At 41.4% G+C, this 70,492-nt stretch overlaps 6 protein-coding genes and 1 long non-coding RNA gene across 13 annotated transcripts; 3 read left to right on the forward strand and 4 right to left on the reverse strand.

Annotated features, from left to right (window-relative positions):
* Positions 1-11,526: 11,526 nt before the first annotated feature.
* On the reverse strand, positions 11,527-13,470 carry LOC122535888 (COP9 signalosome complex subunit 8). Its single transcript, XM_043667776.1, has 4 exons — positions 13,264-13,470; positions 13,086-13,156; positions 11,995-12,173; positions 11,527-11,910 (listed from the first exon to the last, which is right to left on the reverse strand). The coding sequence occupies exons 1-4, from the start codon at positions 13,318-13,320 to the stop codon at positions 11,654-11,656; spliced, it is 564 nt and encodes a 187-aa protein (XP_043523711.1). The 5' UTR covers positions 13,321-13,470; the 3' UTR covers positions 11,527-11,653.
* Positions 13,471-14,351: 881 nt separating this feature from the next.
* On the forward strand, positions 14,352-15,931 carry LOC122535887 (ras-related protein Rab-6.2). The gene is made up of 3 exons (XM_043667774.1): positions 14,352-14,746; positions 14,910-15,154; positions 15,228-15,931. Exons 1-3 carry the CDS (start codon positions 14,567-14,569, stop codon positions 15,424-15,426), a joined length of 624 nt encoding a protein of 207 aa, XP_043523709.1. The 5' UTR covers positions 14,352-14,566; the 3' UTR covers positions 15,427-15,931.
* Positions 15,659-18,258, reverse strand: LOC122535886 (cysteine desulfurase, mitochondrial). 2 transcript variants are annotated; one of them, XM_043667773.1, is made up of 12 exons: positions 18,175-18,258; positions 18,029-18,087; positions 17,858-17,968; positions 17,707-17,786; positions 17,527-17,643; positions 17,297-17,434; positions 17,018-17,223; positions 16,827-16,948; positions 16,612-16,769; positions 16,227-16,498; positions 16,075-16,164; positions 15,659-15,863 (listed from the first exon to the last, which is right to left on the reverse strand). In XM_043667773.1, exons 3-12 carry the CDS (start codon positions 17,961-17,963, stop codon positions 15,800-15,802), a joined length of 1,353 nt encoding a protein of 450 aa, XP_043523708.1. In that variant the 5' UTR covers positions 17,964-17,968; positions 18,029-18,087; positions 18,175-18,258; the 3' UTR covers positions 15,659-15,799. The 2 variants fall into 2 exon arrangements, with proteins under 2 accessions (XP_043523708.1, XP_043523707.1); XM_043667772.1 differs by having other exon boundaries at positions 18,179-18,241.
* Positions 18,259-18,492: 234 nt separating this feature from the next.
* Positions 18,493-21,045, reverse strand: LOC122535892. 3 transcript variants are annotated; one of them, XM_043667783.1, is made up of 7 exons: positions 20,931-21,041; positions 20,675-20,861; positions 20,446-20,615; positions 20,120-20,368; positions 19,871-20,031; positions 19,715-19,804; positions 18,493-19,636 (listed from the first exon to the last, which is right to left on the reverse strand). In XM_043667783.1, exons 2-7 carry the CDS (start codon positions 20,800-20,802, stop codon positions 18,569-18,571), a joined length of 1,866 nt encoding a protein of 621 aa, XP_043523718.1. In that variant the 5' UTR covers positions 20,803-20,861; positions 20,931-21,041; the 3' UTR covers positions 18,493-18,568. The 3 variants fall into 3 exon arrangements, with proteins under 3 accessions (XP_043523718.1, XP_043523719.1, XP_043523717.1); XM_043667784.1 differs by having other exon boundaries at positions 20,675-20,854; positions 20,931-21,040; XM_043667782.1 differs by having other exon boundaries at positions 20,675-21,045.
* A 228-nt stretch (positions 21,046-21,273) lies between these two features.
* On the reverse strand, positions 21,274-22,766 carry LOC122535890 (transmembrane protein 45B-like). Of its 4 annotated transcripts, none has more exons than XM_043667778.1 (2): positions 22,702-22,766; positions 21,274-22,529 (listed from the first exon to the last, which is right to left on the reverse strand). In XM_043667778.1, exon 2 carries the CDS (start codon positions 22,489-22,491, stop codon positions 21,730-21,732), a length of 762 nt encoding a protein of 253 aa, XP_043523713.1. In that variant the 5' UTR covers positions 22,492-22,529; positions 22,702-22,766; the 3' UTR covers positions 21,274-21,729. The 4 variants fall into 4 exon arrangements, with proteins under 4 accessions (XP_043523713.1, XP_043523715.1, XP_043523714.1 ...); XM_043667780.1 differs by having other exon boundaries at positions 21,274-22,538; positions 22,707-22,755; XM_043667779.1 differs by having other exon boundaries at positions 22,665-22,710.
* A 2,192-nt stretch (positions 22,767-24,958) lies between these two features.
* Positions 24,959-25,654, forward strand: LOC122535891. The gene is made up of 4 exons (XR_006308287.1): positions 24,959-25,045; positions 25,132-25,193; positions 25,275-25,339; positions 25,525-25,654. It is a non-coding gene; the product is annotated as an uncharacterized LOC122535891 (long non-coding RNA).
* Positions 25,655-35,625: 9,971 nt separating this feature from the next.
* LOC122535889 (fez family zinc finger protein 2-like) lies at positions 35,626-59,247 on the forward strand. Its single transcript, XM_043667777.1, has 2 exons — positions 35,626-37,301; positions 56,667-59,247. The coding sequence occupies exon 2, from the start codon at positions 56,676-56,678 to the stop codon at positions 57,828-57,830; it is 1,155 nt and encodes a 384-aa protein (XP_043523712.1). The 5' UTR covers positions 35,626-37,301; positions 56,667-56,675; the 3' UTR covers positions 57,831-59,247.
* Positions 59,248-70,492: the final 11,245 nt, after the last annotated feature.

Below are 70,492 nucleotides of genomic sequence, written 5' to 3' on the forward strand. Positions count from 1 at the left end.
GTGTGCGCCTATCGACAGTAGCGAAACTTATGTTAGTAGGCACGTGATTGATAATTGATTTATATTAATATCGACTGGATGAAAAATCTCGTGAAATATAGACTGGATCGGCGATAATCGTGCTATCTGGCCACGTGATCTTGTATATCAGAGTCGATAAAAACAAAAAAAAAAAAAAAAGGAATAAGAGATCGACATAATGTCGACGTCATAAAGAAAAAAGGCGAAATCACATTTCACTCGTGGTCCACTCGAGACATTCTCTAGCGGAGCGTACGAGATATCAGATAGCGCCGATAGGCCAATGCAACGGAGTACTATATCATGATTTTAACGCTTTTCTGTATCGGAGAACAACTGGACAAACGTAAAGTCCCCAACTATCGCTCCATAAATTATATTTTTCTCATCGTGAGCGTGTCGTTAACGCGAGATTCTTTCCTTTTTTAGCAGACTATTTTACCACCGTTCACAGTTAAAAGTTGTTGCTCGTAACTTCCGAATCAGAGACACTGCTAGACACACTGGTTTTCTCCTGCGTTTCTAAAACATTCTCATTGCGGGTCCTCGCTCGCAAAAGGTTCTCTCCTTTTCTCCAGAATTAGGTATCTTCGACAATCTCGCTGTCCTGCACGTATGGGTCGTTTCACCTGTCACCTGCACAGAAACGAAAGAAAGGGAACAACGAGAGCCTCGAACGATGGAAGATGCGCCAATACCAAGATCGGCCGGAATCGGGGATGCTTGGTCAAACATTTGCACGTGATCACGTTCTCGAAAAAAAAAAAAATATATATATATATATTACTATCAACGCCATCGTTGCTATTATATATTTATCAATCCTCGGAATGAAATATCACCGTCTCTCGCGAGGTAACCAGGAAACGTCAGCGATTTATAGGAATTTCTCCAAACGATCTTCGCCATAAAACGAATCTTCGTGCCGATAGGATAACCTAATTGGGAGAATGCATTAATAATCTCCAGTCGAAGAGGAATTTCCACTCCTGTGTAGGAGTCGAGCAGAACACAGGCCCGCTTTAACCGCGGTAAGTTCGGTTCTGGGGTAAGACCTAACTATTCTCCGGTATTTCGATATCGTGTTCGCGAGGCTGCTTGCGTGGGACTGGGTGGAAGATCGCGGTGATTAATGGCGATTAAACAGAGAGAAGGAGAGAGAGTTCGGTGTACGGCACGAGACCGAGCGTGTGCAGAAACGGCTCTACGAGTAACAACATCGAGCGTCGCACCCTTGCGTGGCCCGCGAAATCACTCTACGCGGTATGCGTATTGTATGGTAATACCGCCCGTGTACCTACTCCAATATTTATTCCCCGCAGTTATAACGCGCTTTTACTCCGACCGACGCCATCTATCTTATCCAGCCGCCGCCGTCTCTTCTCCTTGATCTATAGATCCCAGCATCCGTCTGCGTGAACGTCGCTGGATCCAGAAGAGTGTTTTTTTCTCGGTTTGGCGCGTTGCGGAACTGTACTGTCCGTTGAGATTAACGTGGGACGACTAAGAACGAATGTAGTCCACGATAAGGCCGTAGCCAGCCAATTAAGCTGAAATAAATCGCGATTTTAATGCAAGGAAAGACGAACCTGTTGTTCAACGCTGCAAACGGGTTGCGTAATAGAGAAACACGTACATTTGGTTCTACGCAATCTAACGAGGCAATGCGTAAAGAGAAAACACGTCAAAGAGTTATTAACTTTTCCGATGGCTTGTACGAGGCCCTCGTTTTCCTATGTATGTGTGAGGTTCTCGCAATGTTTCAAGTGGCGAAAGGACACGTTATCATCCATACAAGGTATTCCACGGCGGAACACGTGTACGAGGGTGCATCCCCGAGGAAGCTACGTACGCGACATGTACACGCTGCTTATAAAAACGTGTAAGCTGGTATGCTAGAGATGCACTTGCGTATCCACCGACACGTTTCCCATGCCTAGTTCTCTGTACAACCGCGTGATCCAACTTTTCCAAGCACTTTCCACGAAGAAAAGATGAACAAAATGCGGTCGTAGTATCGTCGATAACGACTCTTGATAATTCGGAGAAACTTCTACCACAAGCGTGTACCTCGATACACGTACTATTTAGAATCTAGACCGATGCGTCGAGGATAATGATCTAAATAGATCCAGTAACTCAATAGTTTGTCCGCGACACTAAATCCTGTTTTTTGGCCCCTGTCTTTTCGCGGGAATGAACGGTTGCAACTCGACTGGGCGAAACAGAGACAAAGACACCGCGGTGGAGGTGAAAAAAAAAAATCGAAGAGACACAGAGGGAACGGAGAGAGGCAAAGACGGAGAGAGCGAGTCAAAGATGAGGCAGAGGCAGAGGAGTGAAAAGACAACCAGAGAGATCAACGCGAGGAGAGTAAGAGCCGAGAGCTGAGAGCTGAGAGTTAAGAGAGGCGAGAGGATGGCGGACACAGGAGGTGAAGGGCCAGGAGGGGAGTGGGTGAGCCGACCTCTGACCCGATGAGGGGCGACGGGGACCTTGCGGCAACCGTGCCGTGCCGGCATAGCTCAGGCATAGCTCAGGCATAGGCATAGACATAGGCTTAGCGCGGCATAAACTAGCGTGCTCGCTGCGACTCGCCCGCCTTTCACTTCGAAGACGAAGGCGAACGTATATAGATAGGACCCGCCGTGGGGAGTGCCTCGTACTATTATCATATTATAGCCAATTCGCCGATGCTGTGCGGCGACGACGACGACGACGACGACGCCGGCGTCGTTGTCAATCCTGACCGCTCGAAATCGCGCCCGAAACTCATCGCGTCGGTCGTGTCGATCAATCACGCGCATACACCGCAGGCAGAGACAACTGCATTAAAGTCCGAACGAACACACGTTTGAAATACTTCGAAAAATTACAATCGTGGGAAAAATGAAGAGCCCAGAACGAACTGACTGACACGTAAATAAAAAGCGGGATCGAAAGGAGCTTTCGTAGAGGCGCGACAGACATTTCTAAAGAGCGGAGGGAAGACGGACACGCTCCAACCGGTCGATTATGCGCGCTAATCGCGACGTTACTCGCGCGAGAGCTCGGCGATAGTGCGATACGGAGGTCGTACCGGTGCAGCGCGCGCGTTCGACCCCGGTACTTACCGGTACTACTCATGGCGAGGACACGAACGGGCCGCCGATGATAGTACAGAGAGTACCGCACGGTGTCGAACGCCTCTGAGCCGGCCAGCTTCATGGCTCCCAGGATCAGAACGGGACAGACGGTGTGGAAAGGAAAGAGAGAGAGGCGAGGACAGAGAGTACCGGTGAGAGTGCACGGCCGTAACGTACGGTACGATACGGTCGTGCTGGCATGCCCGTAGGTCGACCCGCAGCGCGACGTGTAATTATCATCTCCCAAGGGCCTATCCCACGCTATCCAACTTAAGTGGGACACAAACGATTACTGCGTGAACGATTAGAGAGAGGGACAGCGATATCGAGAGTAAAGAATCGATCTGTACGAAGGGAAAAAAAAAATCTTGCGTACGATATCACAAGGGTGCGAGAAGGAAATAAAGAATAACTGGTGATTTCCAGTGAGAAATCATCCCCCAAGAGATGATTCGTTTCGGGTGATTATGAGTGGATCGTGAGGAGGAAGGGAAATAATTTTATCTGGATTAAAAGAAGAATTCGCTATTTTCGCGGTTTAACGACGTCCTTGCTTTCAACCGCGCGATGCCCATCCCGTTAAATGCTTAATTAACCGATTAGATTGCAGATAAACGCGGAGTCAAACCGCGAGCCCAGTCACGATGCGAATCCGCGATTTCAGACGCGATGCACGAGAACACCCGGAAATGTTGCTTTAAACGGGAACGATGGACGATCGCGCGATATCCCCTATCACTAATTTATAGAGTGCAAACGTAAATGAACAAACTGAAAGTGAAAATAAGCATGTTAAAGTTGTGAATACACATACAAACTGAAAAGCAAACTATTAGACTGATTTGTGAGGACGTGAACAGACAGGGAATTAATTTCCGTTTCACGTTATTGATTCAAGAGTATTAAAGCGCATGCACGTTTCATTAACTACTTGTAAGTTTTACATGACCTGAACAAGCTATAAGGAATAGCTTTACACAACTTGTCATTGGCTTATCAGCGTTGATCAATAACAGCCACTGTTTCAAGTAATCGTTTTTAAATCGTGCCTAGCTGCTAAGCGCTTTCTTTCCAAGTGAAAATAATATAACCGTTCGTAACGTAATAATCGAAGATCAGAGTATTCCCCCCATTCGATAATAACCGATACGCTTGATTATGAAATCCTCACTGAACGTAACTCACGTTGCGTTTCCTAAAAGCTTTTGTCGGGATATCTGCCAGTGATGCAACGGCTCGGTTACATGCCTATTTATTTTCTCCGGTGAAAAGTAACACGCGAGCGAAACCGAACAATAAGATCGTTTAAAGAATCAAGCGCAACAACGGAGGGCGGATCGAAGCACAGGCGAACAATGTATGAGCGTTCGCCACTTAACGGTTCTCAGAATAGCGTCATCGATGGGAGTTTTCAAGTCTCTAACCCTTTAAATTTACGCAAGTCTGCTGATGATAGGCGTACCGGTGGTCAGCTGTGAAATTGATCGCCGATGATCGACGAAAGAGAAAGAAACCGAGAAGATACACCCACGCATGAGAAACGGTAAACAACAACGACCGGGACTTTCCACATGCAACGTGCGAGCGCCAACTCGTGGAATCCCCTAACATTTTCGGAGAAATTTGCGACACGAAGGAACGAAAGAAACGGACCGTGTATCCGAGGAACGAGGACCTCGAACGCTTGTTAATTAAGCGTAAAAATCGGCGAAACTTTGATCGGAGCGGATGATCGCCACGAGTTACAAAACCACACGGTCGACGTTCTGCCTTTCGTGAAAGTCTTTCGAGCTCGCGTTTGACACGAATATCGTGTCTAATTACAAGCACGTTGGTTCGGGACGATTGTTAAAGAACTGTGATACGTTTAGAGCCGACGATCGCGCGGCTACGGTAGGTGGGAACCATCGAGCAGAATCGTGCACAACGTTGGTGGCCGCCACCCGGCGCAACAGACCTAGAGTCACCAGATTTCCTAGCGCTCTATTCATTTATTATCTCTATTGTTATTTCTACTGAAAAAATATCGAGAATTGGTCACAGCTAATACGTTGTAGTTCGCCGAGTTGCATTATTTTCTAACATCTTTCTAAAAGAAAACTGAAACGTTAATAAAACGCCAGCAGTGTCGTGTTTTATTCATCGATATCAAAATAAAACGCTCGACATTTTCAAGCTAGTTCCTTCTAAGGAAAACAATTCTGACAAAGATTTCAATTATACAAAACTTCCACATGCAATATGTAAACTTGAGACTTGCACTCGACTTGTACGACGTCGCTTGATCGTGTTAAATCAAACACTCGAGAAAAAGTTTAGAAAAGTAAATCGTGACGAATATTCTATTCATCTAAGGAACCGATCGTTCTATTTGCTGCACGGTGTAGCAATTACTAAACACGGAAAAGTTTCAAGAGGCATAGACATGATTCAAATAATTCGATAGAGAATCGAAGCAAGTGAAACGTGTTTCATTATTATTTACAATTCATTAATTTTTGTTCACGCCGAGGGTTGAGAGAGAGTTTCGAAGTATGGTATCCAAAAAACAAGAAGATAATGTTTCCAACGAACGATAATTAAACAAAACGAATAAAAGAGTTCATTCAAAAGAACTAACTACTATTTTAAACAGCTCCTTTCGCTTGGTGACGAATTTGGCACACAAGACAATTGTATTGGTAGTGACGTCATGGGCTAACCGAATTAAAACCGGTTCAATAATCGTCGAATAGCAACGAGAGTCACGATTAAAAATCTTTCCTCTAACAAGCCGATGTAGAGCGTTCAGTGTGCCCGCTATTAGAGAGAAGAATACATCTGAGTTATATCAATAGGTCACCGATTGGAATAGCGAGATCGACAACCCAAAATATAATTGCGAATATAATTGCAAACACTATCTCGGCTAAACTTCTGATGTAATATATGTTATCTCAATGCATCTGCGCAACGCTATCTACGCAATACACCTGTCGACTTTTGTTCAACGTCACCAGTTCTGTCTGATAAATAAGATATTACTGTTCGACCAACCGTTTGCAAATTGGAGGACGTATCTGTGATTCATCCCTTACATATGATTTGCATATTCGGATTTCTCGCAATCGATACACGGTTTATGGTCATATGAAGGCACTCCTGACAATCAAAGGGAATTCAACGTTAAAATTAACGTTTGTTTCACGCACACCACAGACGCATCTTTTTCTGTCTTTCAAGAAAACCGAATATCGGAGCATCTCGTGGCTAGAAGGTATCGACGATGCACGTGGTGCGGCTCGGTATACACCGTAGGCAACTCGCGTCCTTTTTCCCGCAGCGCACGAAAGTTAGAGACAATAGGTACGTGGGCGCAGCATCGCGAACCCTAACCTTAGGTGATCCCATATTCCGTTCTCTGCCTTCTCTCCCAGTTGAACGGTCTCCTCTGTCTTTCTTCTCGCCGATTCTTCTCCCCTCTCACTCTTCTTTCTGCAACTCTTGTGTTAGGTCGCCAGCGAGAAGCTATCCTCCTCTCCCCCTCGCTGCTTCATTGCGCCTTACCTCACCTGCACCTTCTCAGGTATTTCTCTTTATCTCCGGAGTGGCGAGAGTGCCGCGCTTGCGAAATCCCAGAAGTCTGTTGCCCGCCATGCGCGCACGCTGCGCTATGCAGCCGCCTCGTGGCATGCCACCGATGCAACCGAGTAAGGGAGCTATCAGCCTTCAACATCGTAACCCTTGGAAAAGCTTCGTTACGTTCGATACGATCCCCTTCACTTTCCACGAAAAGTTGAACCACTTTCCAAACAGAAGAAGACGCCTTCCAAGGCATTTCTCATACCTTTCTCTCGATGATGTTGCGGTGCATTAATCGCCATGGAGTGTACCAGTCATGATAATCGGTGGATTCGAATATTTAAACGGAACCGAGCCGCTGAATGGTAACTTGAACATCAAAAATCAGTCGAACTAATAGCCGGACCAGTTGGCAGAACAAGTTCTCGACCCGACTCGAGTCGCAAGTGTCTAGACGTCTCCTAGTCGTTCCACTAGTCGAAAGTCCAACTTGTAATTAATAGAATTCATATTACTTGTTTCTCTTCCTTCTTCGAACCATAGCCTCGTGCTGCTAGCCTGTAAAAGTCAAAATGACGAAGACGATGCTGTAGTTGATGTTTCGAAAAAAAAGAAAAAGAAAAAAAAAAAGAATGCGAAGTAACAGGATAGCAAGGATCCTTCTAAGCTAGCCAGTCACGACTAGACATTGTTGCAAATACGAAGAGGGTTATCGTGTCAATCGGGGTGCCAGTAGAACTTTAGCCGCATATTTGTCACGGTGCCGCGTCATAGCCAATTTCTCTTCGGTAGTCATGAATTCCTAATGCAAGCTAAATTCAGTCGTGTTGCGAGTTCGGTTTCTCTTTTCCTCCTTCATCCCTGGTTACGTAACTTGGCCTGTTATCCGTCTCTAAAACCGCGTGAAACGCCTTATTTGGAATATTTCGTAGGTACCGGGTAATTCGATTATCGTTGATCGGCGGGTAATCTGGCGAGGTACAATATAAAGGATGGCCGGGGCCAACGAATACGGGCCACGAGAAAGCATTGTTGCGTATTAGATTTCTGGTTGGGAATACTTTGATCGGACATTCCCAGACAAAGGATCTAGAACTGAAAGTCTACGCGCGATATAGACAACGGCCGCGATCTGCGCGCGGAGCTATCATTCGTCTATTCGTTATTATTCTTCTAAATTCCATTAAGATTCAGGTTAGTCAGACGCTCCCCAAAATTCGTTTCTCACGAAGTCCAACATGCGGACTTGATATCTCGTTGGAAATGCCACGAACGAGCATGTGGCCAAACTGCGGGGGTGTTTCGATCGAGACGAATCGATGATCCCCCAACCGATCACCGTTAACATTCCGCAAGATGCAATTGTGCAAAAGGTAACGATCGGTTTTCTTTCCGTGTGGAATGCCGCGGAGAAGGTGCATTCTGAGCGCACCCACCGAGAACGCGACGTGAACCAACGCGTCGCGCGACGCAACAAGGACAATGATACAGGCTACGATATAGAAATTTACCGAGTACGCGAATGATTGCGCGGATCGGTGGTGAGATTGCCATTGCTCCGCCGTAGAAGAAGGAGCGAGGATGATCGCGATAAAGAAACAATCGAACTGCGTCCCGCCCACGGGTCCGCCAACATTCAATTGTGCTTTTTCCCTCTCTTTCCTTGGCTGTTCTCTCTTTTTGCTCAAACCACAGACACGTTGTTCTACTCTTAACGGTACAACCCCCGTAGAGACTGGCTCATCGAGTTTACTGTCCCAAACAATTTAAGTCGTTCGATCAGTTCGGTAACAGGTAGACCTGTTTTTTTTTTTTTTTTTCTTGTGACGTAAGTGGTAATATAGTGGTAGTGTAGTAGCTCGGGCATCGAGAAAGAGAAAGAGAGAGACCGATAAGAAGGGAAAGATCGAATCAGATGAGCAACAAAGAAGGATCGTGGTTCAGATGCAACTTCTAACTAGATGTTACGCAACCTAGGAACCAGATTGGACGATCGAAAACGGAGAAACATTGCCATCCTAGCGAGTTTCTTGTTTCATTTTACTATGAGATAACATAACTAGGGAGAGTAGAATTAATGAAGGACATGATACGATTACATTTTTTCAGATTGTTTGAACGAACGAATGAAATCGTGACGGAAGGTATCTACAACCCATTTTTCTTCAATTCAATAGTCACCACCCTAGCAATGCAAGTTTCTGTAAAATGACAAATTAAACTGACCTGTCATGAACTATTCACAAACGACAAAGGATTTCGCATCCGTTATCAATTTAGTATAAAGAGAAAGTTTTTTATGACAGACTATTTCCCCTTCGTGCAAACAGGTTTCCCAACGACCTTGTGGCCGGAGAACAAGGGGCGACAGGTGTCGAAACACCCTCCTGCTTCTCCATTTAAACGCATCTATCAGTGACCTAACAAGAAACGTCGATAGTTAAACGAAGGGGAACGTTCTTCATCGGCCTTCTAGTTGTTCTTCATCATTATCATCATCCTCCTCGTCCCCGTCCTCTCACCCCGACGGCTCTTCCGCCGCGATGAGACTTTCGAAATCGACTAGTCGCGTTCGATTCGTGCCACTCGCTCGCTCACGGAGCATCGGCGTTTTCCGCGACGTGCAAAGGTCACCGCAACAGGCCACGGCACAGCTACGCTCTCGGGAAAGAAGACGCGAGTCACCGGCGCGTACTCTTACGAGGGGAGGTCAGGTAAGGTAACTGGTAACCCGGGTCTTCCCTCTTGCCTCTCACCTTCGCGTTTTATGTTGCAAACTAGTACTCGTCTTTAGTAATACTCGGTGGTACTGAGCGTACAAGCTTCTAGAAATCGTGCAGATACTCGAGGGAGTAGTGTCTGATCGTTCGGATCCGGTTACTTTCAAATTTTCAGCCAGCTTACACTCTGAAAATTGAACTTAATAAGAAAAAAAAGAAAAACGCTCAAGGAAGATGTTCAATTCGAAAGTAATAAAAAAAATGCGAGACGATTTAATTAATTGCTCATTTTAACAAGAATGTTTCCTTCGATAATCGGTTATCACATCTTTCAATGTTTGTTATTTGTCCTATCTTATTGAAGTAATTCTACACATTCACGAGATTCTTTTAATTTCAAGAATTGAAGAATTTTAAAAAAGTAAAAATATTAGAAAGCGTGTAAAGTATTCGTGATGATAAGTCTCGAGAGGTTGCTTTACCCTCGACGAATAACCGCACTCGTTGTTTATCGGAGCAATGATGAGCTCGTGAAAGAGGGAGGATAGGAAACGAAGAAGAAATGGTGCTATATCGCGATACAATCATCGCTCATTGGAACGACGATGAATCTGCATTATTCAAAGACACAGTGAATAGAATATGCCATGGCAACGAGCCTCTTATACGTAACATAAAGTCGGCATCGTCATCTTCATCCTAAGCTACATTCTAACCATTTTGCAACCCCCCGCTGACCTGACGCCTTTTTCGATACCGATTACTGCGCCGATCGCACATTCATGATATAAACAACAGCTAGGAAAGGCTCTTTGATGTGGTACGAACGCGTGGGAACGCCTTCCAGATACATCGAAGTCTTTTCTTTTCAATCCTTCCCACGTTTCAGCAACGATGAATTTTATAAATATTTGCCCTTCGACAATGCGTCAAAAGCATTTCAATAAAAGTGGAGTGTTTTATGATGAATCTTGTACCGGTTCACATATAGCGTTAGCTGTTTCTGTAAAAATGAAAATTAATTGTAAATATAGAACAGAGGAAAAGAAGTATTAAATAAGAGCTTAAGTATATCGTACCGATTTCTACGGAAATTTACGCGCAACAGCCGTATACCATGTAAAATATGAAACTGGTGTATCGTGTAGGATTGGTGATACCGGTGCAACAACTTTCTAGAGTATAGCGGAGCCAAAAAAGAACAACCGATACCAATGATGGTGGGTGCACACGCCGGCTACCTGCTGACTGGTAGAAACGATTTCTTTGAGAGTATCTAACATTACGCAATCGCCGTACGATTGTGCATATTCAGCGTTTACAATACGAGACGGTCAGAATCGATTTCATAGAGAATTACTCAGAGGCATGTCGAGGGCCACGAGCATACCTATCTGTCCGCGATTTTTCTAACCCGCGAGGATTCGATTTGCGTGACGCAATGCCCGCGGAAGAATCCTCGCGCACGATACACCCGCTTGCTTTCACGCGCGATCGAAGCTACTCGTTTCGAGATCACTCTTTCCTCTAGCGAACATGGCTTTATCGCTGTAGGATCTTGTACTGCTTACGCAATTCAGGCTCGATAATTAAAAAAAAAAAATCAGAGGATACTGCAAATCAAGATGCTAATAAAAAGACTTTAAAAGAAACTAAAGAAATAACATCGCACAGGGAAAAATGAATCTGAAAGGAACGAAATGGTCAATGAAAATTATCGAATGATAAAAGCAAACAACCTTTTACAGATAGGACGTTGCATCAGGACATAATTGACCACATATCTGTGATTATTATTTTATACAACAGAATAATTCGTTCCAGATGTTTTAATTTTAAATGAACACTGGTTGATCAAAACGTATATATATATATATATTAAGTTAAAAACCGTGATTCGGTCCGTGAAGTTTTTCTTCTCTGGTATGGAAAGTTCTTCTTCTAGAAAATGCCAGCTTCCTCGCACGCAGCAGCTGGTTATTGATTAATCGAGTTGTTGACTCCATGCTTACAGCGAGCTTCATCGAATGAGTCTTCCGATTGAATAGGCAGGACGCGTAGGTAGACCGAGGTATATACTTAGGGAAGGGACACAGGTGTTTCCTTTGAAGCACACTTCCTCCTTTATATAATACGATTACGAGGTAAAACTAAGTTTAAAGTACTGTCGATGTTCGTGTCTTCGTGTTGCGTGAACTTCATCATTGACGACTCGCTACAGCCTGTTCAGTTCTCCAAGAAGGACACGAATTGAGTGAGTTTGAACAGCTGATCCTCGGTAAGACAAACTTCGTTGGCAAGGTTACTCTCTTCTTTCTGAATCTTGCAAGGTTGAACCATAGTCCCATCCACGGTCCAGCCCCTTTCAACGGCAACCCGACGCGCTTCTTCCAACGTTAAGCCCGTCATTGACGCGAACACGGTTAAACCCAACGACGAATAAGCTTTCGATATTAAGATAATCGCTCTTTCTCGAACATTATCTGAAAAAAAAAAACAATTTAGAATTAATTGGCGCAAGCAAAGAAATTTCAGTTGATTTCTAATTTATTTTACTATACTTATACCTTTTAAAGCAGCCATAATATCAGAGACATCTTCACTCCATTCTGCATTGAGGGCCACGTGAACTGCAGGCCAATCTCTTTGCCACATACGTTGTCCTACCATCCATATCTGGCCAAGTTCTGCATTTCCGCTTTTGAGGTCCGCTGGTATCCGCTTCCACAAGTATTTGGCGTTGCATCTGCGACGGTGATTTTTCGATCAAATAAAGACGGATCGAAATCTCACTCGTGCAGGTCTTACAAGGAATGAATTTGTGTCGTTGAAGTATTGTTAATAGTAAGAAGCCGAGTAAGAAGCAAAGTGTTTGTTACAAGTTCTAAAGTATAAAAATATAACCAAATCCTTTTCGAGGATAAATTTGACAAAACATTAAATCATAAAACAATTGTACTGTAAAAAGTTAATTATTAGAAAAAAATGTTCGTTTATAAAATTAAATATGCGATTAACCCGGGATTACCCACGTGAAGGTCTAGTCGCCGGGATGTACCTGCGCTAGACCCCCAAGTGGGTAATCCCGGGTTAACAAGCAACATATCAAAATATTGATGAAATGAGATAAATATAATATAGTATAAATTAGTAAGCTGCAATAATAAATGAGATCGTTCTTCTTCATGATTTTTTACGTATGATAAAATTAATAAACGCATAATTTATAAAACCGATCGATTATTTTTGAGATGATTTTTATTAAAAAATAAAAGAAAAGGTATTGTAATTATAAGTTGGGGATGTTCTCAAAAAGTTCAAAATTAAATAAGATATATAAGGCACTTCAGAAAAAACATCGTTATATATTTACGCTATATAAATAAACAAGTAATTATTTTTGTCTTAATTATCATTTATCAAGGAAATTACGTATTTAAAAAAAGAAATTTGTATTTCGCAAGCATGGATATGAATTTACAGATGGCGTCAGCATAATATATATATATAAACAATAATTTTATCATTCAAACGTATAAGCATAGCATGTGGCAACTTTACGTCGTGAGATATATAATATTTTTAAATGAGAGACTTGACTTATTTTTGATCAACATTTAAAAAATAAGACAAAGAAACTAAAATCAATTATACTCACAGATCATTCTGATAAAGATATACAGCTAATAATTGAGCATAAGTCTGTGGTGATGCAACTCCACCAGGCGCCTGTAAAAAAGATATGTAATGATTAAATACATAAAATATTTACTGATATTTTCGAGAAAGGTAGTCGGCATAACCTATAACTTATAACGCTCAAACGATATACTTACCTCTAACTCAGCTTTCTCTAATTCGTGGAGAAATTTATCTACTTCACTTAGCACCATGATGAAATTTCGTTATTTCCACAGAGAAAAAAACGTTATTGAAACAATTGTGTTAAAAGTACGCGGCAACATTGAAATAATTAACGTCAAACAAGAAATCTAAACAGCTGAAGACTGAACATAGGTTACATAGGTTATAATTCCTGTACTACTTCGATATAGATGGCAGCACCTAATAAACCAATTTTTCAAATTATCATTAAACAGTCATATACTCATCGATTTGAAATTTTGATTTAAATGGATACATTTTTATATCATTAATTTAGCTAATTACAATTAGATCATTTACATGTATAGAATATTTCATTTAATGAAATTTAAGTTCAATAAGTTAATTCCGATTCAAAAATTTTGCAATTTACAAAAATTCAAAAATTAGAAAGAAACTTGTATCATAAATAAAGTATAAAATAAATCTGGTATTCAATGTATATCCGTGTTCTACATTTTAATCTTCTTTTTCGTATCGATACACGATATTATCGATTCAATATGGTAGTAGTTTAAATTAAATTTTAAATTATAAATAAGGTATAAAATTTATCTTACAATCATAAATGGAATTCTATACTGCAATATTTTTTAAGTAAACATTTACTAATTTTATATAAAAAGATTTAAATTCTATTAATTTAATGAATTCAATTTATTCAATTTGGTAGTACATAATAAATGTAGTAATCCTCCATCATTAATTTTGCTCATTTTACTCGTGAATTTCCATTATATTTAACAAAATTTTTCTATTATAGATATTATTTGGAATCATATGATAAGAATAATGTTACTTACAACTTATGTTCACTGTTATATTGTAAAGACACAATTCATTGCAAACTTTTTATTGTTTCATAACATGAGATGGAAAGTCCCAGTGTCATGTCTATCCTATCCTTACTTAATGATCATATTTAATTCAAATCTACATTAAAAATACATTATAATTATATTAAAAGTACATTATAATTTTATTCAAAAACTGTTAAAAATTGATTAAAATTTTTATTACACTGTATCAATGTGAATAGGTATTTTATAGAAGCAGTGTTTTATGGTCTGTTACTGATATAATATTTCTATAGTCACGACTGTCATTACGCTTATATGACTGTATACAGGCGAATGACCATTGAATAAAATGTTTGCATCATCGCAGAAAATGCAACTAAATATTATGATTTGTTATTACTGATACTGCAGTTTTTGTATTTTAATACGACCGGCGAAGTGACATAAGCCTAACATGGCTACTGTTAAAGTAACCGAACAGAAGGTTATCCTATGTGGTGAATATGGTGTTGGAAAGACATCTATATTTAGGCGGTTCGCGAATAATACGTTTATAGCGAGTAGCGATAGAAAATCGACATTGGGTCTCGATAATATCGATAAAGAATATGTTGTTGAGGACAGACGAATACGAGTAATGTGTTTATATATATCTATATATATTCAAAATCCTTGAAATTGAATTAAATATAATCAATCTCATTTTTTTTATATATCAATAAATTATTTAAATTACCTTGTTAAACGTTATACTTTTTATATTTATGTTAAACGTTTAATTCTATTTTATTTTCCAGTTGCAATTGTGGGATACGGGTGGTATGGAAAGAGTTGCATCAGTAACGTCCAGCTATTATAAATTTGCAGAAGCTGCTATACTAGTTTTTGCATTAGATAATTCAACATCTTTTCATCTCTTATCTCAACATTTACTTGATATTGTTACGTATGCTGAAAATGCAAAAATATTTCTATGTGGAAATAAAAGTGATTTAGAAAGCACAGCTCCACAAGTTACAGATGCAGAAATGGAACAATTTTGGTAAATTTAATTATAATCTAACTGCTATGCAATGTACATCTATGTACAAACAATAATATATTGTTTATTGCAGTGAACAATGTCACAATTTAATTTCTGGCATATATAAGACATCATGTAAGACTGGAGAAGGGATACATGAAATGTTTGAAGATATAGCACAGCATCTAGTGGAAGCTAACAGATCACGCATGGAATTGCATGAAATGGACAAAGACAGATTTAAAATTTCATACATTGATGAAGCTGCTGATCCATCATGTTTGTGCTAAATAAAAAATATTAGCAAGTGTATGATCCTGATGCAATATTCTTTACAACTCGGATAACTCAACACAGTAATAAAATGTGATGAGTGAAAATACCTTTTTATATCAAGTAACGATAATGCCAAGTTTTTCTATGAGAGAAATATCACGAAACAAGAAATGGGGAAAAAAGGGGGAATATTAATAGAATTTATATGAAATTGAAATTAAACTTTGAAAAAGTCATAAAAGCAGAAAAGTTTAAATAAACATTTATTACATATTGAAAAGTATTTTACTTAATTAAACTTAATTTATTTATATCACTCACAGTCAGCATTGTATATTTGATCCACATTATCTTCATATTAAATAATTGGAACTATATAAAATGTCATTAGTGTTGAGTCCATTTAATAGTTTTCAAATCAATTCCCTCTTCGACCATTTCCCATAATGGACTGCAAAAGCAATTTAAATATGTATTACTAAGTATATATAAAAAATATATAAGGCCATATATTCTTAATTATGAGAGACGTCCAACAATAAATTTATGCCCTCCGTTTGTTATAATATCGCGCTTTTTATATTCATCGCCAAGATTATGCAAAGCGTAATTCATCCGTGCTTTCATATCAAATAAATATATTATAACTAAATAAAATGTACCTCATTTCTCGAAGTCTTCTAACGTGCCGGATTGTATTTTCCGCAGTATAATCAACTTCTTCAACAGTTGTAAAACGACCAATACCGAATCTACATAGATAAACAAAACATGATAATAATCACATTATTATGTCATGAACATATTAATTTACCTGATACTGGAATGTGCCAGATCTTCCGATGTTCCAATTGCTCTTAAAACATAACTAGGTTCCAAACTCGCGCTAGTGCAAGCAGAACCACTACTCAGAGCAACATTTTTTAGAGCCATTAATAGAGATTCTCCTTCTACATATGCAAAAGACAAATTTACACATCCAGCATACCAAGCTACTGGATCTCCGTTACGTATAACATGTGGTAGATTTGACATTATTTTGTCAATCAATCGGTTCGAAAGCATTGTGATATATTTGTGATCATACTAAAAAAAAAAAAAAATGAACAAATTTAGTTAGGGATCATAATACATATTACATCATCATACATATTTATTTTTATAATCATAATACATATTTATTTTATAACTAAAAATACCTCCATTTCTGTTTGTGCCAAATCACAAGCTGCTCCTAGGCCTACTGCTAAAGGTGCTGGAACAGTACCACTTCTCATACCTCTTTCTTGGCCACCACCACTTTGAATTGCTTCTATGCGTACTCTTGGCCTTCTCCTCACATACAGAGCTCCAATCCCTTAAAATTTCATTTATAATTATTTAAATACAGAACCAAAATTTATCTCAAATGTACCTTTTGGACCATATATTTTGTGACCACTAATAGACATCAAATCAATATTCATAGCATTAACATCAATTGGAATTTTACCAATTGCTTGAGCTGCATCTGTATGGAAAAATACTTTCTTCTTTCTATAAAATTAATATTATTATAAAATTTAAAATTTTTTCTTGATATTAACTTACAATATTTTTCCTTACCTACAAATGGTACCAATTTCTGCAATTGGTTGTTGCACACCAATCTCATTATTTACCATCATAACAGAAACTAGAGAAGTAGTTGGTCTAATTGCATCTTCTAATTGATTAAGATCAATAAGGCCATTTGGATTTACTGGAATATATGTTACTTCAAATCCTTCTGCTTGTAAAGCTCTACAAGAATCCAACACACATTTGTGTTCCTATTTGACAAAATAATATATAACAATAAATTCATAACATTACATAATTAATATTTCAATACAATTAACATACTATCTGAGTCGTCACAATATGATTTTTTCTTCCTTTGTAGAATCTCGCAACACCTTTAATAGCTATGTTATTGCATTCTGTGGCACCAGATGTAAATATAATTTCTTTATTATCTGCACTTATTAAATTTGCTACTTGCTGTTAAGAATGAAACATTTGATTATCAGTTTATTAAATTATAATTTTTTTCAATAAATTTAACAAATTTATATAAATTATATGATATTAACTTTGCGAGCAAGCTCAACAGCAGCTTCTGTTTCCCATCCATACATATGAGTTCTGGAATGTGGATTTCCATAATATAATGTGAGATAAGGCATCATTTTATCCAATACTCGTGGATCCTATATTATAAGTAATTTAAATGTCAAATTATATTTATCACAATTATCACATCACATATTTACCATTGGCGTAGTTGCTTGAGCATCCAGATAAAGTGCCCTGCCTTCTGCAGGTCCTCTTTTGTACTCATCTGAGATGACAGCTATAATTTAATCATATATTTACATACAAAAATTAATGAAATTCTGCAATTACATAAAATAGAATGCTTACACTCATATTCTGTAATTTCTGATAAATTTTGACTATTAACATGCACTGCACGGCATTCCTTGATACGACTTAAAAAATATAACAAACTTCTTGCTGGCCGGAACATGTTAACTTTTATAAAAACACAAATTTATTTCAATTATCGACGATTTTCAGAATACATATTCTAACCTTAGATAACCTGACTGTGAATAGTTTGGTTTCTAAATTACATCTAGATTTGGAACTACCTATGCAAATATATAATACATATTATGTAAATTGTAATTATTAACTGTAAATACAATGTATTTGATATGACAAACTTAATTTATTACTTATTCATTCATATGTCCACAAACACTCAGCAACTACTACATAAAATGATGCAATGTTATTCTCAATTCTACAATGTATAGATACACACATACTTTGAAAATACGTCAATACCTTAATTTGGAAATAAATAAAAATAATCGAATTAGATATAAATACATAAATGAACGAAGACAATTATAAAAAACATTTTATTAAGTACAATAAATATACAAACTAAGCACATTGATTTGAATATTTCTAGAATTAGAAAAAATAATTTAATTTGTATGTAAATATGTTTTACAAGTAAATGTAAGAATACCAATTATATTTAAATACACTTCTGCAGGCAGCAATGTAATATAAATGTATAGAAATTATCATAATCGTAAAATACTGATTAACATAAAAAAATTATTGACGATCTTTTGATAAATTTAACGAATCGCCAATATCACTACTTTGTGATTGTTGTTTCTTATGTATTGTGGTCATATCTAACATACCACCAAATTCAGATTTAGAAATTGATAGTTCCTCAGTTCCTTGATACTCATTTGATCGATTAAGTTTTGCATTATCGTTTTGTACTTCCAGTTTTTTTCGATCACTTGAGTAATCTTCTGGAGTTGCAGAAAAATTTCTACAAGATTCTGAAGACCCAATAGTTGTTTTGAATGGCGATTGAATAGGATCAACCATAGCGAAATCGTTTGATTTACGTTCGTTCGAGTCAATATCTCTGGCAGGAGAAATTTTACCAATTGGTCCAAACAAATTTGCAATATTACGCATATATGCAGATGGTGATGGCGATGTTCTTGCAAAATCTGGAATAGGAAATCCAGAGAGTTTCGCCAAATCCGCTGTAGAAAAATTAGCTAATTTTGATAAGTCCGAAAATTTAGAAATTTGTTGTGTTATATCAGCTAGAGGAAAATCAGGTGTTGTAGATGATCGCGTTTTATTGATACTTATATCCGTTCCGAGAGAATTAGATACTTTTGAAAAATCAGTTGGTGCAAAATCATAGTCGCATTTAGCATTTTTTACAGAAACTGTGAGTTCTCCAGACTGAAAACTGGGCATCACTTCTGATGGTGATATGTGCTGCTTAGATGTAGAGTTTCCATCTTTTAATTGTGTGATTGATGCAGTGTCTGTCGTTATAATATCCTTTTTAATATTATCTCTGGACGTAGATGGCTGCATCACGAAAGGTTTTGATGTTGGAGTAATTATGGCACCATCAGGCTTGAAATTCACAGGTGTAAGGAAGACAGCTGCATTATTAGGTGCAAGACCAACTCCTGGTGGAACCGAGGGTACAAGTGATTCTGAGACTGGTACTAGAGGGAATTTCATTGCTAGAAATTCCGGTGATGCTCCATCTTCAGAACCAGGACAAATCATTTCTCTAATTACATCCCAATATGAACCATTCGACCTATTACGACCAGGTAACTTGGACGCTAAAGAGCACTTTAAATATCGACGTATTTTAGGTGTACTTTAGTAGTATTAGTACTCATATTTCTAGCTTATTTTTTATATACTTACTCTTAAACGTTCAAGATAAGTTGTATTATTGTTAAAATTGGCAGTAAAATCAATACCTCCTTCACTTCTATAATATTCTATGCATCTTCTCTGAAATAATACAATGTATTAAATTATCTTGATTGTATTACTAATTGAATATATCTATATACGTACAATTTCTTCTAATGTATCTTGAGAAAGAAAATGCTCTTGAGATAATGTATAACTCAAAAGCATTGGTCTCGGATACTCATGAGGCCGATTTTCTGGAGGTGGTAAAGACCAAAAAACATTAAAATTTGATTCATAACAACTGCCATCTGTATTATATGGAGCTGAAATCAATTTTTTTTTTTTTTCAATCCAAGAAATTTGATTACAAAATATTATTTATTAAATTATATTTTATGAAAGAAATCTTACAACATATTAAACCCACACATGGTGTATAACCATTATCGCTAGGTCCCTTCATTTTGATTTGATAATCTAATTGAGAATCAACATCTCTAAGGGAAGGAGAAGCATGAGATCTAGGATGAGAATGATACCAGCCAACTAAAGTCACACGTTTCCATTCCATTGCTCTTGCAATTTCAGCTTCAACTGCAGCTGCAGCTGATTTATCTTTGCCAGAATATCGGCATGGAAAGGCAGTTGTTATAGATAGATCTATCATTTTAGAATAAATAATTTTTAGTAATAAAAATATATTTTAATTATACTAAAAATGCTATAGAAATATTTACTGTGTGAATTAATATCCCAATGACCACCTAAATAGCCACAAACTTCTTTATCTGTTAAATGACAGTGCAAATCTACCAATAAAGCTGCAGTAGTTGTTATAGTAACTAAAAAGGGTTGTATTTTGCCCAATGTGCTAAAAGAAGTAAGCTCTACCATTGTACTCATATCCCTAAAACATAAGATATAATTAATAATATAAAGAATCTTTCTTTTGTATTATTCTCTTACATGGCATGGCTCCTTATTCCAAGATTAGCATGTTTTACTGGTACTCTTACTACTTGTATTGGAGGACTTATTTGAACTTTTTCAGGACTCTCCTCCATAGGTTCTGCAGTTGTTGTTATTGTTTCCATTTTTGCCTCTTTATTTTTCAAAAAGTAAATAGCATCAGGCCATGATTATCGACTATAAACTGTATTACATTTTATATTCATGACAAGTAGAATTTAATTAAACAGTAAAATAATTCTTTAAACAGTACATTACTGTTATCACGTATTACATGCTTTTTCTGTCTTTTTCAACACATATATTGTTGAAAACCTAACCAATTCTTGAATCTCTTGTTATGACTGATAACAGAATAACACTAGTTACAATTTTTTACTAGTTTAAAAGACACCCTATGCCATTAATAGAGACATATACCATGTGAAGGTTGGTATTACAATAAATTTCAATATTTAGTAATTTTATAGTTTAATAAAACTTACATATATATATGTTAATAAAAGAATTTTTAATGATCTTAGATTCTTCAATTGTTAAGATAGATTTATTATAAAAATAATTTTTTATCTATATAATTATTAAACAGTGAATTATTACTTTATGTAGTTTACTAAAATGATTTATTTACATTATACATATAGTTACATGACTTTTGCACATATAATAGATTTATGGAGGATAGAAAACATATTACAAAAGATAAAAAATACATGTTTTTCTATTAATAAATAAGTGAACAATAATAATAAGGCACCTCTTAATTCCTAATGAGTATTTTACCTATAATTTGAAGATATTATTATAAAATTGTTTATGCTATCGCATTTGTATAAATATAGTTAAAAATAGAGTCGTTCATTGTATTATAAAATGAAGTTATAAATATTAAGTAAAAAAATACTAATACTGCGTGTAAAAATTATGATTGGTTTACAATGTTTGATTTGCTGGCACTACAGTACTATTAATATACTACTCTAAAAATATTACTTTTGTGCATACTATAAAAATTTCAGATTGGCACAAAATTGTATCCATTTACTTGGATTCTACATTCTCTGATCTGGTTCTTGACAATAATCATAAATAGGTATCTCTGGTGGTTCTTCCATCATAAGTTTAGGAGCACAACTTCTTGTTGCTGCTACTACACATAATGTCACAGCTGAAGCAGCAGCTACATGCCAAGAAAATATCAGAGCAATACCTTCTGGTAATATTGGCACTGTATGATATACACGAACTACATGAGCTATCCAACCACCATGAAGTAATGTCGTACACCCTCTTAGAAGCTTCAATTCAGGCCACACAAGTTCTAAAGTAATAGCCAAAGATGTTGTCCATACTATTAATGCCAAAATTCTATCAACTAATGCATTGTTTCCAACACTTCCCCACAAGAAAAGAAATCCTTCTATGAAAAAGCTTTGAGCAAGTGCCAATTTTACTAATCCTTCACTTACATTATGAGGGAAATAAAAATTCAAGACATCAACCAAACCAGAGAATGCAAAGAATAAATAGATTGTAGCAAGTACAACTTTTGGAGACACAGTTCCAACTTGTTGTAAACCACCAGTTATTGTACCAGCTAATCCCACAGCAGTAGCTATTAGTTTTAAACTTCCTTCTATAGGATGTCTGTTTATAAGTTTCTCACATCTTTCTATAAATCTTAGTCCCTTTGTTGTACGTGAATCATCTCTAGGTCTTAGAGATACCCAATATTTAGCATATTCATAACACCATTTTAAACCAAAGGCATAAAATATGAAGCCAGTAAGAATACAAGGCATATAGCTATCCATGGAGTATATGTAAAATTAACTTCTTGTTTTTCAATAATCTGTAAAATTTATAGAAATGTTTAAAAAGTAGAATTCATAGAATTACGAAGAAAAAAAAATCGAATATTTTTTAATCTAAGTAAATAATTTAAGGAAGAAAATAATAAAAAATATACTCATCCTTAATTACTCACTGTGTACAATATTGCTATGCAATAAAATAAAATTTACCTCCAGAATATAAATTTAGAAATATTTCAGACATAGAATGGGCATAAAATAGATTTTACATGCAATGTATTTTTATGTCACACGGTATGTTACTTTTATCATTATCGACTGAGTACAGAATAAGATTTAGTCATAGACGAAGTATAAGAATAGACATTGCATCTTACAGGCATCGTGTTCCATGTTTTAAAATATAGCGACATAGTAAAAAATCAGTGGTTTTTTTAGAGCACTTAATGCTCAAACAACGAATTAGGAAATTACATCAAGTAAAATGATCGAAGATGATCAAGTAATTAGCCAGAAATATGACTTTTGAAATCCATTAGATTGTTGTCAAATTTTCGATATCGAAATGTGGCTCTAGAAACTAACTAATCAATAAAAATATGAAATATAAAATAAGAATAAAAAAAATATAACAAATCGGAACAAGGATTAATAATAGGACGAAAAATTTATTATATATTTAATTATTTACATCTGTTTAAAAATATTAGAAAGAATTGATTAATATATTTTTTATTTTAATTATAAAGGATTGGACATATCAAATAAATATTTTTATAAATATTGTTACTTTTTATTCCGAGTTAGTTTCGTGCTAAATGCGCGCGTATTGGGTTTAAATTAATTGAAAATTACAGCGCCACTACACGGTGAAATATGCAATGCACTTCCTACGATTCTTGAATGTAATCGATATTTCGTATGATCGATTTTTAAGCGGGAGAGCAGACCTCTAATGGCGGAAAGAAGCACATCTCATCTGTAAAAACGGAAGTGTCATGCAGAAAAATCATTCACAAAGAAGTATCACTCAAAGTTCTTTGGTAAAAATTTAAATCAATAGCTGTTAGATTTCTGTTGTGAATTTTTAAATTAAAACTTTCATTCATCGAGATCTAACTACTGAAAAAGTAATTTAACCAAGTAATTATTACATGTAATTTTCAACAATTAAAGAAATAATAGCATATAAATATTTAACCAGAACTATGTTAATATTTATTTATAATTTTATATCAAAATTTAATTTCAATTCTAACCAATACTGTAACCTTGTAATTAACTAACCTATATATGTACATGTATTTTGATATATGCTTTTACGTACACACTTCTATTATAACATTTTCTACTTATTTGTTTAGTCTTTAACTTCATACTGTATAATTCATAACAATTCTTAAAACTCAACAATAATTTATTAATAATGTACATATTTAATAATTAAAATAATAATTATACTATGTAATATAATAAAATTTCTCATGTCACAGTAGTGTCAAAGTATTGACAATTTTTCATCAGGTATGTGAATATTTTCGTTCTTTTTTAAAAAATTTTCATGAATTTTGTATATTTAACTTAGACAAAATTTTTTATTTTTTATTCCAAGTTATTTCTTGCGAAACGTGCGATCACAGCGCCCCAATGGTGAAATGCGCAATTAATTTCCAACGATTCTCGAAATAATCGATATTTCTCATAATCGATTTTTTAACGGGAGAGCAGACCGTTAATGGTGGAAAGAAGCACACCTCATCCGTAAAAAAAGAAGTCATTCAGAAAAATCATCCAAAAAGAAGTATCATTCAAAAGTTTTCAGGTAAAAATTTAAATCAATAGTTGTTAAGTTTATGTTTATTTTTAAGATAAAACGTGTACTTTTGCCTACAACTCAAGGTAAGATTTAATCAAATAATTATTGCATATAATTTTCAACAATTAAAGAAATAATATCATATAAACGTATAAACAAAATATATCTGCTAAAAGTTATTTATAATTTTATACCAAAATTTAATTTTAATTTTAATCAATACAAATATCGTAACCTCAAAATTAACTAACTCATTGTTACATATATATATACGTATTTTATTATATGTCTTTACGCACTTCTATTATAACATTTTCTACTTATTTATAACTTCATAGTGCGTTGACTAGAATTTCATCTAGAAGTTTCTTTATAATTATTTTCTAGAAAAATAGCAGTATTTTCTAAATGAACTCTTCGCCCTCTCTCCCTCCCCACTAATCAGCTTTATTTTCAGAAAATTTTTGTGACCGCGCGCAATGCGGTCGGTAGAGCCAGTGTTTGTTGCGTAATATTTTAACGTTTGTCCGAGCGAAATGGCTCTTATTAAATAAAATTATTAATTTATTTAAATTTAATTCGCGAAGTCAGAGTCAGTGAGTTCGCCAATTGTTGCTTAAACGCGCGCGGTCACAATTTATAGTATTTATTTTTCTATTTTCATATCTTGTTCAATACTCATTTTCGGTATTAGAATCAGTGCTCAAGAGGATAAGGCCTCTCCAAGAGATCAAGATCGTAAGTAGTTTATATATTGTACTTCAGTTTATTTAATTTTTCAAATTTAACAACAAGTACATATAATGTTTAACGTTCTATTACAGATGCTTCACATCAGCATTAATTTTTTGGGGGAAAATCCAACGGTGTCTCTATAGCCAAGAATGTAAGAATCTTTCATTATCTCCAATTTACGATTTTGCTTTGCTTTTAAATACAAATTCTAATGTTTAATGTTTTGTTACAGATCTTCTACAGTCTCCACTTCCCCTAATCTTCCAAAAATGTTATGATGCTTCGAAAGCTAAGAATGTAAGTACTTTAGCATATTATACCTGAAATAATTCTCTTCTCTTCTTTCTATTAAAGTCGAACGTAAAATTATAACTCAAATTATAAATACTTCAAATTATTAGTCCCAATTTTTACCATTATTAAAATTTAAATTTCCACAAATAACAATGTGTCTTTAGAAATAATGTTTTATGTTTTTTAAGAAATTTTTCACGGCGTTCACTTCCATTATGGGATTCTCAGGGGTATCTACTTGATGAGGATCTTCACGATAACTTTTCCTGATGCAGTGCAGCATTGATGATAACGTTCTTCACATCTATCGCGTGAGTCGCATGCATTTGTGTTCCTCTGGTCACTCAATCATGTCGTAGGATGAAAAGTTCGAATCGGCACGGGTGACTGGTTGTATACGTAGAATTTTTGATGAGCATAGTGACCGCGAGTATTTTTTATACTCGTGAGTAGTAACATTTTTTCAGGTTTTTTATGTATTAGATTAGGATAGGGCTTCTTGCACATCGCGACTTTAATTTGGATGCGTACATTTATAGTAATTGCTTATAAAATCAAAATATACTTATTACAAATGTTTACAAAAGCAAAATATCCGTATTAATATCCATATTAATATTCATATGAATAAATAAATTATAAATATTTATAAATCATTATTATTAAAATGATTTCATTTGAGCATTTCGTAGTAGAGAAGTCGGACTATGAAACCCTCTCACTATGAAAGATGCAGTTATTACTATTAATATGAATAATATATTTTATTATAATAATTACTGATTAATAATTATTATAATAATAATTTACAGCTTTACTTTCCCTTTTATAATAGCACTGAATGATTGAATTTTATAATTATGAATTTTAGTAGGTTTTGAAATATAATAGATGAGAATTTTTTCCGTAAAAAAATGTATAAAATTTTATGTGCAAGAAGACACTTCGCGATAGGCAGATTTTTGAATCAAAGCAACAAGTTTGAACACTGCTTTCCCATTTTCGATAATGTGCTTTGATGAAGAAATCGCCTGAGATTATTTTTGTTAATATTTAATTTGGAGTTATTTGTTTGATTTTGATTGTTCAAGTCAATTGTCAGATTTCATAGTATTTTAATAAATTCAGTTCTTCTTCATTGTCTTTATTCTCTTGCAATTTCAATAATTTCTGAAAGAGTAGAATCATTAGAATTTAAAATAAAATGATATAATAGTCCGTTTAGATACAAACTGTATAAATTAATCATTTTTTTAGTTTAGGATTTTCAGGTTTAATCCTTTCCGTGTTCATTGTCAGAATCTCACTCACGTGCCCAGGTGCTACTTGGGTGGGTGAAAGACATTGGGCACGATGATCATAGTTTGTAATTTCATAAAACATTTCTCAGCGACTGACAATGTGTTAGCCTATCGTGCACGACGTATTTTCCGCATGTGTGTGTGTGGTTAGGATGTGGAAATGCGTCGTTTCTATTCTATTCCATTCACTATAAGTTGAAATATTAAAAATATTTATGCACTAATTTTAAGTGTGAATTATAACAATATATAATAAATACAGTATAATTATATTATTAATTATACTTTCAATTATAATAATGATTCCAAGTCAACTTGCACATGTGACTTCTACAGAAATTATATGTATGTTTATTCAGTTATTAACGTTTCACATATAAGTATAAATATAAACGTGTTTTAATCACGTTTCACGCAATGATAGCTAGCTATTGTCAGTCGATTTCAGGAAAATGGTACGTAAATTAGAGTGTGAATGTTGCGTGCGACACTCGGGTGTCGGAGGCGTCCCGGGATGTCCTCTCTAGTGTAGGCTTTTGCGCCCGAGTGTATGTGTGAGAATCGTGGAGCGAGTGTGTGCTTATTTTGCCATTTTTTAAATATAGGGCGACTTGTTAGGATAGGTAACATACTTTCTGGTGTGCCTGTGTTTAATTATAAGTAGGTAGGGCCGGGCAGGTTGGCACAGTCTTTGGTCGCGTGTCCCCTTTTCGCGTGTCCAACCTGTTTCTGGAAAATTTAATTTGAAAAATCGACAGTGAAATTGGTACAAAATGGATCATGCCACTTGTTTCTGGTTTTACTCTTCGATATTTCGAATTTAGTATCGCGGTCGCGGTCGTGGATAGGTCGCGAATAGGTCCCGAAACGAACGTTTATGTAGGTATTGCTCGAGCATGCACATGCGAACGGACAACGATCACTATGATCGATGGTCGTCCATGTGCAATTGAATCAGCTTCCGCGATTTATCTTTTTATTTCACCTTTATAAGTTATTTTTTGGTTTGCGATTAGAAAGACTCGAGCTAAATATAAGTTTCAGCAGGCATTGCGCTCGAAGAAAGAAAAGGCTAGAAGCCGAAGAGACCCGGCAAACTGCCACGAAGAGGGTCACAACAAATGATTTCTCATCCTCTGGATTATTTAAATGATTCCAGAGCATGAGACGTCATTCTTGTTACTACTTTGTCACTATGCTCTTTTAGTATTTGTAGTTGCATTTTTTTTTCTTCATCGTTCGTCATCGTTTTGGGCAAATCGCGGTTTTTTTGTTAGTGTTGCGAGAGATTGATTACGGTTTAAATTAGAGTTGCGAAGAAATGATAATCGTGTTTGCTTTAGAGTTGCAAGTTATGGTACCGCGATTGTATTTTGCAATTTTGATTGTGAATTTTTAAAGTCATCCAAGAGTTTTAGATATTAAAATTTGTCTTGTTTTCTATTGTTTTAAATTAGATTATAGTGTAATTGCTTTTAATTAATTTTAGAATGCTAGAATATTTGAATATTAATTTTTTGTTCATATAGTTTTATATTCTTGATAATAATTTTCATTCAATATATACAGTTTTAGAATTAGTGTTGCGACGTTATTTCATCGCGATTTCCAATTACTTTAGCTCTTAGTGTTGCGGTATTGTTCCATCGCGGTTTCAATTACATTTTTTCTTAGTGTTGCGACAATGAGTGATTGCGTTTCTTGAAGTAGCGTTGCGTTTACAAAATGCCCAAATGCCTTCCACTGGATTTGTGGGAGACTGTTCCTGCTCCTGGATCACTTGATGTAGCTACAAGAGCTGCACAGAGGTGGTTATTCATCAACAACCTCCAGCATAGTTGTACTGGACATATCGCAATTAGTGTTGCGTATTTCTAAACGTGAGTGCATAGATTAATAGTTACGTACTTTCGGGAATTTTAAAAATGATGAAGCACTCTTCGCGTTTGATTTTGAAAATTTTGCATTTTACAATTAGTGCTAGTGAATTAGTGCTGCGAAACAAGATACAGTTTGTTGCACGGATTCGTAATGTAGATAATTATGCAGTAATCCTTTTGGTTATTGAGTAGGAAATGCTTGTTTTCTAGTAGCTCTTTCAGCTGCGATTTTTTTCTCCAGTGGCCCTTTTGGCTGCTGTATCACGATTTCTTTTTCAGTCCTTCTGGCTACTGTTTTAGATTTTGTTTGGCAGTAGCCCTTTTGGTTACTGTGTTAAGTTTTCTTTTTCAGCATCCCTTATTACTGTGTTTTGTTACTGAAAATACTGCTAAAAATATATATATTATTAGCTATAACTTTGTTATGGATTTTACAATACAAAATTTTATTATAAATTTAATATATTTACAAATATAAAAATGTAAGAGTTTTCATATGCTGCATATAAAGTAGGAATAAAGTAAGAAAAGTATTGTAATAAAGTATTTAAATATTACAATGAAAATTTGAAATTTTTTTAAAAGAATAATTACATTAGTAATACTTTATGGAATATTAGTTTATTACGAAATATAAATTAGTATTCAATTTTGAGTCAATAATAGCGATTGTTCGTTATCAGAGTTATTTTTATATCATTTTCCCGATCTCTTTTTTTCTTTATTCAATAGTAATATTTGAATTTGGTATGTATAAATCAAAATTTATTCGCGTCGTTTATTCATAACAAGGCTCTTGCAATGAACGCGTTTTGCGCAATTCTTTCTATTCTTTATGCTATGAATAAACGTTACATAACAAATAAATAAAAGTTGAAATACAAATTATGTGATTTTAATCGAATTTTCTTTCATCTTTGTATCAAAGATAAATTTTCAATTTTTGACTTATTCAGTCCAATTTAAATCCAATCACTAAAGATTCTTGTTTTCAATTTATATAATTTGGAATCGAAAAATAATTTAATTCAATTAATAAAGTATAATTATGAAGTAATATCTTGATAATAACCGGGGTTTTTTTTTTGTATGTATAATATTTCTTCATTTTAAGTCTTTTCATTCTGTTTTTTATTTAAATTATAATATTAATCCAGTACATAAGTTTGTTTCAGATATATTAATTGCAGAGAGCATTAGTTACAAAAAGTATACAGAGATATGGACACCAGAGATTTAAAAAGACAGAATAGGAGTTAAAGAAAGTGACTAAGAGGAAAAAATTGTTACAACAGAATGATGTTTTATTCAACTATAAATAATAGTTATATTTTACAGATTTTACTAATCTTTTCCATTTTCTTAGATTTGTTTTACAGATTATAGAATCAACGAAAGAAGATTTCATGTAATACAACATTGGAAGAAAACTTCATTTTTTTTTTTTAATTTTTAAATTATATTTATATAAATGGAATGAATAAAAATCGTTCAATTTTTTGTAGTGATGCTAGATCATGTTAGGCTAAATTAGGCTATTAAAATAGTTTTAAATTGGGTGTTATATTGTGTTGTGTTGTGTTTTAAGTTGGTTATTAGATTTAGTATGGTAATAAGTAATAAGTCTAAGTATATAAGTATATAAGATGTGTTAGTATCTAAGTGCATGCATGGTGAAGGCTAGTTAATATTAATTTAAGTGGGATAAGTAAAATTCTATATGAGATTCATATTTGTTTAAACTTTTTAATTGCTGTTACATAGTCGAAGCTGCGTCTCATATAGAGTTGTGTAGTTAGTTTATGCTTTAATATAATTTCTATTTTTATAGAAATTTAGCTTCCGCGTCGGTTTTTCTTACAGTTTCTTTTATTGTTCAGTTTGCACAACGATCAATTGAACGTTCTGCAAATGCACAATAGAAGAACTATTTATTCATAAATTCATGTTTTAAATTAGTAAATTTTTGTTCGCAAAAGGAGGGTGGATGGGTCGCGGATAGGGTGGGTCTCCATTCGCAGCACCTCCACGTGGTGGGACCTGGGCAATCATTATTATTTATGATACAATTACTAATTGCATTACTGCGATGCAATTATGAATTATATAACAAATAATATGAGCTGATTGGCTGCGATCGCGATTTAGTTTTTATGTAAAGATTTATTGAATTGTTAGGGAGATGTCAACTTTGTTGTTGAAATATACTAATTACACGTAAATGTCAATTTAGAAGTCTGTGACATATAATGCTAATTTATGTAGAAAATAATCATATTATAGTCAAAAATTAAGTTGGCCGTCCCTTAAAAATGCAAATGAGAAAGTGTTCAGGTTCAATTCAATAAATAATTTTCGGTACGGATGTAACAACATTATTTATATTTTCTGATTTCAATTCCTATTGCTAGTAGCGCTGTGGTGTAAAACCTGTCTAAATCGATATGGTAGAATGTGACACGAAAATAGTATGGGGAGTCAGGTGATCCCTAAAACGTGGAACGCGAAAAAGCATTGGATGTCCGGTCTATTCTAGTTAGTCAATAGTTATACATTAATTCACAGACGAAATATTTGAATCATATACCTCGTCTGTCCATGAATTTGTCAAATATCTTCGGTTGGTAAAAGTAAATCGTATCTGCTAGTATTCATCTTAGATTGCGTTACTTTGCTTCTTCTTACTATGAATTTTTCCATTTTAAAAAATATACCCAACGTTCAAAATCGATGAAACACTCTAGTTATTCTAGCTTTTTCTTCTCAAATTCTGCGTAAAAGTTTTATTCTATAAAAATTTTCTGAACATCCTACCGCTGCATACGAGTCTGATACAGAGGAATGCCAGGTGAAACACTCTTTTCCAAGTAAATTTGTTTCGTAAGTTTCAATCCGGACCGATACATGATCGCGGGAAATATCGATACGCTTTTCGAAATTCAAAGCCCGTTTGCAGATGGTATTGCCGTGACTCGGGAACGGCCTTTCATGTACGTCTCAATTATCGTTATGTAAATTGACTCAGTTTTGTGATGTGTGTTCTACATAGGATGAGCATGAACACGTCGAAGCCTTCAGGGTCTATTGATGTGTATATAGGGGTTTCCCAATTGGGCGAAGTCAGGGTCCTTTGATTTTTGACTTTTCACGAAGAGACACAAAAATGAGTTGAGATAATCGAAAAATTTCTAAAATCTGGATACTACGAACAGAAATAGACAGTTATTAGATAAGATCGACGAGTGTGAATGTTAATGAGCAATTCCGGATGGGTCACGCGTACGATACAGCCTATTTTGGGGTTTACTCCAAAGGGATAAGCCGAAGGCGGATTATCGCAAGTGGTGCTGTCGCATCTGTCATATACAACGCGTTATTATTCCATTTCTATACGTGTCTTGCTGTTTCTCCCTTTCCCATTGCCAGGATCATGCTCTATCGATCCGAATCGCCGCGTAATCCCGCAATCGGATTATCTCGTGGAACCATGAACGAAATCGAATCATCGCGTGTGCCGACGAATACACGTTGGCCCGGTAAATACACGTTTCTTAATACGAATGAAACGAGGTAACAAGAAAATAGAGATATGGAGGGATCGATGGTACAGGGAAAAAAAAAAAAAACGATCGTCATCTCGTACCTCTTAACCAGCGACAATATCCTTAATGTGGCAGTGTCTGATTTCAAAGGGGTAGTCCAATCTTGATCCTTGGAAAGCCGCAGACTTGTCGCGCCGTAAGAAGTATAGCACGACACGTTTTTTCCATTTTCATTTGTCGGAACGGTAAAAAGTGAGAGGGGAGGTGGGAGGGGGGGGGGAGCGGGGTAGGAGCATTGGGGGTGCAATTCATATTTGTCCGTAGGCAGCAGCGGAATTGCACCTTTAATCAAGATTTCTACCAATTTGCGAGCGCCGACGGCGCGAAGACAAAGCCTATTGTTGCCGTAACTGGTTGGGGCTTCAAGTGTTCCAACGCAACGGTGAGAGGCCGATGCGCGTGTATACCGGGTGTACGTCCGGATGGGATCGCAAAATCGTACGACAGATCAATCGGAGAAGGGTCAGTACTCTGATCCCTTTGAAATATTTTATAATATCACGGACAATGTAAATTGTAACCAGCGTTACAAATTGTGTCGTCCTCGTTCGTACTTGTAATTTTACCTTGCTCGCCCGTTTATCAACAAAATATTTAGTGAAGTTAGAGATCGATGGTATTGTACAAGTGAAAAATACAGTCACGATATGTCGAGCTACATGCGAGATGACTAAATATTTCCCGAGTTGAATCGGATGGATTCGGTTCGGAATTTGAGCAATCAAGATACACCCGAGGGCGTACACCCGTTATCTGCAGAACATACATGCGCCTTCGCCGGTCTCTGTTGGGCCGGGAGTTGAGAAGAGTATTCTGGAGCGGAGGCTGACGCTCAGGGACTGCCAAGCTAGTCGCTTCGCATCCCAGAAGTCCCTACCCCACCATTTGCTTCCGGCTAAGCCCGTTGCCACCGCGTCCCAAGCAACTTGAAGCCACTCGTACTTCTGTTTGTGTTTGCTAATTGTGAATTGTCTACTTCTTGCCGGTGGCCCGCGTGTACGCCGCCGCGCGGATAGACAGAGAGAAAAGGAAGAAAGAAGACGAGGAGAAGAAAAAGGGAGCTAGGAGGAGGAGAGGATGGTTCCTGAACTGGAGTAAAAGAGATCGTCTGCGTCGAAGGGAAGAGAAAAGAAGAGAAACAGAGAGAGAGAGAGAGAGAGAGAGAAAGAGAGAGATTGTACGTGTGTACGGAAAGCGTACAAGCCGCATGCGAACCAAGACGAAGTGAGCCAAGCTGCGAGCATATCGTCTACGGAATGCTCAGACTGAGGAAAAACCATCCCTTCTCCCACCCCCGCAGGCAACGTAGCCCGGTTCACTACTATCCCTCCGTTCCTTACACCCACTAGCGACGACCACTCCTCACCCCTGAACCCTCCATATCCCCCTTTCCTCCCAGACACTCGAGTTTACCTCACTAGTCGCTGCTTACATGAGTACTACCCACCAAGAGGCACCCGCGAGCAAGAGGGTACCAATTTTTAGTCATCCTTCCCGTTTCTCCATCCTTCGAGGCAACGTGACGCTATGGCCTCTTGCTTTCTCCGATCGACGAATACTTTTCACCGTTTGTAAACCCGAGACTGTGTTTCGTTTCGTGTTCAGAAGTCGATTAATAAATGAACGGAGGTTGGTACATCCTGAAGAATCTATTTTCGACGAAAGAAACAGACCGGTATAATTGAGTCAACTTGACCATCGTTCCCCTTTGACGGGCGATAATGAGACTATTCTCGATGTCCCTACGGTCGTATCGCCCCGTCACGAAATAAAACGAAATCGTGACGCATTGTAAGGAAAATGTGTTGGCACACACCCTCCGTCGGATGCTGCCGAGCTGCTCGGTCGAAATATACGCGGTCTCTCCAGAGACGAGGGACATATTGTTTGGTTCAGTAATTCCTCACGTTATTTCCCGTGTTTGCTTTTTATCATTGTAAACTGATATATTGTCCGGGGTAACTCTCCCTCGAAGTTGCCGCGGACGATTCCCTGGAAAGAGGACGGCGAAGAGAAACGAAACGAAATGTGGACAGGAGGACACAGCTAGTCGGGTGCAATGCACGGAGTTTAACTTCGTGGACCAAGCGGAAACGAGATTACTCGTTGACACTCACTCCTGGGCTGCTTCATTCGACCGAGACGCAAATATACGGCGGAACGTGCATGAACGTGGCTGGCAAACAATAAAAGTATACAATGCGGATGAGAAATTGAAATTGATTGCTCCAGGAAGCGTGACGAATGATTACCTTTCTCTGGAATTTCAGTTCCCTTTTTTGCCGGATTTTTCCACGCGTGCACGCACACATCAACATCGTCGGCGACGAACGCGTCAACGCGAGAATGGAAAACTGCTCTGTCGATATATCGGGGAATATAAATTTTCCTTTGTCTTTCGAGTGGTTGCGTATGACACTGCATCGGGCACGTTTGTCGCATGACACGCCACGTGTGCCAGCGCCAAACTCGTCGCCGACCAAACAATGAATTAAGCTTTATGTCCCTCGCACTTGAGCCACGGATAAAAGCTCGTTCAATATAAGATTTGTAAATAACGCGTGCCCGCATCCCGAGCAAATCCCTCGGAGGAGTTAATACTTTCTCCTAGCCTTTAACGCTACAAACAATCTTTTTAACGTTACCGGGAGAAGTCTCTTGGTTAAAGCAAACATCCCGGCGTTCAACCAAATTAACGAATAATCAGGTTCCCGCATCTTTTTCACCACTCGCGTTTAAAATCCCCGTGTTTAACTCTATGTAGAAAAAAAAAGAACACCCCCCCTGGAAAAATGTGCTCACGTTTTCCATCCGAGCTACCCCTCTTCCATCCGAGCCATCCCATTCTCCGTTCCAGCGGCGAGTTCCATAATCCGTTAATCACGGTAGACGCGGAAGAGGGTAGGAAACAGGCGCGTAATCTAAGAAAAGGCGTCGGAGCATTGGCGTCAGTAGAAAGTGGTTGTAAGTGAATGAAAGTGGATGCAAAGGTGGAGGTGTGGTTGCTACGAGGTCGTCTGCCTGGCAAAGCTGGCATGATCCGCCACAGAAGACAGAGGTTTGTCTGTCTTTATCAGCCAGCCAGGTAGAGCCCTCGAAGCCAGCTACGCGTCTCTACCATCGCCACCCCTCAGGAAAAGCCCGCAGGGTGACGGACGCCCACGATTGGCGTGGCTTCCTCGAACGAGGGAGGACATCGTGCACCCCTATTGGCTCTTCACGAATCCATACTCGGTATTCATTCGCCGGCTCATTCGTCGACCTCTCGATCCGAGCCTCTCTCTTCCTCCCTATCTTTCCTTTCTTTTCCAACCCCTGCCGGTGTCGAGGCTCGATGCAACTCACCCTTCGCACACCGTCACGGGGATCTTTTCAATGCATTTCACCGCCAGCTTTCACCTTTCGCCGGATATTTCTAAGTAAATATTTTTTTAATAAGCACGCGTACCACTCGGTTGATCGTTACCATCGTCTCGATGCTGGTACCTCACACTGGCAAGTTTCTTCCGGTGCTTTTAATTTCTGAAAATTGTGTCTTCCCTTCCTTCCTTTTTTTTTTTTCTTCTTCTTTTGGAAATGCCGAGATGGAATCTGTTGAATTTGAAAAAGTTGAGTTTAAACAATCCGAGGAATGAGATTTACGCGCGTTCGAAAACCACCCCCAATCAACGACGCTAAGGCACAGGCGCTTAATCAGGGTATTAGTACGAAGGAATTCCATTTTTGAATACAGTTCAGTGCTCATCTCTCGAGAAGGTAGAATGATGGAATCGTAATCCCAGCGAGGTTGACCAGGAGTGTGTGTGTGTGTGTGTGAGAAAGAGAGAGAGAGAGAGAAGGATCGATGAAGAGTGTCGAACACGAGCAAGGAAGCTTGGTCGTCGTCGTTCGCCTGCACTTTTAACGTCGTCGCGCTTCGTGTCGCCTTCGTCCCAATTGAATGAGAAAAAAGAGAAAGAAAAGGGGGAGAAAAAGGTGGCCTGGCTGTAGCCGGAGAGGAAAAGACGAACGATAGCATAGGACAGAGTGAAACAGGGATGGAGCATTCCTTGGGGTGTTGCAGCCTATGATCATGCAACGAGATGGGCGGGTTTTTAGGTTGTTCTTTGCTCCGCCCCTGGTACCGCCCCATTGGTGGTTGCTGCTACCTTCAACTCGTGACCTCCCTTCACCCTTCTGTCTGCAGCTGAAACCTTGGTTGGTTTCGCCAGCAGCCACCGCACACACGTCAGCAGCGGCAAACACGGCGCCTCCAACGGCCAACGGATCGTTCGTGATCTCCGTCGATCATCTGCCCAGGTATCAGCGATCAACGCATTTCCACGAAATCGCGAGGGTAGTTTCTGGTTAGAGAATCGAGGAAGCCCTGAAGTGAGATCTGTCGTGTGCCCGGGGTTCGCTATGAGATTACGGGACGGATGGTGAGAACGACATCCGGCCGCTGAACGCGCGAGCCTTTCGTCGTCGGCAGTGTTGTTTCGGCAAAAACAACTTTAGGAAGATGCGGACGTCGTAGAAGACAGTGACGAATTGTAGGAACGAACATTTCCGATTGGCAGAACCGAGTGGATACGACGATCAACCGGATCGGCATTTGGTTGCTCCGAAATCTAAACTTTGGATCTGTTGTTCCACAGGAGGAACAACTCGTTGAACGGAATGAAAAAGTTCAAGATGCATCTTTAGATACAGCACCTTCGTTGTATCTAAGATTATCAGGTTCGTAGAAGCTCGATTCGTCGACGTGATGAGCGTGAATCCAACGGAGGAACAGGAAATATCAATTTGTTGAGAGGTTCAGTGTCAAGAGTCCCTGTGACAATGGCGCGCAATCGAAAATCGAAGCGAAAGGATTAATCGCGAGTTTCCGATAATGTCGACGGCCAATTTGAAAGACTCTTTGCTAGTAGATACCGACCTGTCGAAGGCCGTCGCGTATCATTACGAGCATGGATGCCTCTTTAAACTAGTGATTCAGAAGAAATTGTTTCCGGTCCTGCAATGTTACAATAGAAGAACGAACTGCAAGATCAAGTAGAATCGAAGCTGATGCTGCAACTTCGTCAGGAGGTTTAAACTTTGCTTTTGGAGTCCAGTCTCGGTGAAAGTGTTCAGGATTATCGGAGGACTGGAACGTGTTCAGATCACAGAACTGGGCTTGAACGAGCCACTGGTAAATTCTGTAAGTAATTAATCTATTTCCGCTCGTAATATAAATTTGTACCCTTTAAAAATTCATCCCGCCTAAATTCAATCAAGTAGAGTTTCGAATATCGGTTGTCACAGACAATTATCTTTAAAAGAGAATCGTAAAATACCGTATTATACGCACCCAGATTTCTTCGAAACAGTAGGCACAAAATCTGATAATTGAGGGAGGATCACGATACGAATGACTTGGCACAATTAGCCAGATTTTATAAGTGGATGAAATGGAGGAATCTCCTCTCTTCAAGGTGGTAACTAAATGGATTAAAACGGCCGTCGCGTTCGAACAGCTTCTCGTGTTAGCATCGTACAAGTATGCGTAACTCTCCATTGCGAGAAAATTTTTTTCTCTAGAGACACGTGAAACACCTCTAGCGTACGATTATTATTTTGTTAAACTCCGACAAATGATAATAAAACAAAAAACCATACAACAGTCTGTTGTAAACGCGCCCAATAAACAGCTACAAAAATCAATCAGAAGTACCTACTCAAAAATACGGAAAAATCCAAGACACAAAACCGTATCACCATGGTTCCCGTCCGATTCCCATTCGGGATAAGCGTCGGATCGACGAAACGCGGCGGAGATCAAAGTCCATTTTCGATACGTTTTCAATGCGAACGGTAACATGTATCGTCGAGAGAAAACGACATATGTAGAGTATAAGGTTTTTTTTTTTGGTCGCTGACGAGACCCTCTTTAAGAAAGAAACCACCCTGTATGGGTACCGTGACGCATTAATCGACCAGCGGCCGTACAAGTGGCACTGGAAATTAGCGAACAATTAGCTCGCCCGGTTTATGTTTTCTAAACAAGCGCGGCCGATCGACGGCCCATTATTTCGAAGCATTCGTGCAACGCGCCTATCAAGCCTACCAACTTACCTACCTACCTACCTCGAACGTGTACGCAAGCTTTTACCTAAGTGGCTCGGGGTTTGAGTGTGTCCGAAGTATTCGAGCAGTATTCGAGCGTGGTAGTACTTAGGCTTTTCGAGTATCACGAGCTCGAAAAGAGGAACACGTTGGAGGGGCCTCGGAGAAGGGGTCTTGTAGTGTTTCGTTGCGCTTAAAAGGAGGGGGTTTTACGGAGAGGGTTTCGCTGCAAGGCAGCTTTGGTGTTGCAGCCTCTTCAAACCTCGTGCAAACACTCGGGGATAGGGCGTTCGCCTGGTACGACGATTAATATCCCAATAAGGCCTCGTTCACAGGGCTCACTCGACCAAGCTGCTTCGTTCTTTATTCATTGTATCGTAGCTCCTCCCGCGGGATAAACTGCCCGATACCGGGGCGGTTCCGTCACTTTTCTTTTTTTCCTTCGTCAGTTTCCTCGGGGTTTTCTTCTCTTTTAACCGAGGGATGCTAGACACGGCGTGTCTTTTTCGCGCGTCGCATGTGCGTGAATTGATTACTACTTCTCGCGCGCTAGGACTTCGTTTACGTGAACTCAGTTTATTTGAAAGAAAATTTTACTGACGGTTCGAGCCTGAATGGACGTTTTGCTGATGGAATTCGCATCACGTATAAAGTTCCACTGTATTTCGAATCGAGTTGTTTGAAAGCCACGTCGATTGATCAGCGAATGAATGAAGTTGATCAGTTTGACGGAATGAAAACAGAGTTTGTTTCCTATAAGTCTATAAAAAGAGAATTAACATTTTGTAAAAAGAGATCGGGTTTTGTATTCGAGGCGATCGCAGTTGCGCGATGAGACTTCAAAAAGAAAGGGAGAAAGAAAGAAAGAAGAAATTTCATTTCATTACGTCAAATTTGGCGCAGCTGACCAGCAAATTTTACAGCGGGCCACGCGATTAGCATAGCTATCACGCGCGCGGTGTATGTCATTTATTCGCCAAAGACCACAGGCTGAAACGTAACTATACGGTAATTGCCGATCAGACCGCTGAGATGTGGCCACGTATCCCGTGGATAACACAGAGATATCGCTTTATTAGTCGATCCCGTTTACGCCCGATGCCTTTTAAGTGTTCCACGTTAAACGTCGCAGTTTTATTGACAAAGATAAATCTGTCACTGAAAATTCCTCGTTATTCCGGCAATATGTGCTGTTAGTTATCAAGTAATGAAAGATTAGCGGAAAGGGGAAGTTGTTTGAACTTAATGGATTATAAACAATGAAATAACGCTCGTAAATTAACCCAGAGGTTATTGCTCTTCTAATTGACTGCTTCTCAATGTTCCTTCCACGAATAATTTTTAAGGAATAAAAATTCACATCGTGAGAAAAAGAGAAAGAGAGAGGGGAGAAAGTTCAACCAATATCCTCGCTCCGTAAATATTTGAGATAAGAAGAAATAGAGATAACTTGGGGTAGATGCTACTCGAATCCGAGGGAATTCGTACATTTTCCTTCTCTTTTTCATTTTATTTTTCTGCGCTCTGGATGCTGGAGTCTCGGGGCATTATTACGCTACTTGATTTCGCATCGCGCCAGCTGTCTCCGATTATTCACCATAGAAATTTTGGGGGATTCGAGTTCAAAGGGGACCCCGCGGTCCTGCGCTAATATTTGAGGAGGCCCCCTGTATATCTTGGGTCTTACCGGACGTTAAGCTCTAGCTTCTGTTGTACTCTTCGACATTCTTTGCCTTTTTGCTCGACGTTACAAATTTGTCGGACATCTTCTTTATAGAGTGGCAATGCTATCTCGACGCTTTTCGCATCCTTTTCCCTCTATCACATCTGGCTGGAAAAGTTGGGCAACGAACTATCATCGCTCGACAGCCATGAAACTTCGCCTCGGAACTTTAAAATTCGTTACGCGTTGTCGAAATATCTTTTATCGCTAGATTCCAACAAGAGACATCAGGGACTGGAAGATCACGCGAGCAAACCCAAGTATTTTAAGTATCCGAACAACAAGGGTTGAATCGTTGGCAAATATAGATTTCGAAATTCCCTCTCACTTGTCAAGGTACTTTCTTCTTGCTTAAATTTCCTTTAAATTTCCTCCCTTCGTTCAGAGAATCGTCCGTCGCGTATCTACGTCAAAATTCAAACCGAATAAGAAAGATCAATTTTCTCGATATTGAGAGGACAATGGACGATTCTCTTGCACCGGTCTTGGTGGAATATTTCACGGATGCGCCAAAGGTTTCTCGTGGCAGGCTCTGTTTTAAACGATCCACGAGCCGGAGACCACCCCTTCCGCCTGTTTTCCTCCCTTCTCTCCCCGTGAGCCCGTCTCGCGCCAAGAATCAGCGATAGTTAGCCAGATAGCACTCGCAGCGTTACAGGGCTTGCACCGTAGCGGGTGGATGTCGGTTATACCTGTACACCCTTTCGTGTCTTGGTATCTTCCCTCTGTGTTGGGCGCCGTGCGTGAACACGTACGACGATATCTGCCTTTAGAAATACGTGTTGGTGTGCATCGTAGGTTAGTCATTCGCACGGTACACGAGCACCTTTACGCGCATCGAATACACGTACATGCAAGACGTTATCTACCCTCTCGAGTTTCGCGTGGGTGTATGAGTGCGTAGGTGTGCGGCGTGTGCAGTACGTGTGGCCGCGAGGTCGAGGAGGATGGGGCTAAAGGTGGTTGGTATCTTGTTGGAGGGCGAGAAATACGAGCCGGCCACGAAGCTCTTCCAGAGGCTTGCGTGCACACGCCGATCGAGCTGCAACGAAGGAAGATAGACAGAGGGTGAAAAGGAAGGGATGGAGCGTAGCCGGGGGGTTGCTCCGCCTGTTCGCACCCCCTTTTCGCTGTGCTCTTTAAAAAATTAGCTTCTCGATGCGAGCGCCAGCCGACACCGCGCTTGCGGCTTTTTATCTTGTCGCGGTGCTTTCTTGTTGCTGGCCAGTCGCGGCTAGCGTGACTGCATTTTTTTCGCTGGTAATTTACGCGCGATGAAACAATCGGAGAATCTGTATACTACTGCTGTAGTATCTCGTCTGGAATGTGCGTAGTTTTTTTGTCCAGTTTGGAGAATTAAGTGGCAAAGATTAGAATTTTGGTGGATACAGCGGAGATAACGATTCGAGGGAAATTTGTTTAAACGTGATTAACAGCTTGTTAACATTTTTCTGCGCGATAATTTTTCCAACGTGGAATTAAGATATGACGAAGAGCAAATGAATTATCCAAGAACGAGATTGCTCGAGCATTCTTCCGGCGACTTTATTTACTTATTTATTTTCTCTTTTTTAATTCGTGCACGTGTAAACGCGTCAAGGAGCACGTACGAAGGTGCGCGATTGGCGTTACGAAACGGGCGCGCACTGTGGACGCAATAAATCAAGATAAAGTTATGATAAACAAATTAGTCGGCGCTGCCACCCCTCACCGGTGTTATTGTCTATCGTATATCTACCTACAAATTACCAGCCGTCCCGAACACCTCGGGGTAACTGCTACTCGCAAGTCCTGCGCTTGTTTGTGCGGTGGTCACACGTACGGGGGTTGAAGGAAATTCGAGGGGTAACTCGAAATTAATGCACCACTTCCTCTTTCGACGTAACCTCGAATTGCAGCGTACCAACGTGCCCTTTATTTATTCGATGATCCCAGCCCGAACTCTTGTTCGAGCTCCTTCAGAGATAGACCTCCTCGATTCTACCAACGATATTTTCAATCGACCCGGTTCATCGAATTAAATTCGTTGAATCGAATTCGATTCTCCTATTCGTTCTCGCAGTTTGTCGAACATTTTTCCCTTCATTTTGTTTTGTTTTTTTTTTTCCTTTCTTTTTTCGATCTCCATGCAAACCACACGCTAGCTGCAAAAGGTAACGAATCGTGGAAGCAACGCGTGTGCCGTTCCTCCGTGATTTCGAGTGGAGTGGTATCGAATCGGTCGTTCCGGGGAAAAAAACAGAAAAAGAAAAAAAAAAAAGAAAAACAAAAAATTCAGCGAGATCAATTTAATTCGATTCTGCGCGTGGCACGATCCTGTGTATTCAGCGTGCTCGCGAAAAGCGAGGATCTGCCACGCGGTTCGGTTCGTTCGCTAATCTATGTAAAATTAATCAACCGCTCCATTTGCCCGTTTAGCAGACTCTGTAGCGTCGAATTTCGCCGAAACAACGCTCGTGACACCGATCGAAGCAATTTCTATGAGCTACTCCTCGGAAACGGTTTTAATTGGCCAACGATATTTCGTGGCATCTCCCGTTATTATCAATGGTTCGCGAACGTTCGCCAGCAACGAAAGGTGCGACGTATCCAGTCTTTAACACCAGATCAAAGATACTGATTCTGGTCCCAACTCCCGCCATTCTATCTCGAAACGAACGACGACATTAATTGGACTCGGTGTTCGCGACGAGTCCGACTTTGTAGTAAAAATATACGAGCGTTGGGCAGGTGATGCGACTCTGGCGGATCGTCACGTGCCGCCTTTTACCTTACAATTAGATAAACTCGTGAAACGCCGTTTTTTCAGTTGCTCGCGCGCGCACACGTGCGGCATTCTCTTGGCATTTCCATAAAACGCAAAGAAAAAGGATAATTGCGGAAGGAATTTTGAACGTCGGCGAGTTGGAGATCTAAAGAAGCTGAAAATCGTGGCCGTCCGCGAATGGAAACTCGTTGGCCGGAACGCTGCAGTTGCACCGCGGTCAAGAGCATTTCCATAAAGGCGTTCCAGCGTGGAAAAGGAAAGAGGTTCGCCGGCGTCGAAATGTGTATCAGGAATATTTATCGGCGTGGCAAAAATAAGCGTGGAAGGTTTCTTCGTTTGACTTGACGCGGTTTCCCTTTTAATTACAAATCACTAACTCGTCCTCTCTCAGACGATAACCTCGCGATGAAAATTAGATTCATTTAAAAATAGAATTTCTTCAAATTCCTTAAATGATATCTTGTTTCAGGAATTTCATGGATGAATAAAGAAATATCCAACTCGGTGGTCTAGGGCCCGAATTAGAGAACAAATTATAGAAAAAAGATTTTTTTTATTTGAATTCGTATATCTGCTCGATTGTTTTTATTCCACGCACATAATATTACACACATCACATTACATATACGCTCGAAGAAGATTAGAAGGCGTAAGAGACTCAGGCTAGGAATTTGGAAATTAATTAACGTACTTACAAGAAAAATTATTTCTCCCTTATCGTGTAATTATAGAGTAGATAAGACGTGAAACAAGCAAGCACGTATTCACGAGACATGGGAAAATAATAAATTCCCATTTATAGGTGTTAACGTGATGTTACATGGAGGGCACCGGAGGAGTGTCCAGTCACGCTATGGAAATTATGACGTATTACACGATTGCCTTTTCAACGTTGCACGCAGCTTGCCCGTGCCGTGACTAATAAGCAGATGTAATGCAATTTAACACGCATCGTATCAACGACTGTTTAAATTCCGTTGCAGCTACGATCGGACTTCGTCTCACTACTTTCTTAATTTCCTTCATCTTCATCTTCCTCGTCTCTTCATTTTTCCTCGCTGACTGCTCTCCAAAATCTTCAGAGCTTCAGACCGGGAAATCTTTACAGCCATTTTTCAGGCGCTTTAAATTTTGCAGTTTAAAAACAACTTGAAGAGATCGGCAGTCGATTACTCGGCTGTTCGGATTATCTCGATTACTTTAATTAACCAGTCGTTTCGAATGAACTCTCACACGAACGTTGGCGCTGTTTTCGCGCTTGCCTATGCATATGTAAGAGGCATCCGTGTCACCAATTTACTATTTTAATTTTTATGCGTACCTCCATTAGCCGATGACCTCGTTCACGCGACGTATCTCGCACGCTCGTCTGATTAAAGTGGATTATCGCCAATGTTATTCTACGATCCTGCTGCGTGTTAGACTGTTCTGCATTGCAGCGAACCACTGTTCCAACGCAATGCATTTCTTCGATGTTTTCTTTTAAATTGTCCATCACGAAACTAAGGTAGAACTGAATACGGAATATCGTGATAACAATCGATGGAAAACACCAAATATCTTTCTTCTTTCTTTCCTCTTTCCTTGCTTCAGTCTTTCCTGTTTCTCTGTTTTATTTCTGTGCAGACACGTTTCTGAAATTCTTTCCGGTTAATATTATTTCACCATTGTGAACATACGCTCGAGTAGAAGTAACAGAGGACGGCTAGAATGTAACAGAAGTTTATGGACACCGGAAGTTCATGCTTATTCACTGAGCACCGAAAGGGCGACCGGGTATAATTTACGTATAAATTAAGCCGAATGAATCAACGGCAGACGATTAATCGCAGCGGCTTGCCGGTGATAATAACAATGCCCGGCTTGTTTACGAGCGGTAAACGAATATATTAGCTTTTTCATTATACCGCCACGTGGACGTGGCCGTGTCTATCGTGTCTACCTTTTGCCCGCGATGCCTGGCTTCTCCTGGTACAAACAATCGGTTGTTGCTTTCACGTTTACACGTCTGTTTCGCGAGCACGAAACCGAAAAACTGTCAAAAAAAAAAAAAAAAAAAAAGAAACAGTTGCGTATTACACGCTTTCAGTAACAGTGACTCCAACTGAAGAGAAGCTGAAGCAATTTGAGAAACATCACCGGAATTTGAATCGATTCGCCGAAAATGTGGTTCTCACGATGCACTCTGGTCGATGATGCACACACGTGAGGAGGAAGGAAAAACTGACAACGGGATATAGAGGGTGGATCGTACGAAGTAAACAGGCCGTGAAATTACCTTTTAAATATTAGATTATGATTAAATGTGTATCTACCTCGAAGGCACTAAATGTTCACCACCGGTGCCCGCCCACGCAGCCAGTTCATAAAGCTGGCGATGGGGGTGGTTTATGGTGGATGAGACTCGAACCACCCTCTCGAGAGCTATATCGCGATATCAATCAGCTCTCGGCATCAGATAAGATTCGCTGCTCAGGAACCTGAGTGCTTTTCAAAACGTGGACGAGGTTTTCTTTCTCCGTATCCTCGTGGACCATCAGCCTTCGGGAGGCCAGGATGAATCGACCCTTGTTAAAATGGCAACTGATTATCTTTTTCGTTGAACGATCTCCGCATCTGCGTTCATTCACGTCCACCGTATATATCATCGACGTACGAAAATGTAGTGGTCATGAAAACACCGACAAAACCGTACGAAAGGGGATTTGCATAAATACCAATCGATGAGGAGAAGGTTTGCCAACGTTGCAGGTTGTTGTAATCGTCATCAGGTGCGAGATATCACCGACAATGTCGACTTTTGTCCGCGGCTAATTGGCATCGTTAATTCACCGTGCATCATAAACGCTCGCGGTAGCACCTTTGGCAATAAATATTCCGACCTCCCCCGTTAGAATTTAAAGGGCCCTTCGTGGACGAAGACCGGCGGGACGCAGAGGCGAGCATGATGGGCAGGTGTTTATATCCGGCCGGTGTTGCATGCGTGTGCATACATATGCATACATATGCATAAAAAGAAGAATGCCCAGTGGGCATTCTACGCCCACGCTCTGCGTCGCTGGTTCCTCGTCTCTCTCGTTGCTCTCCGGCTGCCTGTCGAAAACCTTCCGTCGCCATAAGCATATGCATTGCTCACTTAGCAAGATTGATATAACCCGATATATATCTGCTATGCCCCGGCGATGAACGTGCGCGGACGTTGGACGACGCTTGCCGTGTGTGCGTGCACGTGTGTACGCGCGTGGGTGAATCCGTGTGTTGGTGCGTGCGTGTGCATCCGCAATTACGCGCAAGACGGAATACAGAGAAGGATAATTAATGCAAACGAGGTCGAGCCGGGGAAATTTCGGTTCGACGAGGCGCACCCGCTGCGAAGGTGAGAAGTGGAATGCTTTTGGAGGAAAGGGCTAGGGGAAAGAAGGAAGGACATGAAGAGAAATAGAAAGAAAAAAAGAGAAAGAGAGAGAGAGAAAGAGGGAGGAAGAAAGAAACGCTTAGAGAAAATATTTACGGGCCAAGGCACGAGCTCATAATGCTCGCGCTTCGAGATAAGGAAATTATTCGCGGACAAGTTGCTACGGGCATGTTAGGATACGATATCGATCTGACCAGGCGGGCTGCAACAGAAAAATATCCTTTCGCTGTTGTTGCTACCTGTCAGTTCGGTTTCGTGATTGTCTATCTACGAGAGTAAAGGCAGCCCGTGCATCTGTTAAACGAGTTTTATTCGAGACCGTTGTTGTTTCAAGGGTTCGCGGACTTTTCAACGCTTATTTCGCGAGCCGTGCGCGTGAATCAAGCTAAACCAGAGATTTCCCGACATGTTTAAACGATGGAATTTATTTCGCGTACTTCCTAACGCTACCGCCGCAACGTTTGTCGGAGCAATTCGTTTTTCGATAGAGCAGATATCAAGTTCATATCGCGAACAAACGAAAGCTAAGACACGGTAAATTTTCTTTATCTACAAGGTATTTCGTGTTTCTTCGAATATTGGCCAACAAGTAGCTTTCGCCCGAGTCCCCATGTCAGCGTCCCGTTTAACGGCGACGAGAACTTGCAAGTCTCCGGGGAGAGTTTGCCGACTAAAACCAACCCCTACTGACGATTCGAGGGGTTGCGCCACAATACAAGCAATAACACGTACCGCCCTCCCCCTCCCCTTCTTACAACGTCGTTCCCCGTCGCCCCGCTGCACGCACCCTCTCTTACCTTAATCGACGAAGGATGATTTGGTCTTAAATAAACTTCTCACCTCCATCGACGTAGACCGCATCCCCCTTCCGCGACCCTACCAGTCGTTTATCACATAAATCCTCGAGTGGTCACTTTGATTATGGGCTCACCAACCCCGTATCTTTCTTTATCCACTTCCTCCTTCTCGTCCTTACAAATTTCGAATTGAATTCGATTACATAGCAAAGACCGTTTGATTCTTCTTCTTCTCCTTCTTCTGGTTTCTGCTCGACTCCCAGTAGCCCAGATCGTTATTCCGTCTCTTCGGTTTAAATTATTGTCTGAAAGCTCGCAAAATAATTACCTGCTAAACGAACAACATTGCCAGAAACAGCAGAGTCGATAACGTCACGTCTATAATTTACCATTTTTTTCTTTGACACTTCCTAGACGTGTGAGATTTTCAAAGCACAGCTGGTCTCCTCAACTTCCTTTCAATTAGCAAGCGACGCTGCAAAATTAATCTGAGACAGATCCTGAAGGGGGGACGAAATTAGAGCGATCTCGAATTCCGGCACACCTTTGCGGCCAGCCATGGCCAAAGACGGAGCCGTAAAAGCGAACAAAAGATCGATCGAAAGACGAGCGTTGCGGCACGAGGCGAGACGGTATTATTCATCAGCGAGCGGAAACGCCTGGAAGGTAGTAGACGTACATCCGGCCACGTGTCTCTACTCCGATGGACCAATGAGATTCGAGACACGAGGAGAAGAAACCAATCTCGTGGTCGATCGAGGCGAAAGTCCAGACGAAGCGTCGGCACGCGCCAAAGCCACCGAATTATTCAAATGGAATTCACAAAACGAGCCAGCTGCTTCGAGCTGGATCAAAATTGGGGGAGTGGATCGTACGAGCGACACTTTTTATGAGTCGTATGCCTCTTCCTCCCTCTTCGTTCATCTCGTTTTCAATTTCTACTGCCTCGCTCTATCATACAGCGTTGGATTCTTTTCGCTGATGCAATATTTCACGCGAAATCACACACAGAAGTTGAAGTTCACAATTAAACCGTGCGTGTTCATGCAAATTTATATCTCCACGAGTACGGATAAAGAAACGAGACCTGTGCAAAGATTAAAAAATAACAAGCACGTGCTGATTGGAATATTTTATACATTCCAGCGAGTTACGTTTATTTTTTTGAATTTTCCCGCAAATGCATTTTCCATAAATGCTCGATAGTTCGCTTAAAACGAATTAATGGAAAGAGATTTAAACGAATCACCCCGGACAAAGAGCGTGTTCGCCTCGATTGCTTTTCGACCACGCATGGGAAGCACTTTTCATTCCGACGTTGAAACGAGACTTCCCCCTTTCCACCTCGCCAGATCCCCGAGAAGCGAAGAAAAGCCAAGGATCGTTTCGCGAGTAAATATAACAGACCGTTCGATGCTGTGTGTCTTTTCCAATTTTTCTGAGTAAACCATTTCCGCGAGGGTTTCCCCCTTATCGTTCTCCTTGGTGTTTGAACGTTCGAAAGGAGTCGCCCGAGAGACGATGAGAAAGACAGGAGAGGGCAGAAAGCGAATTGCGACATTTAATGCGTAATATCCTATATAATCTTGTATGAAAAGCCTCGCGTTATGGTTCACGGTAGAATAAAGACGAGAGAGAGAGAGAGAGAGAGAGAGAGAGAAAAGGAGGTGGAGACAGGAACAGAGGAAGAGGGTGGTTTCTCGAGGGTGGCCAAGAGACGGTTAAAGGCATTGAGCCGTCCAAGCCACTCGCGAGAATTCTGAACTCTCTGCTTCTGCGTCCTCCGTTAGAAACCCCCGGGGGTTGGGGGTGGCAGATGGCAGCCGTCGGACTAGTTCTTTCCAACACTTTAACCCGTCAGAATCGGAAGACACTCAACCCCTGGAAGGGGATGTGTGCGATCGACGATCGTCGTAGGACGATCTTTCACGCGACTTTTTCTCTGTTGAATCATTTCCAAGATGTCTTACGTTATTATCGGCGATATTGATATTTCTTTTCTCCGAAGATTTCTTTTGACAAATTTAGCGAAATCATAAGTTTCACAGTTGAAACGCTAATCAAATTTTGGGGAAATTTTTTCACAGGACTAAAGGTAGTTATAGAATTGTAGTAAATTGTAGTAAGTAAGTAGTAGTAAATTGTAGAATCCTGGAACGCGCAAGGCATTTTATCGACAATGATAGGCGAGTTTATTCGATATGCATTTGTCATTTTGCGTTTCCCGTACTAACAGAGCGAAGTAAGAGTTAAATAAACAACATTGATGAATTTCTGATAGACCAAAGTTGCGTATAATCAGCGGCGGTACTCGATCAACTTGGGGACGATGGGAGAAGTTCATAATTTCGTAGACGGGAAAGGGACGATGATAGAAACGGAGGGACGAGTGATTGAGACACGCGGTAAGACAGGTTGAATCGAAGCTACTCCAATCGCGGGAAGGTCTCAGTAATCGATTCGAGTAGCAAGGAAGTGCGGTTTCGAGGGGCTTCGAATGGTGGTTCGCCCGGTCAGGAGTGTGTTGTTGGCGGATTTGACGTGCTTATCAATGGATCACAGATGTAATAGGCTGCACGCACCCCAAATCGAGCACATAACTGATATCTGATAAGGAACCAATAGCCGTGACGGGATTTGCGTGTGACTATTCATGCCCTAGCCCCCTTTACTCGACTTGCCGGTTCGTTCTCGTGCCGTAGGAAATTTATTTCGCGATTTCGAGAAACACGGCATGGAACGGTGAACTTTCTTGTACTCGATCGTACGTCGTTCCTCTGAACTACGAGAGACGTACCTCGTGTTTCGTCTCGATTCTATCCTCCTATTAAATTCACGGTCTCGTCGATGAAAACTTGGACAGGTCTGGAAGACCTTTTGCCAGATTTTCTTTCGTGGTGTTTTTGTGCAAATCAATAGTTTCGCTTTAAAGATATTTGCAAACAATTCCATTTTTTTAACGACTGAGAGCAAATTTCGAGACATTGGTCGTTAATGAAATTAAAGTAAAATAAACAAAGGATGAGGGAAGTTAAGAAAGATTGGAAAAGGTTAAAGGAAAGGTTCAACCGATAGTTTGGCGTCTGAAAAGGAGGCGTGCTCCGTCATCTGGCGTTTCGTTTCCGTCAAAAGAAAATACGATACCGCGGAGGTTGATCATTTTAAAGGTGGACTATAGACTCGTCATCCGGCCGGGCACGCGCCACTCAACGAGACTCCCTCATTCACCATCCGATGATTCTTGAAGACGTGGATAAGTATGTCGTGTACGAGGCAAATGGCACGCAAGACTTCCGGTGCCACCCCTATCCGTCCTTGCAGTATCCCCTTCTGGTGTCGAGTTTGGTCCATTCTTCCTTCGAAAATCGTGATCGCGATTCAATAGCGCGAGCGGAAGCGGCGGAAGGGCGCTCGCAAACGTACGCCAACGTTTTTGTGCGCGCAGCGTGCCTTGCGAGAAAACCTCCTTTGTAATGCACATTGTCCAGGGAAGTGGGAGGAAACGACTGGGGAATTAAAAACAGAAAAACAGAACCACTGCGAGACTCGTGAGTACGATAGGGAACTGATTCCTTTTTAAAGACCTTCGTGATGTAAGTCTGGAGATTATAATATTTGAAGACGTCGAGAAAAGCGTGGAACGAACTAACAGCTACTTTTTCATTTGTCTCGTCCGAAATGTCTAGTCAAATGGCGGATTGAAAATCGTAACAACGTAAATCAAGAGTTTGAGAATTCGTTACTCTTACAGTTCAAATCGAACAATCAAAACGATGCGATCGTACCATAACTTGATAAAAATAATAATGATATTTCTGTAATAATAAATGCAGAGTGTTTTATTTTATGAAAATCAGCGCCACTGTGATTCTCAGCCATTTGTTTGATTCTTGGTGCGTTCGGTTAAAAAGATCCTTGCAAAGTCGGTATACGTTTGCGGACGGCAGGAAGCCGAACGATCATAGCCTCAAGCGAGTCGATAATAATTTGATTTCCTCCATTGCGAGAGCGAACGATTCCCATCGCGTCCGTGGAGTTTCTCGACAAAACGAGCGCAACGCAAACAGCCTGTGGGGTGGCTGAATAGGCCGCGAAGTGACAATGGCGGTACCAATTGTTTTCCTGACTTTTATCCCACTTATTATTCCGTGAGACTATTATGATCGTCGTTGGCGATCGTCATTATGTTTGACGAAGGCCGACGATCTCAAGTTACGCGGCCATTGTCAGCGGGGTGCAGCAACGACGCCGAAAATGCGAAATGAACGCGCACAGACGGCGAATCGAAGCGCCCGCTGTGGCGATCGTGAACTCACGTAGCCGAACGGCACGTGTGTACTTTTATACCTAATGCACGACCTCCTGCGTGCTTGTTTTTTCGATAAACCAATGGCCTATATAAACCGTCAAGATCGGACGAATTATCCCGATGAAATTAATTTCGCTCTCTCGAATTAATTTCACTCATCGACGCGATTTCGAACGGTAATGAATTTTCCTGCTGATAAAGAGCATTGCTAAAGTCAGAGTTGCAAACGATGAAAATTTAAAAAAGAGAACTATCGCCATTAGTTAACAAAGCGTTGACAGCGATAGAGAATGCCAGAAAGAGTGAGGTTGAAGGCAGAAACGAGAAGGACGAGTCGGTGATAACGAGGTGTTCCAACCGGGAGTTGAAAACGCTACGGGGCGAGGGGTAACAAACCCCCGTAGACTGCGCAGCTGTGAACCCCCCGCCAATCCTGCTCGACTCGACGATACGTCGAACTACGTGAATTCGAGATGCATCGAGCCCAGCGGGACTCGTTGCCATTTTGGAAAACCCGTATTCATACGGCCACGCACGTGGGCACCAATTTTTTTTCGACCCTTGTACGCTTGCTCATACGCAGGGCTCTCTGGAATCACTTCGTTTTCGTTTTAAACAATGCGCCTTTTGTCGTCCGCGCTCCGCGTTTTCCCACTGAAATTCCCCGTCTCTCTGCCAACTCTGCTTTTATCTTCTCCTTAAGATGAGAATTCGACCGATCTCAGTGAGAATAATTCGAGAAATCTGCCTCCGTGTTGCCGCAATTTTATTCCAGAAGTTTCACTTCAAACGAATTTCAAACGCGATCAGATAGCCGCGATGCACGGAAGGTAATTTTCAGGTATTATCGGGACATGTCGTTTGGGAAACGACACGATGCAACACGATGTTGGTTGTTCGACGGATAGAATTAAACTTGGTGGAACGGACGTCAAAGTTTCTTAAAATTAAGCGATTCCCCCGTGCACACGATTCGAGAGCAGTCGAGGAGTAAAGTAAACGGCGCACAACTGAGCGACTTAATTCAGAATACACCGCGCGGCGGAATATAACACCGGGGATACCCCGGTGATTCGTGCGAGGCGACTCGCAATTTATTCCTCTTCGCCTCTCTCTTTCTCTTTTCGTCTCTGCCACCGCCACTCTCCAATTAACTTTAAATCACCCTCTCCGCGAATCCTCTCCTCATAACGCGAAACTTCGAAATCAGGAGTCATGGTGCGCGTTTAAATTCCCTGGGAGAGAAAGAATGCACGTGATCGTTTTCGTTCCACCCCTGCTGCTCCCACCTACAATTGCGACTCAAATTCCGCTCGGTTTACCAATTCTGCGACCGAGTGTGAAATTTAGTCTATCTAGTTGCTTCTCTTTCTCCTATTGTCTATCGTGCATCCGATTTACTTTTTACCTCGAGTGAAAGATAAACGAACAGGCGGCAAGAGAAGCGGTTTTTACCGAGGAAGTCGACCCATTGGCGAAGGTTTCTGAGCCGGCTAATTTTCGAATCGGCTTACTTGGGTGCACGAAGTAGAAAGGGCGGGTTTGTGGCCAAGTTATGGGATAGAGGATGGCCAAGTGGGTGTGTATTGTGCCTCCTGTCATTCTCAGTCGAGCTTTCGTTACCCCAAATGCTAATTATATGTCAACGGTTTACGCGCCATATCACGGAAGAACGAGTGTCACGGATGGAACAATGAGGGTGACTCGGGCTAATGGTCCTCTTCCACACCAAAGACGTCGTCCGGACCTTGAGACGTTCTAATAAAAATTACACAACGTCTGGAAGCTTTTCGCGCGAGAACTGCGTCGTTTCTTTCGCGTTTCTGTCGCAAAAGAACAGCTTTCAATTCAAAGGGAAACGTGCGTCTCTTTTTTTGTTTCCAATCCGGTGCTTCGTTTTCTCTTCTTCTCGTAGAGGAGCTAGACGCACGGAAGTGTGACGCATTTTTTCAGCTATCATTCGTAATCAAGCAGCGATAGTAATAAAGTTAAGCGGCAAAATTCGTTCGGGCCAGTTTATTTCCTTATCGCCAGTTAAGGGAAGAGAGCGATAGGCGTGTGACCTCATGAGCAGGTATTATTCGCAGAAGGACTTGCTGATTGATGCACTCTGTACACGCAAAACTGCTATCCGCCCACTTTCACCCCCTCCGATCGTGGAATGTTCATATTGGGGAGTCATCCTTGCTTACCGTTTTTGAATTAACCGATTTTCTCTAACGTGCCGATTTACCTATAATGCATTTTTATGCGTGTAACTTTATACTTCAACTACAAACAAGCGTACGTGCATTTCCTTTTCCTACGTCGAATTTTCAATCAAAGGGTAATTCGTTGCAAACTGAGATGATTATCGTCGTGGCGGAGACAAACGAGGAAGCAAGTGGAATAAGAAAATGAAAGGTTGATCGTCGGCAGGGTAGGAGATAATTAATGGGTCGACAAGGGGGCGGGTAAATTTGCAAAGCCATTTCAAGTTCCTCCGAGCTCCTTCAACTTTCTTCAGGTTTCAGCGATTCGCCCGTCGCCGTTTGATAGTTTACTGTAGGCGATTGAATTCTTCGGACGATTTGTAATCGCATCGGTAAACTTTGCACATTTAACGCCAACCTCACCTGACTGGGAGGGGGGTGGAAATAGTAACGTGGGCGAGTGTGCTCCCGTGTTCATCGAGTGGCTCACGAAAGCCGGGTATCGTTTCAACCCTCCTATCGACCACGCGAGCTTCCTTCTCGCGCGTTCCGAAAATTCTTCGCCGGTACCCATCACGCCGGCAAACGTATAAACAACCCCCTAAATCATTCCTATCGATCTTCGCGCCTTTTCTGAGATATTTGGAAGACATTTAAAAGACATCTGGGATATTAGGGGATGAAAGGAAGAAGAGATGGACAGGAGAAAGGACTGAAAAAAATTAGCAAATTTCACGTAGATCGAGTGGAAGGAAACAAAATGGTCCCAGAGTAGGGTCGGCCATACTTCAGTCGATATTGAGGCAAATTGGCAGAATTGTCGGCTGCCGCAAGGAGCAATACTGATTACCTCGACCGCTCGTTAAGTACTGTAACAATACTAACCCCCACTACATTTCATACGACTCTCCCCTCTCGTGTCACTTTTCCAAGGGTGATAAATCCGTTGGCCAATCCTGTCGCCTCGATCCCCACCGTTTCCCTCGGTATTTTGCTTCTTCTTCTCACCCCCGGTTCGACCGCGACGGGTCGGCAAAACGGCAAGTGACGATAAGCCAGAAAGAGCGAGGGAAAAAGAGATACAACGACGAGTATCTCTCTGCCTTTGTGGAGCGTGACGGACAAGGAAGGAGCCAGGGTGACACGTTCAACGAAAAAGGGAGAAAGAGCGTACATTTGAATCGCAAAAGAGAGAACATGGTGTAAAGAAGAAGCAAAAGGAGAAGAAGGGCGCAAGAGAGAAAGTAACGCAAACGGTGAGAAGGGGGATGGAAAAGACAAGCGAGGCAAACGCTGGCAGTGGAAAAAGTGCAAAGAGCAGACGGCAAAGTAAGTAACCTGTCCATTATGACAGAGAGACGGTCGAAGACTGTGAGAGAGACGTTCGAGAGAAACTTTCATAAAAAGCGGCGATAGAACATGGGGTAGAAATCGAAGTAAGCGCGTAAGTAAGAGGGATGGAGTTGGAGTCGAAGCTCGCGTTCGCAAGCACTCGAAGGCACATAATCATATCCTTTGTCATTTACGTCGACAGTTGCACGGCTCCATGGCGATGAAGTCGACGTCTACGGTTTTCTATAGGTCATAGGGGCGTTTCGGGGGTGCGCGAGGAGATCGTTTCCCTTCTCGAGTCTCGCTTCTCACACCGGCCTTGCTTTTCCGCTCCTTGTTCCCCGGTTATTAGGGCTGCCTTTCGCTGTGGGACAATCGAAAGGTACCGGCTAATGGGCGGAGCTTTTGGGCAGGACCACTGCGTCATATTCCACCCTATCGACGGGGGTTCGGTATTTCCATCGTTTCTGGAAGCATGCATTTTTCATCGTGGTTAAGCACCACCGTTCCCACTCACCCTGACGTCGGGATATTTCGTCGCACTCTCGGAAATTTTCGCCTCGTATTACTCTCGTTGAATTTCCATTTTTTCGAATCGATCTTCTATCGCGTGGCATTCGCGTTGAACTTTTCCGTTACAAGCGGAATTGCCCGCGGAGAGTTTCTCTTTCCTCTTTTCTTCTCTTCTCTTCTCTTCTGTTCTCTTCTTGAGAGAGAGAAAGAGAAACGGCGGAATTTCGGTGAGACAGAAACGAGTGTTTTACGAAGCTACCAGCCAGCAATCCTATCCAATTCTAACCGTCATTCCAAGTCCAAACATAACGCTATTCTACGGAGCAAACATTTCTACTTTTCGACGTGCAAACCTTTCCGTGATACCTCGGGGAAGCTTGCTCTTCAACTGTGCTGACCATTTCGCGACTCATTCAACCCCGCCATTCATTCCCCTTTTTCATGTTGCACATGCTTAATGGCTACCTGTATATTCATGCTGTTTTCCATGCGAATCAACATTCAAATTGTGCACGCATACGTGATTATGTCGAACGACATCGTTGCACTTCATGTCCCCCGATGATTTACGATTTTTCCAATGATCGGTTCTTTTCCGTCATTTGGGAATTCGTTGGGGACAAAAAGAGAGGAGAATGACAGTCGACGACGTTTAACAAAACGTTTAGCTCGTAGACGAAGTGCGAAACGGAGCATTTCCTCGTCTCGTGGTTCCGAAGTTTGCCAGCCCCCATCGTTCAATGCGCAGCGTCCTTTTTTTTTATGTCAACACGAGGGCCAATTGAGTGGATATAATAGCGGTACCACATGTTTCACTCGGATTCGCCGACATGTGGGCTCCGTTCCACTCGCTCTCTCCGTGTACGTGCACCAACACTGACAGACCTATGCGACGGGAGGATCGTAGCGGCCACGTAACGACAGTCCTCGAAGTCATCAAATTGATCGCCATGATTTGGCTACTCCCCCATCATGCGACCGCTAAAGCCTCGTGTACGCTGTTCATCGTCGCGGGAATTGGATCAGTTGATTCGGTTACGACGGATTTTTAAACATTATCTTCCTTTCTTCCGTTCTAGACATATGCGCGTACGAGTTTTTCGAGCTGTAAACTTGCAAGCTAAAAAGTCGTCGACTTTGTCTTGAAGTTTGAAAAAGAAACAGAAAGAGAAAGAAAAACGATAACTTCGAAGAAATCTGGATGCTCGTTGAACGATAAATTTCACAACTTTAGATCAGTTTCCGTGCCACAAATGTTCGAAATTAGCGTCGCCGAGTCATAGACAAGCGGTGCTAAATACCCGAGTGAATTTGTCGTTGTACACACCTGTGAAATTCTCTCGTGTCACTGACTACGAGAGCAAACCGAATACCTGCCTGCGGAAAATGAACTGATCCTGTTTCCATTTCAGATCTCTATCATGCAACCGTTCTCAACCGGCAGCACAATGGCGACCGAAACACCGACCAGTCTTCCGCCAGAGAGGGTTACCTCGCCCGCACCGTGCAAGAACTTGACCTTTTCTATCGCTAAAATCATGGAGCCGGACAAACGTCTTACCGAGCAGAGCAACAATCAGCAAACCACACCGCCGCAACCTCCGCCGCCCAGTATCCCCTCGTTAACTTATTCCGCGCACTTAGAATCGGCCTTCAAGAAATACGTGCCAACGTTGAGGCATCAGAATCTCTTGCAACCCTATTCTCTTCTCTATTATCATCCGAATCCATTGCTGAGTGCCTTTCCAGCACCACCGCCCACCACGCCCACGGTTCCGCAGAATTCACCACCCCCAACCACCATTCAGAAAGCTTTCTCGAAGATGAGTCGGACAACGATCTCGTCGGACAGCCAACGCGAGAAAAAGAGTCCCGGTCCACGGAGCAACGAACTCAGCGCCACGAACAAGCAGAAAACGTTCACCTGCCCCGAATGCGGGAAGGTGTTCAACGCGCATTACAATCTGACCAGACACATGCCGGTTCACACGGGGGCGCGGCCGTTCGTTTGCAAGATCTGCGGCAAGGGCTTTCGCCAGGCGAGCACCCTGTGCAGGCACAAGATCATCCACACGGCGGAGAAGCCGCACAAGTGTCCGACCTGCGGCAAAGCTTTCAACCGGAGCTCAACCCTGAACACGCACAGACGTATCCACGCCAATTACAAGCCGTTCGTGTGCGAGTACTGCGGCAAGGGGTTCCATCAGAAGGGCAACTACAAGAATCACAAACTGACGCACAGCGGTGAAAAGGCGTACAAGTGCAACATCTGCAACAAGGCGTTCCATCAGATCTACAATCTCACCTTTCACATGCACACGCACAACGACAAGAAACCGTTCTCCTGCAAGATCTGCGGCAAAGGGTTCTGCAGGAACTTCGATCTGAAGAAACACATGAGAAAGTTACACGACACCGGGTCACCGGTGTTGAACGGCCTAGGTACTTCGGTGCAGAGTCATAATCAGCAGTCTGGATACGCGTCGGTTCACCACGGACCCGGTAGCCATTCGTTCGTCAGCCCCTTCTTGCTGCCGCCGCCCGGTACCACGAGTTATCTCAGCAAAATGTTGTGACAAGGCGACAGTGTTCATTCCTATCCGAGGAAGACGCAGTGTTCTTTGATTCTTGGACCACCTTGTTACGCGGGGGACATTGGCCAGTTGACGCAACCCTCGAAATGAAGAGACTTCCGAAGACTCGATCGGCGATCAACAGAGGGAGAGAGAGAGAAAGAGATAGATGGAGAGAGTGAGACAGAGAAGTATCGAGGGTAAAGCTTGGAAATACGACGATCTCAAGAATCGTCGAATTCTCACCGATGAAAGTACGAAGAATTGTTTCCAATAGACGTGGAGACCAAGAAGAGATACCAAAGACGCGGCAGAAATATTTCGACAAATGGGGAACGTGTACGTGTTACTGCATCGTTTCGAGACAACCAACTACCTCATCTACAGCAAACCAAAAATTGTAGGAGATCCTGTTTTATCTTAAGACTAGTCTCAGGTCTTTTTCGTCAGCCAAGCTGGAAAATTATTTCCAACAATTCCCTTCGGATACCACGTTTCGAAACTGCTTTTCTCAACCACCGCCAGAACTTCAACACCGGGATAAACACAACCGAAAGCTTTGAAAACTCGTAAAAATTCTTCGTCGCGATTGCCAAGTCAAGACTTTTGTCTTATGTCATATGAAAATCGATTGAAAACGGCTCGCAAAACCGTGTGACGGCTGGGAAAATCGTGGAAGGTCCTTCGGGAAAAGAAGTTGGCAAACGAGGATGAAGGTGCATTCGTTTTAGGAAACCGCGCATTTCCACGGCGCGGAAGTAGGCAAGCATTCTTAATGCGGAGGATCGGAGCCTGGGCAATGCGACGGGATGGCCGCAAAAACACCGGGCAAACAGTACGAGTAAACGAATTAGACGATTCGTCGCAGACAATTCCGGCAGGACAATGATATTTTAACCGAACGAGCAGTTGCCAGCTGCAAAACACCGAGCGTGAATATATCGGAGAACGCAAATAATCGGTCGTATCGGGCGAAATAAACCGAGCTGGGAGATAAATCAACAGATAGACAGAGAAATCAGGGATATATAAGCGTGTATTGGCACGGCCGTTATATTGGACAGTAACGGGTCCCCCATGATATCGGATTAATCGTCGCATGAAAGCTCAATCGATGGTATCCTGCGAGAGATGATTACTTATTTATGTAAATACTTGTAAATATTTGTACCTGCGACAGAGAGTGATTTCGTTAGAGCGCCAATGACGCCGGCGCGTCGGAATATTATCGATACGAAAGAACGGGGAAGAAGGGGGGAAAATGCCAGGAAAAATGGAAAAATCGTGGACGCGAAGATCGTTGGATCGCGACGATTCAGATGGACGAGACGCGAGAGAATTTCCTCTTTCGGCAACGCGTTTTTTCATTTCTCTTCTCTTGCGTGAGAGCTTGCGTAGGAGCTTTCCCGCGAGGAAAAGAGAGAGAGAGAGAGAGAGAGAGAGAGAGAGAGAGAGAGAGAGAGAGAGAGAGAAAGAAAAGAAACAAAGCATAGAGCAACGTACAGACATAAAGCGTTGGCCGCATTATCTTTATCTATCCTTAGGCGAAATGTATAAATCGGTGTGATAGTAGCTTTTAAGTGACGCGTAGCGAGGGCGAGCAGGAAAAACGTTGGCCATTAATTACTATCCGTTGTAAAATTACGCTTAGATATGTCGGCGATCGATCGTTGGCCATCGAGTTACATGCGGTCGTTTTTAAGAGCTTTGCAATAGAGGAAACGAAGGGATCAGTCGCTCGCTGTTCTCCGTTTTCGCGCGTGTATTTCATTTTCATTATGCATTTTTATTTAACTCTCACGATTTCACGAATCGTTCTTCGTTTCCTTCTTTTTTTCTTTTTTTTTCCTTTTCTTTCAATCTGCAGAAAAATGATTTTCTCTGGGAATTTCTCTACTGATTTATTTTTATTCTTTCTTTCTAACCACTACTGTTTGACTTGTTTCTTTTAAAGAAGTGGGAAAGAGGGGGGAGGGTTGATATATTCGAACGCAATTGAAACAGATTCCTCCAGGGAGAACTTAATCGATTCGTATTTCACGTTTCTACCGTACGAACTAGGTAAGCCGCCATCAACGACGAGGCGAATTAATTAAGCATGATTAACGGCGAAAATAAAGAAACGTTATATATGTAGATAATCGGTAGAGTAGATGAAAATGCATATGTATGTGTCCCCTACTGTAAATATGAGTCGATCCAATGCAATAAAATCATCGATACCAATGAATTGTCGATCGTCTCGTGTTTCGCACCTTCTTCGCACATGCCTTCATACAACGACTCCTTCAATCCTCCACCATCATCTCTCAAAACAACAGCAAAGATCTTTTATACGTGTACCTAATGCGTAATGTGTAGTATCGTTTCATACAGAGACTGCCAGAGATTTGCAACAAAATTTGCAACGCCGCCGTAATACAGATGCTAAGAGCATCGATTGGCCTAGAGACGAGCAAAGAAAAAAAGGAAATAAAAAAAAAAAAGAAAAAGAAGGCTTAACTCCGGTGTAATGTACGTAACGAGGGTAAAGGGGCATTCTAATCTGTCAGTCGCATCGTTCGTTCGATCTCCAATCTGTTACCTAGCCGTAGGAAGAACCGACCCTTAAGCACATCGTCCACCGTCGATCCGATCTCTTGTCGTTGCCGAGAGGAAAAGGGACGCGTTATTCGGTAAGCGAGAGAGAAGTGTATCGCGAAAGATGGAAAAAGACAGCACGGGGAGCATCATCTGCCATTAGACACGATGCAATCTGTCGCGTTCAGTTTGGAAAGAGGCGAGAGCTCGCGTAGGAAACGACGGGGTATCGATGCACGGGAGCGAGAAAGGGGGCGAAAAGTTAGTCAAAGGTGAGAAAAGAGACGGATCGATGTACAGAGTGCGGTGGAAACATCGAGAGTCGGAGGACACGTCCCTATCAGAAGGATAGACAGAGAGAGCGACGTGCTTCTGTTCTGATTTGCGCGCGAGATATCGCGCCGACCTTCTGACGTATCTGCTGAATCTGTCCTCTATCCATTAAATCGGGACTCATCCGACCACCATTCCAGCAGAGTCTGCCATCCCTTATCAAACGCCACCGGTCGTTACGGTGCCGCCCCTGTAGCACGCCTTGTTCGACGTGTACGTGTCAACAAGGAATTTCGTGTTTCCGGGTTGACTGCGTGAAATTGCGCTCGTAGTTAGACGCGACGTGGATTAGAATAGCTCGATGAAGAACTATTGGAATTCATTTTTTTCGTTTTTTTTTCTTTTTCTTTTTCATTTAATTAAATGGAAAAATATTCTGGTTTCTTTGAGGATGAAATGGAAACAAATTTTTAGACAGCAATAGCTTCGAAATGAACATTCTTTTTCCTGTAAATAGAATAAAACTGTTGGCTGTCTTCGATAAAGAAAAATTTGGATAACGTTAAATTTTCATAAATGGGAAGGAGAGTTGTATAACAATATTTGCGAGTGTCGATTTTGCATGCCTATTCTGCGGTGCTTCTTAAAAACGGCAGGAAGTTCTTCGTTACCTTTCGAGAAAGGTGTAAAAGAGTCTCTCGTCGATCAGCGGGGGTTGTATACAAACAAGTATTTAGTGACGTTTAATGGGAATTATCCTGGGCCAGAGGTGTGACAATTAGGGGAGGATTATTAGCACCTGGAGTCGGCATCACGCTGTTCGACAAGTCGTTGCTACCGGCAGTTAGACGAAAAACTTTCCCCGTCGACGATCGTCGGGAGGCCACAAAACTAACCGCCTCTCTGCCCTTTCCTTCTTTCGAGACGGGGCCGACTCGTTCTACCGCGATTCCGGTTTCTCTAAAAAGGAAAACGCGCCGCGTTAAATCCGTAGAACCGTGAAATCGTTTGAGAATTCGGTACCTGCGCTCCTCGCGCCAGATTAATCGGCATTCACGAAAGATTTCGCGTTTCCTGCTTTCCCGTCAACAACAATCTTCGTCTTCATTCTGCAATTTCTCGTCGCTGTCGAGAGGAGAAAAAATAACGCATAAGATGTACAGGTTTGTACAGACGTACAGTTTTTACAGAGTTTATACAGAGTTTACTTCTAAACTTATCATACGCAAAATGCAGCGATTGTGATAGAGAAAGTATACAGAGTGACGGTAAGAGACGAAATATCAGGTAGATATCAACAAAGGCAAACAAATATTTCCGACCGGGGTAGAACGCGACGCAGCAGGACGCATGAAAATCCCTTGGCACGAACGATATAACAGAGAGCTAGGTGAAACGAGACTCATCCCCCGTGTGTCCTGTGTTTTGGGACACGCGATCCTGCCTGACTACCCCCGCCGAACTTCCCCCCATTAATATCCTCGTAATTGGTTAAAACCCGTAACTGATGAGCGAACTGTAAGTTATTATGCAAAGAGACCCTTGGTTCTCGCGACGATGGGGGTTTATGGGATACGGTTCAACACCTCTTCATTACCCTCTTCATCCCTCGATAGATCGTCGTGTATCGGTGTGTACAGTGGCATTACACCGTCCCCGGCCGCGTTGTCATTGTATCAGGGATCGCCGGTGCACGCCTGGCTCGTTACCGGGGTTCATGAAAGAATTCACTCGACTGAATTTACACGCTTCGAAATACCACATCGAGCAGCAGAATTTTCGTTCGTCCGACTACCGTGTTTGGAAAGAGGAAAGAGAGGGAGGAGGAGGAGGGGGAGGAGGAGGGGGAAAAAATGGATGATCCCCGTGGAAGCGTTTTGCGGATTCTCGCGCAATATCGTCGGATTTTAAACAACGTACCGACGGAAATTCAAAGTGAAAAACTCGCGAAAGGAAAAAGAAATCGCGGATTTTCGACGATTTTCGAGTTTTTCTTTTTCGAGGAAAGAGGAGAAAGAAATGTGAATGACGATTCGACGTGGTTCTGTTAGGAGACGACGTGAGAAATATAGACATATAAACCAAAGGAACCATATTTCTGTTCGCGCCGTTGTTACATTTTGATCGTTGAACTTTCCAACCCCTGAAGCTTATGGGTAGCCCATCTAATTACACGGTATCAGGTGTCAACGACGGGGAATCGAAGCTTCTCCCTTTCCTCGATCATTGTGTTCCGGTCGATCGTTATACACGGTTCGACGCCTACGTAAAACGCGTAGGGGGACGACGCGTACGGAGCTAGTCGCTCGATTCATCCCGAATCGTTCGACTCGAGTCGGTCGACTAAACGGAATGCTTAGCGATCTTTGGATGGCCGAGGGTCGAATCGAGAGAAAGAGGAGGTGAAAGAGAATCGGGGACGCGACAGGGACCGTTCCTGGTGGCGTCAATCTATTTTAGGCCGATACCGTTTCCTTTTGTTATCGGCGTGACACGCAGCTTCCAGACCCTTTCACTCGATAACAAAGCACGATCTCACAGTTGCGTGTCCATTTCATCCGCGCGTTTAATAAAACTCGAAAAAAGGAAGAGAGAACAGAAAGTCGTGGGGGGTGGCAGGGAACGGAGAGAAGGAGGAGGAAGAAAGATAAAGAATCGAAGCGAAATTCGCACCGAACAGCCTTCTCGGTTATTTTAATTAATTTACCCTCTCCGTGATTTCGATTGAAGAGGGCTATGTGGAGGGTGCGCAAGGCAAAAAACACATTCGCCATTCGGGAACGCGAAATTCGTTTCTATCTCTCGTTCTGCTTCTCTGTTCTCCAGGCTGGCGGGCTTGCCACCGTATTCCGGCTAATGGAAAAATTCCATCCAGAGTAATCGCGGCAGATCATCGTCGTGCAAAAGGTTCGTCTGGCGAGCTACCGAACTAACGAGGAACCGAGCGCGTTATAATGACGTGCTCCTGCCTGTTGGCTGGAGTTTCCAGAAACGAGCCGGATGTCACGATAATCAAAGTTTATTGTGTCATAACGCGGCATAGAGAAGGAAATTGGATTGCAAGTTGCACACAGTCTGACAGAGAGAGAAGTGTCGGAGACACGAAGGAATTCGAAAGATACGTCTGTATATAGCCGGTATATATAGCTATATAGATTGGAAATGAAGAAAGTGGTCGAGTGCGAATTCTTGCGTGCGCACCGACCTAACGAGCGATGAACCGCCGAAGAAGACAGAGAGAGAGAGAGAAAAGAAACGTTCGGTATTATAATGACGGTCCTCTTCGAGCCACGGCAGCGAGTGTGAAGGGTTCCATTTCTCGCTACCACGACACTTTCGTTCTCGATTCTTGCTCGCGCGAAGTGCCATCGATTCGTCCGTCCTCCTGCTACTGCCACTTCTCCACCCTCTACCTCCGTCTTGCGTCGTTACCTCCAACGTTCGTCTCCTCCAACAGCTATCTTCCTCATTACACGTCTAGCTCTTCGGTTTGCACCTCTTGTCGCGAAATCAAAGAGGAACGGCATGGCGTGGAGGGTGCCTTCGCTTGCAACGAGAAAATTTCGACGTCGGTTGCATTTTTAAATAGAATCCCTGTTCCTTAATTCGCGACATCGAACACCGTACAAGTGGATAACTGTATCCAATTTTCTGTCACTGTGTTTTCTCGGGGCAAATTATGCGGCAACGATTACGACAACGATTACAATCACCAGATTGGCTCGATCAAGAGTCGAAACTATCAAGTTGCCCGTGTAAATTATGCGAGAGAACGAACAGTGGCAAGAACGAACGAACGAACGAACGAAATGTCGTGAAAGATGGAAATAAACCGTACAATTTTCCTCCGGAGGGAAAGCGTTTCACACCTCTGGCGAGGCTTAATCGTCGCGTGTCATGCGACCGGTTACGATTTAATTAAACGGATGTAGGTCAAATTAGACCTGGCGAGAAGAAAAGTATAATCGCGGTTCACGATCCACGCAGCGAGTCACGCATATCCCGCGTGAAAAGGGTTGAGAAGGCAAGGTCTTGGGGCAAGAGGGGTTGCACCGGCGACGAGAGGTCGACCACCGAGGGTGCCGGAGACATTTTCGAATCTGTTTAATCTCGGTCCGCGGTGCGTAAGTGAAAGCTATCTCCGTGAATGCAAAATCAAACAAAGCGACAAACAATCTGACTGTCTTCGTCCCGTCTGCCATCGGGTCCTCTGTCCGTCTCCTCTTCTCCTACGGGCAGAGCATCGAGAGCAGCCAAAGTTGCTACGAGCTGGCGCGAGATTACGCCCCTTGCACCAACGCTTTGATGTGTGCACTCGACACCATCGTGTCACACTCCAAGTGTTTATGAGGCGAATCTTTTTCTCCTTCTCCTTCTCTCGTCTCTCCCTTCTTTTCCCTCCTGTCCTCTCTCTCTCTCTCTCTCTCTCTCTCTCTCTCTATCTGTCCCACTCTTTCAACCACCTCTCCATTTTTTCCCTGCTCTCGCTTTCGCTGTACTCTTCTGATCGCTGCTGAATGCGATCCGCCATCCCTCCCCTCCCCTCTCTCTCTCTCTCTCTCTCTTTAGTCCACTTTCGTTGGATAATTAACCAGCTACCCCTTTGCGAGCCGCGGACCAACCGCCGACGACGCGATGGTAAGGTCATCGAACCGGAAATAGCCGGGCGTACCAGCCGACATCGGCTGGAGAAGAGGAACGCCGCGCCGTCAAGGCAGGCGAGAGGATCGGAGCGAGGACGAGTGATAATTAATCGGTGACGCGTTGCGCGAGATATCGTGCGTTGGTTCCGTTTCGTTGGGGCTGCGCCTACTTTTGTCCTCCTTTGACAATCGGTGATTCTTGACTCACTCTTCTTTCGTTTAATGGAAATTGGATTGCAGTTTCAAATGTATTGATTAATCGTTGAGAAAGCGAGAGGGAATAGATGTTACAGAGATGCTGAGAAATGAGACGTTCAACGTTATATGATGCGAAAAAATAAGAGAAAATTTAATCCTTGACACTGTGTACGTGTAAGATAATCTTTGCAATTTTCTCTTGTCCGATGTTCCAATTCCAATGTTTGTCCATATTTTTGTAAAACACAGCTTCAAGATGTGGTTCGGAACGCCCTTCTGTCTGGGAAAAATTGGCACCGCGGCGAGCCAGGCTATTACCCTCTATTATTTCCGACAGTCCCAGCCGGAATTGGCCAGTGCACGATTCAATTATTGCGCCGACACACAGAGATTACGTATTTATGAGGCACGCTCGTTTCATCGTGCCCCGTTCTTTTTCGTTTTCAGTCGGCGGAGGCGGCACGTTCCAGACTCGGCGCACGAATGAATGACGAACGAATGTGTTCTTGAAACTTGTTTCGACAGTGGCGATAATAAGGACCCATTGAGACGCTACGGGAGCGCGGCAACAGTCGCCATTGTGTCTACGCCTGCTTTATACCTGCCTCCAGCCTGAGCGAACATCCTGAAAATCTTCAATGGACCGGACACCGATTCAGGAAGTGGAATACCAAAGTTGGAGCAGTACGGTGTTCTGTTTGACTCCCGTTTGTCCGTTCCTTCTTTTCCTCAGTTTCTTCTTTTGCTCCTTGCTCCGATAAAATTGAGCAACTGTAACGCTATTTTTATAATCTTACGTGCATCTTCCCTTTGGAAGTTCTCACACTACCGTACGTGAAACATGTTAACACATTACGAAGAAGAAAAATTTAATAAAATATATCGTCCCCTGATCGTGTACGAAAATATATTTTAATAATACGCAAATACACTAATTTAGATATCCCGCGTATTCTAACAACGTTCCTAAGGTTTTGGGAGTGTGCATTTTCACCGAGACAAGTTATGTAAACTTAACGTAGAAAAAACGAAGTTATACAGACACCATATAATAGATCCGGAATGTTTCGCCGAGGAAACGAAGAGATGAAACTCTTTTCGATCGAAAGAGGTTTACAGCGAAAGGGAAAGGAGTAAAGCCTCGTATTGTCGTTTGGAAATCCCCGAGGTTTCAACGTCAATTAAAGCAGCCAGGCATTGCCGATGTTAGCGTGGGTATCAATGGCGAGATCCCGTGCTTGTGTACACGTTGAAAAGCGGCAAAGCTGAGAAACGATCGCTACCAGCGAGACTCTACGAGGCTCGTCTTGATGCTAAAAGGAACCGACATCTTTCGGCGTGGACTTGGCCAGTGGCCGAGCCAGATTAAAGGACCCCGAACGTCGACGGCAATTCGCAACAACAACGCGCACCACCAACAATAGAAGGCGTAGCCGAGATTATGACCGATAAATTGGGCCACGGTTCATTTCACTAATTCCTATAATAATCTAATAGATTAACGATTATCTGTTTAGTGCGGCTCGTTTACGTTCCTACGTTTTACGGTCTGTCTTCCCTCGAACGCGGGTTCATACAAAATTCTGAATGAACGTGACCCCTCGTTGCTTCGTCCGTGCAACTGGATCACAAAGGAAAAAAAAAACGCAGAGAGACGATGGTTGCGCGCGAAAACGTTCCTTTTACGGATTTTGTTCTTCGATTAATATATTATTATTATTATTATTATTATTATTATTATTATTATTATTATTATTATTATTATTATTATTATTATTATTATTATTATTATTATTATTATTTTCTGTCGTGACGAGCAGATGGGTGAAATTTGCGTACGCGAATTTGATAGACGAGAAAAAGGGGTAAAAAGCAGGAAAAACGGACCGACTCGAACGAGCGACGGTACTATTTCAATTAATCGAACGTATCGTCGACGATGGTGGAGGAGGAATAGAGGGTATACAGGCTTATCGATGGCTGTTGTCCAATCAAAATAACAAGTGCTTATTTGCCGGGATAAATCAATGATACGAAAAATGAGTGAAGAGCGGCCACGGTCTCTTTGTCACGCGGAAGAGCGCGGCAATTTTAGGGTCCAATTTAATTTAATAACAGCGACGGGGATGAATCCGGGAGAGCCGGCGCGGGATTAACCGGGGGCTGAAACGAGCAAAGACCGTCGATCGGTATTTAATGCCTCCTGCGATTGACACGTAAGAGTTAAACCGGCTTCCCCATCGCGTTTTGGATAATCCAATGACCCGTCGATCGTGCTTCACCTCTTGTTTCATACCCTGCGATACCTCGCCCGAAGGAACCGGGAAGAATACCTTCAACGAACGTTGCGCTACTGCTACTCGAAATTTTTTATGCCCGATCTATCTGTGCAAATACGTATTTTTTTTTAACAAATACAGCTGAAGAATCAAACAAGAAATTCGTTTTACCTACTGAAGAACTTTTAGCACTTCATACGTGTAGCTTTTCTAAAATTCAGAATTATAAACGTAGAATAGTCTGTAGAGAAGAAGAATGATTTTCTAGAGGAGGCAAAGTGAAGTCTAGTCTAACATAATAAAACGAAAAAAAAAAAGAAGAAAGAAAAGAAAATTGAGAAAGAAGCGAAATTAAGAGGAACGAAGTTTAGAAGGGTTCCGACAGAGAGGTGCCTGAACGATCATCGACGAAGCAGGGAAACAATTGACCGTAAAAACAGAAGGGGAGGAGAAGAAGGATGAAAGGAGAGAAAAAAGGAAATGTAAGCGACGTCGCGGTTCGTGCCGATTGCGGGTGCACGCAAAAGAACAAAAAGGCCTTTCTGCCATCACCGGAGGGTGGACCAGATTCTTGAAATCAAGCAGTCTAAGCGCGTGTCGCGATATGTGTGCACGCCTCTGCAGTGTTGTGCGCGATGTGCGTGACGTGGGTGGACAGGTTAACGCGCATCGGGGATTTCTGTGTCCCTGTGAAACGCTTAGCGAGATTGCACCCGACAATACAACAATACAACGTGCATGACACGCCCGACGGGGATTTCGTTGGGTGAAGAGAGGAGGCAGAGCAGCCGAGCAGGAGAAGGAGGAAGAGGAAGAGCAGAAACCAGCAAGAGAAACACGAGTGAACAGAAGGGGTGGATTTCGAGCAGACACTGAAATCTCGCCAATTCTAGAGGGATGCCTCGCCACACCCCTGGCCTGTCTCTCTATCTGCCACGTACATGTGTGTGTATGTGTGTGTGTCTGCGCGTGGAAATGCGTGAGGGGCTACCGTTTTCATCCCGCGAGACTCCTATCTTTACGTGGATACACGATTTTCACCCCTGTTTCCTTTTTCCCTTTTCCGCGCTGATCTCGCGTGATCTCCTGCTTCCTCGAAATTTTTTCCCTTGCGCGACGGGGATCCGAGTTAAAAATTCCCAAAATTTGATTAATCCAATGAAATTAAAGAGGATAGCGATCAAGAAACAAAGTGATGCACAACCGTATGATTCGCGCATGATTCGAGCTTTTTGTCAAATCTTGTTTAGGGGTGGAAATAACGACGAGACAGTGAAGGTTCGGCTACAGGGCAGCCATTGACGATCTACAAACTGGATGGACAATGAGTTAGCCCCGATTTCGAAGCAAAGTGGCAAGCTGCCGGCACAAAAAAGTGCTCCCGTGTGTAGAAGCAAATGCTGTGCCATCCTCACCCTTCGGTGGGACGCGCGTTTAAGTATGTTCCTTCGTGTATCGGTCCATATGTATCTAGCCTATGAAATAACGCACAATGCTACTATTATGATGCTCCGGAGATGCACAAGTGCACGGCCTCTTGAGTTTGCGCCGTAGATTTTGTATCTATATTATCGCGAGGGTTGAAATGGCTAATCTAATGGGAACCATAAAAAGACCCTCGATCTTTTGTTACCTGGACTCGCCGAACGAGATCCACGGCCGATCGTTTCTTTATTTATCCTACGTACATTGCACGCGCGTAGCTTTCCTCTTCCCGTACTAAAAATCAAAGACATTGAAAAAAGAATAATTTTTTTTCACGGAGAGGAGATAAAATTTGTATAAATTCTCTCGTTGTTTCTTTCTTATATCGGAGGCAGACAATTTCGGCGAAGGAGTATGACCCACTTCTTCGCCATTAAAAATCAATATTACGTCGTTCGAAGAACGAGTCGCTATGCGTCAAAGCGAGATCAAACTTTTTCAATCTCGATTAATTCCGGCGCGGTGGTATTGCCGTGACAGGACGATTGTTCGCTGTTAAAGAGTGCGGAAAACTGCGGTTGAGTGACACGGGCGCTTGAAATTTGAAAAAAAAATCGAGAGTGGGAGTGGGAAAGAGGAGAGAAGAGGAGAGGAGGGAAGGGAAGAGGAGAGGAGCGTGAAGGAGAGAAAGAGAGAGAGAGAGAGGGAGAAGGGGAGAGGAACAGGGCTCTATGAAAATAAATAGAACGCGATCTCCTGGCGTGACAGGTACCTACCATCGTTTCATGCATGTACCGCCGCCGCGGCAATTGGTCTTTGTCACAGACTCTTCTCCGATCACAGAAATTTGGAAAATAAATTCTCCATCTCGATGAAAACACTCGATATCGGCGAGTCAAAGAGAACGAGCCGAAAATTGCTGCACCGAACAATACAGTTTCCCTAGCGGATTTCCAGAGAGGAAAAACGTTCGCCGCGCGCGTTTCAAGCAACGCGACAAGTTTGACAAATTTTATAACAAACGAGTGTTTCACTTATTTCGCGACGTCACGTTGTTTCAATCATATCTTCCCTATTCTGTTTCTCGCGGTATCGTCGGAAAATACGCGAAGTGCATTCGTTTTGTTTTTTTCTTTTTCATTTTTTTTTTTTTTTTTTTTAGTTATTTTTTTTTTTTTTTTTTTACAAAACATCAAAATATATAAGAAAAATCTTAATTTTAAATTAAAATATTATTTCTTTCAGAAATTTGCAACAATTACGGATT

This window comes from Frieseomelitta varia, unplaced genomic scaffold, assembly GCF_011392965.1.
Source record: "Frieseomelitta varia isolate USP_RPSP 00005682 unplaced genomic scaffold, Fvar_1.2 scaffold_786, whole genome shotgun sequence".
Lineage (NCBI taxonomy): Eukaryota > Metazoa > Arthropoda > Insecta > Hymenoptera > Apidae > Frieseomelitta > Frieseomelitta varia.

Coding starts and splice junctions, on each gene's coding strand:
- LOC122535886 (XM_043667773.1), bottom strand. CDS start 17,963: ATGTTCCGGCCAGCAAGAAGTTTGTTATATTTTTTAAGTCGTATCAAG. Junction 17,787..17,857: donor AGAAATTACAGAATATGAGT/GTAAGCATTCTA, acceptor ATTAAATTATAG/CTGTCATCTCAGATGAGTAC. Junction 16,770..16,826: donor CAAAATATATGGTCCAAAAG/GTACATTTGAGA, acceptor TGAAATTTTAAG/GGATTGGAGCTCTGTATGTG.
- LOC122535889 (XM_043667777.1), top strand. CDS start 56,676: ATGCAACCGTTCTCAACCGGCAGCACAATGGCGACCGAAACACCGACC.
- LOC122535887 (XM_043667774.1), top strand. CDS start 14,567: ATGGCTACTGTTAAAGTAACCGAACAGAAGGTTATCCTATGTGGTGAA. Junction 14,747..14,909: donor TTGAGGACAGACGAATACGA/GTAATGTGTTTA, acceptor TTTATTTTCCAG/TTGCAATTGTGGGATACGGG. Junction 15,155..15,227: donor GCAGAAATGGAACAATTTTG/GTAAATTTAATT, acceptor TGTTTATTGCAG/TGAACAATGTCACAATTTAA.
- LOC122535888 (XM_043667776.1), bottom strand. CDS start 13,320: ATGGTGCTAAGTGAAGTAGATAAATTTCTCCACGAATTAGAGAAAGCT. Junction 13,157..13,263: donor TAGAGAAAGCTGAGTTAGAG/GTAAGTATATCG, acceptor TCTTTTTTACAG/GCGCCTGGTGGAGTTGCATC. Junction 11,911..11,994: donor TATTATGGCTGCTTTAAAAG/GTATAAGTATAG, acceptor TTTTTTTTTCAG/ATAATGTTCGAGAAAGAGCG.
- LOC122535892 (XM_043667782.1), bottom strand. CDS start 20,802: ATGGAAACAATAACAACAACTGCAGAACCTATGGAGGAGAGTCCTGAA. Junction 20,616..20,674: donor GGAATAAGGAGCCATGCCAT/GTAAGAGAATAA, acceptor CTTATGTTTTAG/GGATATGAGTACAATGGTAG. Junction 20,032..20,119: donor ATGTGTGGGTTTAATATGTT/GTAAGATTTCTT, acceptor AATTGATTTCAG/CTCCATATAATACAGATGGC.
- LOC122535890 (XM_043667778.1), bottom strand. CDS start 22,491: ATGGATAGCTATATGCCTTGTATTCTTACTGGCTTCATATTTTATGCC.